This window comes from Halichoerus grypus, chromosome 8, assembly GCF_964656455.1.
Source record: "Halichoerus grypus chromosome 8, mHalGry1.hap1.1, whole genome shotgun sequence".
NCBI classification, from domain to species: Eukaryota; Metazoa; Chordata; class Mammalia; order Carnivora; family Phocidae; genus Halichoerus; species Halichoerus grypus.
The window spans coordinates 108,207,407-108,262,896 of record NC_135719.1 but is presented as its reverse complement, the minus strand read 5'-3'; the positions used below and the strand labels follow the sequence as shown (position 1 = coordinate 108,262,896).

At 39.6% G+C, this 55,490-nt stretch overlaps 2 protein-coding genes across 2 annotated transcripts in view; one reads left to right on the top strand and one right to left on the bottom strand.

The window, feature by feature from the left end:
- Positions 1-16,450: 16,450 nt before the first annotated feature.
- CGRRF1 (cell growth regulator with ring finger domain 1) lies at positions 16,451-44,449 on the bottom strand. Its single transcript, XM_036104548.2, has 6 exons — positions 44,263-44,449; positions 31,574-31,713; positions 24,643-24,820; positions 24,338-24,485; positions 18,329-18,436; positions 16,451-17,908 (listed from the first exon to the last, which is right to left on the bottom strand). Exons 1-6 carry the CDS (start codon positions 44,364-44,366, stop codon positions 17,588-17,590), a joined length of 999 nt encoding a protein of 332 aa, XP_035960441.1. The 5' UTR covers positions 44,367-44,449; the 3' UTR covers positions 16,451-17,587.
- Positions 44,450-54,629: 10,180 nt separating this feature from the next.
- GMFB (glia maturation factor beta) overlaps positions 54,630-55,490 on the top strand; it is a 14,623-nt gene continuing 13,762 nt past the window's right edge. Inside the window, 1 exon segment of the mRNA XM_036104547.2 lies at positions 54,630-54,763. Within this exon segment, the coding sequence (XP_035960440.1) occupies positions 54,761-54,763 (3 nt within the window). The 5' untranslated portion in view covers positions 54,630-54,760.

Sequence of the window (55,490 nt, the reverse complement as noted above, 5' to 3'; positions counted from 1 at the left end):
TTCCATATGAACCTGTGTCCAGTTTTTATGGATAATTAAGAAGTGGCTTGGAATGCCTGGGTGGCTCAGTTGGTTAAGTGTCTGCCTTCAGCTCAGGTCATGATCCCAGGGTTCTGGGATGGAGTCCTGAGTAGGCCTTCCTACTCACTGGGGGGTCTGCTTCTCCCTTTTCCTCTGCTGCTCCCCTGCTTGTGCTCTCTCTCTCACTCTCTCTCTTTCTCTGACAAATAAATAAAATCTTTTGAAAAAAAGTGGCTAACAAGTACTAAAAATCTACACCACTTGGAAAAGGAATGAAAATATGAGCTAAAAGATATTATTAATATGTCTATGTTCACTATTTTTCTATTTATTCATTTGAAAAATACCTATGGTTCACCTACTTTGTTCCAGGCACTGAATCAGGCAGTGAGTACACAGAGCACAGGTACTGAGTCCATAATGGTGTATCAACCAGAAGATTTTCTGTAAATTAGCATTCTTTTAACATTCTTTTGCTTTTCTCCTTCCTAGAATCTGGGAAGGGAAGAAATTGGTGTTTGCTTAGTGAATAATACTTTTGATCAAATAACTCATGTTCAAATGTTTCAAAGATGACTAAGTACAGATAAATCAGTGCTATGTTTATAAATCACTGCTTAAGAAAATGTCTAGGTAGGGGCGCCTGGGTGGCTCAGTCGTTACATGTCTGCCTTCGGCTCAGGTCATGATCCCAGAGTCCTGGGATCGAGCCCCACGTCGGGCTCCCTGCTCAGTGGGGAGCCTGCTTCTCCCTCTCCCACTCCCCCTGCTTGTGTTCCCTCTCTCGCTGTGTCTCTCTCTGTCAAATAAATAAAATCTTTAAAAGAAAAAAAATGTCTAGGTATTGGGGTGCCGGGGTGACTCAGTTGGTTAGGTGTCTGCCTTCAGCTCAGGTCATGACCCCAGGGTCCTGGGAGCCTGCTTGTCCCTCTCCCTCTGCAGCTACCCCTGCCTGTGCTCTCATTCTCTCTCTGTCAAATAAATAAATAAAACCTTCGGAAAAAAAAAAAGATGTCTAGGTATTGTTTGTATCAATAAGATATCTCCAGGAGCCCATGTCTATATATTTTAAATTCATATTTCTTCTAGTAGTAATAAGATAAAACAAGAAAAGGAAGTGCATTAGTTATAGAGATAAGTCATCTTTATTTGCTGTATGAATTAGCAAAAGTATTAAAATCTCCACATAAAGGCAAAAGACAATGAATAGTTATCATTCAGTCATTTATATATATTGAGTATTTATTCTGTGTCAGGTCCTCAAGATACAATATTGAAGATAGATGGTGTTTTCTATCTAACATAAAAGCATATATATATATACACACACATATGATTTGTATTTAATATATAAATATAGTATATTTAATTTATAAGGAAAATGTAATAATAAAACAAATGGTAATAAATAATAATAAAATAATAATAATAAACAAAAATGATAAAAAATAAAAATTTCATATATCCATTACATATTAAAATATATTTTATTGCATATATGCATAGGAAAAGGTGTTGAAAAGATTTCCACCAAAATGGTAACTACTCATGATTTTCTCTGGATGGTAGAATTACTGAGGATTATAATCTTGTTTCTCTATATTTTCTAATTTTTCTACCATATGTACAAAAGTTGAAACAAAACAAAACACTGCATAAGCTCAGGACCACTGACTAAACTTAAATTTAGAAAGTATCCTAAAAAAAAACCACACTGTAAAAATTACGTCTTCAACTTCCAATCATTGTTTAGGGGGTCTGTTTGCTTCCTCCCTGGGTCTTGTCTCAGCCTCATTACTAAATCTCCCGGCCTCAACTCTAGTCTTTCCAGGCCCCGTTCAGACACTTCCTGTGGTTTCTGAATCAACATTGAATACATTCCAGGCTCTTTGGCCTGAAATACAAAGACTCCAGCATTTGGCTACTATCTGCTGCTCTGGACTTTACTTCCGAATTTCATTCACTAATTCGTTCAACAAGAAGTATTTATTGAGTATAAATCACTGTGCTGGGCAAATAGAGGATACAAAGGTAGAAGGAAGGCATGGTCTCTTCAACCTCTAGTGGAGAACATAAACTATGCGTGCACACACACTTCACTAAAAGGTACAATACTCAGTGGGTCTAGGGGAAGACCTCCCACAGTGTTGAACGAGACCAATGGAGGCAGAAATTTTGCCAGAAAATTCAGAAAAACACTATGCATCCGGTGCATTTTGAGTTGGTGCTCATTGGATGAATAGTTTCAACAGAGATGGGCAAAATTTTAAGCACTGATAACATCTGGTGGGAGCCAGGTTGTATAGATGTTTGTACTAGCAAAGTGTCCTGAGAACTCCGTCTTTCTATACTTTCAGTCCACGTTTCTTCTAGCAGTTATAAGATTAAACAAGGAGAAGAAATGCAGGCCTTCCCAGACTTTACTGGGAAGATCCAACAGTATCTACTAAATTAGGCATATCCTTTAACCTGACAATCTCATTTTTAGGAATCTATCCTACTGAAGCTACAGCATCATTACTACAAGGTATACAAAAATATACAAGAATCTTAATACAAGAATGTTAATTTTAGCATTGTTTATGAAGCAAAACACTAGACTGCTTATCTGTAGAGGAATGTATGAATAAATTATCAAACCTCCATACTATAAATCTTTTACAGCTATTTTTAAAAATGAGTTATAGTTGGAAAAATGCATCAGAATATGATGGATTGATGGATAAATAGAGGGATACATAGGTAAAGTAATATGTGATAAATATGACAAAATGTTAATTGTAGAATCTAGAGTGTATAGGTGTTTAACATTCAATTCTTCCAATTTTTTTATATGTTCATGTTTATAACAAATTGTTGGGAATCAAAATGATAAGTCAAATTTCATGTATTGATCTAGAAATAAGCTTATGTAAAGTTGTAGAATAATGTCTATGCTATGATTCTGTTTTTGTGGTTAAGAGACCCACCTCTAAAGCAAGAGTCTTAGGTCTTGGAACACAGTCCAACACGTCCTAGCCATTTGACCTTTTACTAGTCACTTCCCACTCTGTGCTTAGTTTCATTGGTAACAAATCTACCTCATTATTGTTATGAGTAAATAAGTTAATACATTTAAGTTTCTCTAAAACAGTACAGGCATATAGTAAGTGTTCGATAATGTTATTATTAAATACGATTGTTTGAGAGGGGAAAGAGGTTATGTGGGATGGGAGAGAGCAAACAAATCTTTGTCTCTATAAATATGCTATAAATACAAATATACATAGATTTGTATGGGACTGTTTGTTTGTATGTTTGGTACAACCCCATGAGAGAACAATCAGACAAATCCAGAAAGAGGGCCATTCTCCAAGACAACTGGTCTGGAAAAAATGGTGGAAGGACTGTTCTAGATTAAAAGAGACAAAAGACACATAACAACCATATGCAATGTGTTATCCTTGATTGCCTTCAGGTTTGAAAAAAATAGCTATAACACATATTACATTTGGGGGACAATTGGGGAAATTTTGAGCATAGGCTTGGAATTAGCTGATATTAAGGCAATTATTATTAGCTTTGTTAGATGTGACTATGATATTGTGGTTATGAAACAGAATACTTTTTTGTTGTTTTCTAAGGATATTCATACTGAGGTGTTTGGTTGAGGGGTCAAGGGGTCACGATGTCTGCAGCTTACTTCGAAATTGTTCAGCAAGAGGTGCCCAGGTGGTTCAGTGGGTTAAGGATCTCAGCTCAGGTCTTGATCTCAGGATTATGAGTTCAAACCCCGTTTTGGTCTCGAAGATGGGCATGGAGCTGACTTTAAAAAAAAGAAAAGAAAGAAAGAAAGAAATTGTTCAGCAAAAAGGTACATCGATAAAATGAATGTGGCAAATGCTGAACCAGGTAGTGAGTGTAATGTGAACTATCCTTCCAAGGTTTCTATATGTTTGAAATTTTTCTTTTCTTTTTTTTAAATATTTATTTATTTATTTTGTGGGGGAGGGGCAGAGGCAGAGGGAGAGAGAGAACCTCAAGCGGACTCTCCACTGAGCACGGAGTCAGATGTGGGGCTTGATCCCACAACCTTGAGATCATGACCTGAGCCGAAATCAAAAGTCCGATGCTTAACCGACTGATCCACCCAGGCGCCCCATGTTTGAAATTTTTCTTAATAAAAAACTGAAAAACAAAGTTAAGTAGAAAGGTTTTAAAACACAGAGGTGGGATTTATGAACAGCATTTGCAAAGGTCAGGAGATGTGCAAGTTCATAGTAAATGCTGTCAATGCTTTGGTGTTAAGAACAAAGGCATGAGTTGTAATAATGTTAAACTGATGGGGTATTTCTCAAAGTGGGGGTCCAGGAATCTTGCTCATTAAAATCACCTGGGAGCTTATTTTAAAATGCAGATCTCTGAGTTCCTCTGTAGATGTCATGAATCAGGATCTTAAAGTTTCTATGTGAGTCTCAATTACAGTGCTTACTAAGCTTCCGCTGTCATAAGATGAATCCGGACTGTTTAGTAACATAACAGGCCCCTTACCTGATAATTCTGATTCATTTGGGCTGGGGCTTGAGAATCTGTATATTTAGAAAATGCTCTATGTTATCTTGTGATTGGATTAGTTTAGAAAACACTGAGTTAGAAAATTCTGAAGAGCCTCAAGGTAGAGTTTCCTAAACACACTTGGTAAGAATCACCTGGGCTGCTGGGAGAAACCACTCATACTTGCAGCCTTCACCAAAACTTCCTAAACAGAATCTTCTGGGGCGGGGTCTGGAAGTCCATATTTTTATCAAGAGCCCCTGGTGATTCTTGAGATCAGGCAAGCTGGGGGAGTATCAGCACACAGGTATGCAAAACCATCTGAAAGAATGGCCTGTTGAAGCGGTGGGGTCAGCCACAGAAGCAGTAAGAGGAGAGCGCAAGCTCTCTCTAGATGAAAGATAGCACCTTTCACTTCTTGGTCATTCAGGTACATCTCTAAGTGTCCTAGTCCCCACATTCCAGTGCCAAGAATCTGATTAGAGCTTGTTTTCCCAAATGGAGTACCTACAGATGAAAACGTGCTGGTGGGAGTGTGCAGATTTTTGGTGCCCTTGGAAGTTAGAGTTCTCACTGTCAATTAATACCCAGACATGCTAGATGTATGCAAAAATCTCACAAACGTGCTAAATATATGTCAACCCCTGAAAGACGGAACAATCCTTTCTTTCTTTTTCTTTCTTTCTTTCTCTTTCTTTCTTTCTTCTTTCTTTTTCTTTCTTTCTTTCTTTCTTCCTTCCTTCCTTCCTTCCCTCCGTTCCTTTCCTTCTTTCTTTTTCCTACAAAAAGGAAAGCCCTGATGAATTTGTAGGGTAAGTATGTCCCTTTGAATGTTTCTTGGGAAATAACTCAGACATCACTCTTCAAACAACTTCACGCTCTACTTTCCCGTGAACTTCTAGCATATTTAGACAAAGAGGAATATCTGTCACTGAAATAAGGTTTTTAGAGCCCTAGAGTGGACTCTCAACCAGACATGCTGGAAATACGCCCTGCTTGATCTCACCAGCTGCCCTGCTTTACCTCATTTCAGTTGCAGACCCCCCCCCCCCCCCGGCTTATGTTCAGTTCCTCAAATGGGCCAAGCTCACTGTCTTCTGGAGGACTTTGCACTTACTATTCCTGGAGAACTATGTCTTTCTGGCTCCTCATCCAGCACTTCAAAAGGTTGACTCCTCCCTTTGCTCAAATGTCACCTTCTTAGAGAGGCCTTTTCAGACCACACTATCTAAAGTAGTGGCCCTTTCCTTCCGGGAGCAGGTACCACAAGGGAGACTGTAGTGCTTATTCATTTATTTACCGCTTCATTCTCTCTCTCCACACACCAGATTTTAAGCTCCACAAGTGTAGGGACCAGCTCAGGACCGTCACTGTCTTTCCAGGACCTATCACACAGAAGTGCACAGTCAATATTTGTGAGTGGAATGAACAAGTCTCAGGGTTAGAAGCTACCTCAGAAGACCCCAGGTCCAGTGCCCCATCCTGTACTTAAATACCCTCAAACTGTATTTTGAGACCCAGTCCATGAGCATGTTTTTACCTAAACTGCGACAAAACAAGAGTAGCAAGGACAATGTTTTTTCACTGTTCTAAGTGTATTCAACTCAAAGGGCTTCACTTTGAGATTATGCTCTTCTTAGTTTTGGGGGTTATTAAAGCATCTTATATTAAATAACAGTGGTAGTAAGGAGTATTTGGCTATTAATGTCTTATGTGGAGAAATAAAAAAAAAAAAACTTTGGGTGACTTTAGTTGGTCTCCTGGTTTTTCTGGCCCATGAAATTCAGAAGTCTGTAGGTCAGAGGTCACATCATTCCCTCTAAGTGGCTGTTTCCGGGGGTGGCCATTGACACGGATGATTATAATGTGCTTTCTTTAAGTCCTCTGTTGTGTCTCTGTAACTTGCACCCGTGGCAGCCATAGGCTCACACTGGTCAGCTCTCCTCCAAGGGTCTGCCCCGGGATGGTGTGGCCGACTCCAGCTGCCGCCTCTTTCCTCAGGGACACCCCACGCACTTAGTAGACTTTCTCAGAACTGTGCTGTGGTCTGAGGCCCTTCCTTCCCACTCCTTCTTCCCTCTCTGCTTTCACGGTCCTCACCTGAAGGCTGTCCCTGCCTGGTCCTGCTCCCTCCCCATGGAACCTTCTTGGGCATTTCCCCCCAATGAATGGCTTACACGTCTAATCTTGTCTTGGCATCTGCTTCTTGGAGGACCTTCCTGAACAGACATCCTATCCACTGGCTTAGAGTGACCCTGGGAATGAGACAAAAGATTCCAAATGTGATCTGACCAGCTATGCAACCAGGGACAGATGACAATCTTATTTCACCACCTATAAAATGGAGAAAATACTACTCATCTGTCAGGGTTGTTGTGAGGCGTGAGTAAATAACACGGACAGTGCCTCACAGTACTTGACACTCAGTAAAGGCAATGACCTGTCCCCCACACACCGTTGCCCTGAGGATATGGAAATGTCTGTTCAAACGTTGTTCTGATCTATGAAGAAGTGTTTTATAGGTTCAAGGGAAAAGTGAACAGAGGTGTAGATTTTTTGAAAGTTGTACATTTTAAAAGACCTGAATGAAGGTCTCCTAGGGTTATCAGTGTGTAATATCAGACAATCACATGTAAAATGAGCTCTAGTGCAAATTCTAACTTCCAAAGAGCAGATGATTAGGCAGTTGTCTGAGAGGAATGGGATTTAGCTGAGCTAGAAACGTCGCTGGCAGGTGGGGGAACCATTTCCTGATGGAAGGAGACGAGTGCAGGTGGTTCTTTGTCCTCTGTCCTCAGGAAAGGTACAGAACCACTGATGTGCATGCTGGTGAGAATAGGCTGTTCAGGTGGAGATGCAGAGAAGGAATTGACAATAAAAATATTAGACTTGGGTGAGTGAACAGAAGTGCCAGGACTGAGGAAGTTTGAAGACTGATTTAATATGAACCAAGTCAGCATCTGCATCAGACAGAACTCTGTATTTGCCACTGGGGTCTAGTGTGCTTCCTGAAAAGCAGACATAGCTCTGGCAAAGTAGCTTCTGCATTAAAAGTACTATTTAGGGGAGCCTGACTAGCTCAGTCAGTGGAGCATACGACTCTTCATCTTGGGGTGCTGAGGTCAAGCCCCACATTGGGCATAGAGCTTACTTAAAAAATATATTATTTATACACAATTGCAAGGTTCTCTCATAAGCTCATTAGAAGGCCTGAACATAACTGGCACATTACTTGGCACTTAGGAAGTACTTGATAAATATTAATTTTCCTTCTTTTTATGCCCAGGTTAAGAGTGTGTTCATTTGGTTACTTTACATCTTGGGTCTGCCTCACACAGAGACTTGCTTGATTCACTCTTCAAAGACATGCTCTCTCAAAATCCATGCAATGAGGCCTAGGACAGGATTGCCAAGGCTTGAGTCAGGATTGGAGGGGATGAAGAGAGAGAGATGTGGAGGAAGGAACCGCAGAACTAGTGACAGATGGAATGTGGGAAGGCTAAATCAGGAGTCAGGTTTGCGAAGATAGCAACAGTGAAAGGCAAGCCGGGTAAGGCCCAGGATCCGTGGTTTAGGAGACTACACTTGAGTTCAGCTCTCATCAGAAGAAGCTCAGAAACATCTCAGTGTTGGCAGGGGCACACATTCAGATGGAAAGCCGGCATTCTGTGAGCCCAGGGCAGGGTGGTGATTGCCTGCACCAGCTTCCCACATCCCGAGTACACTCTCACGTGGCATCATGGCTCAATCCAGGCCAAAACCCGAGCCGCTAGCTGGCCCCGGGTCAACCTGGCTGGGCAAGACTCAGGTAAGGCAGGGGAACTTGAGGAATCGGCTTTCGCTTTTCATTAAAGTTCTTAATTCTCTCAGGATAGTTTTCAAATTTTCTTCAGTTCCTCCATTTAAAGAATTCTTCCCCCCCCAAAAAAAGACTTCTTAAACCCAGTTTTAGGTAAATAGAATGCCACTATCCAAAGCCCTTGTTGAGCAGTTATGATTAGTTACTGTTCAAGAGTCCAACCAGAATGTGAGCTAGACAAGTATGTTTAATCCAGGAAGAAAGTGGCTTTTTTTTTTATTGTGGTAAAATATATAAACAAAACATTAAATTTACCATTTTTGTAAACGATTCTTAAGTGTAAAACTCAGTGGCCTTAAGCACATTCACATTGTACAGCAAATCATCACTATTTCCAGAACTCTTCATCAACCCAAACTGAAACTCTGTACCCATCAAAAAAAACAAATCCCACTCCCCCCTGTTCCCTCAGCCCTTGGTAGCCAGTACCCATTCTCTATCTCTACAATTTATTTGCCTATTCTATAGGCACCTCATAGAAGTGGAATCACACAATGTTGTCCTTTTATGTCTGTCTTTTCACTTAGCATAATGCTCTCAAAATTCATCCATGTTGTGGTACGTATCAGAATTTCATTTCTTCTTAAGACTGAAGAATATTCTAAGAAGAAACCTTTTCAAACAGCTTTCTCTAAGATGGAGTTAGATAAGAGGGGGTTAACTCTAGTTTTTAGAACACTCAGTCAGGAACACTACACTTTTTACTGATTTCTAAACAATATAATTCAAACCAATTTACTGGTATGGTTATTTAAATAAAATATAAATACTAGCAAATAAACCACAGTTTCAAACACAGATGCAGATGGATTCACACTTTTTAAAAATAAACAAATGTGTGAAGAATTAATTATAGTTTTTTTTTACAGTAAAACATCTCACGAGGTGTCATAGGTAAATTTTCAAATAAATACAGTCAGAAGGTTAAATGTAAGCATTGCAAAACTACTCCTACTTACAGGATTTATATAGGTCAGAATTACAAAAGTGGGACCTCAGACCTTTTGGAGGGGTAACTTGTCCCAGATTGGCATAAGAGAGTAAAAATCACTTGTTCTCATCAAATCTTTATTCTACTCTGGTTATTAATTTAAGAATTGCCAGTATCTTTTCAACTAAAAGTGCGATTGAAATGTGTCCACAGATTTGAAAAGTTGAAATTTTAAAATGTACAAATCTAGGGTCATATTCTTTTTTTAAAAAAGATTTATTTATTTTGAGAGAGAGAGAGTGGGGGGGGTAGGGTCAGAGGGAGAGGGAGAGAGAGAATCTTGAGCAGACTTCCCCTGAGCGTGGAGACTGATGCAGGGCTTCATCTCATGATCCTGAGATCATGACCTGAGCTGAAATCAGGAGTCAGACGTTTAACCAACTGAGCCACCCAGGCACACCTTGGGTCATATTTCTACAGTCTAAGCAAAGATCAGACTCCCCTTCCCCAATATTCTTTTTAAAATTTATTTAATATTATGTTTGTTTATAGATTTTGTGGTACTTGTATTAATCCGCTTTGTTATATTTGTAATTTGTTACACTTTCCCCCAGTGCTCCTTGCAGCAACCTCTGTATGATGAGAAGATCCCACCATTGCCGGCACCAACAACTACTGTTGCACAGGATCTGTTAGATTAAATACTGATTAATCCCACATTTTCCACATCCTCAGAATGTTCCCAGTCAGAAAAGGTATGAGAAACTGCCTGGTTACGTATTTAAATTTTATTGCAAGATTTTTTCAAAGCCTTTATTAAGCTAATGTTCATTATGCCTCTTCTGGAGAGTATAGTCTAGGGCAGACCCTAAATTTACTTGAGCCCAGAACCCATTCTTCATTGTGTAGTCTTGTAGTATAGTGTTGCTTGGAATATGTTTTAGGAAATGCTTGGCTCTGATAATAGGGTCGAGAAAAGCAATAAAAATGATGAAAGAATTTTTAAATTGTATCTACAGTTCAGTGATGAAAAACCATGTGTTTTTCAGACGATGTAGGAAGGCAACTAGTGACTAAGAGTACAAGCTTCAGGCAAAATAAAATACAACAAAACTGCATTCAAGTCCTCACTCTTCCATCATCAAGTAGCTGTGTAATAGGGGCCATTTAGCCTGTTGGTCTCAGTTTTCGGTCTACTTTAGTAAATTGAGCCAGAATTATGGGAGATAATATCTAATTGTATCAATTAGACTATAGCTGGGAGACAAAAAACACAACAATCATTTTATCAGAGATTATTAATATAAAGAGTCGTTAACTGAAAAGTCAAAAGGAAAACATGAAGGTATTTTAGAGGCAGCAACTGCAGAGAGCAGCTACCATCCCCAGGGCTGGAGAAACAAAGTAAAGAAGTTGGAATTACAAGAACAGAGAAGTTTGGAGGAGGGGCCTCCCAGAGCTGAACTTCTCAGACCACTGAGGACGGGGTGTTGATGGGCTGGGGCTGGTGTCCTGAGGGGGGAGGTGAGGAAGCAGGGTTGGCAAATGTCAGAAGAATGGCAATGGGGATTCAGCTGCTGCTCCTGGAATCAACCACCACTGCCCAGTAGACTGAGGTAATGCTCTCGAAGGAACAGGAAGCCCACAGGGAAGACACAGAAAGGAGCAAATCTTTTCTTCCTCTTATCTGCCAGTCTTCCTCTGTCGCTCTGATTTGCAAAGCTTTATAAGCAGCCCACTGGGGAAGCATAAATGTGGTCTACAGAGTCTTACCCCAGCGTCACAAAGCAGAGAATAGAAGGATGGGTCTGGGGCTGAGAGGCAATATCTTCATCACTGGCACAAACACAAAGTGCTTAGATCATAGAAACTAGACAACAGCTATTCCTCCTCCTAACATGACTAATTGACTCAGTCCTATACCTGGTACAAATTTGCAGAATTTCTGTAGGACGTAGCTATGATAAACACAGAAGAGACTAAATGCTAGAGGTTCAATCAATTACATAAAACAAACAAGGTAAGCATACTGTCACATCTTAAACTTAAAATGTCTAAAATAGAACTCTTGATTTTGCACAGCCCCTTCCCCAAATGTGTTCCCCTTTGGTCTTTTAAAAGTGCAATTCAAACAAGGTCACCTCCCTATTTGATTCTAATATCTTCCCACTGCATAGAAGACAGTCCCAGCTCCTGCCATGGCTAATAAGGCCTGTCCTCTTTCCAACCCCATCCACACGGCTCCTCCTCATTTAGTCAATTCCAGTCACACAGGCCTTCTCTCTGTTTCTCCAACACACAAGCTCTTTTTCACTTTGAGCCATTGCTCTTTTCATTTCTTCCACCCAAGTGCCAGACCTACCACCACCACCACCACCACCACCACCACCACCAGATGACTAGTCTCCTATCAGTCTCTGGGCCTTCTGTCTTGACCCCTTCCTTCTCAACAACATACCAGTTCATTCTCCACATTCAGCCAGCTAGCTCTTTTTTTTTTTTTTTATAAAGAGCAACTCAGATAAGGTCACTTCCTTACTTTAACTCTCCAGGGTTTTCCCATTGTTGTTGTTGTTGTTGTTTTTAATAAAACAAATCAAGTTACTTCTGATTAAAACCCTTCAATGACTCCTCTTTATTTCATAATAAAGCTTAACTCTTATCAAGCCCTTCCTGATCTTGCCTCAGTTTATCCAATGATACCCACTCTTGTCACTGCTATTCAACATTTTGTCAAGTGCATTTTCTGCCATCTATTAAGATGATCTTATGACTTTTATCCTTCATTTTGTTAATGTGGTGTATCATAATCATTGATTTGCATGTTGAGACATCCTTACATCCCTTGAATAAATTTCACTTGATCATGGTGGATGATTGTTTTATGTGTTGTTGAAGTTACTTTGCTAATATGTTTTGAGGATTTCTACATGCAAAAGAATGTAGTTGAACCCCCTTCCTCAAAGTATATATAAAATTTAACTCAAAATTATTCATAGACCTAAATGATAAAACCCTTGGAAGAAAATATAGGAGTAAATCTTTGCGATCTTGACTTAGGCCAAGTCTTCTTAGATATGACACCAAAAGCACAAGTAACAAGAGAACAAGTAGATAAGTTGGACTTCATCAAAGTTAAAAACTTCTGTGCTTTAAAGACTACCATCAAGAAAGTGAAAAGACAACCAAAGGATGGGAATATATTTGCAAATCATATTTCTGATAAAAGACTTATATCTAGAATATACGCTCTTACAAGCCAATAATAAAAAGTCAACCCAATGGGCAAAAGATCTGAATAGGTATACAAATGACTAATGACTAATAAACACATGAAAACATGCCCAACATCATTGAGCTATTAGGAAAATGTAAATCAAAACCACAGTTATACTGTGAATGGTGGTTACCAGGGGCTGGAGTGAGGCTGGTAGAGTTTCAGTTTTGCAAAATAAAAAAGTTCTGGAGATTTGTTGCACAAGAATGTGAATATACCTAACACTACTGAACTGTACATCTAAAAATGGTTAGGATGATAAATTTTATATATTTTTTAACCACAATTTTAGAAGTCTAAATTATTTTTAAAACCCCACAATTATACCACTTCTACCCACTAGGATAGCAATAATCAAAAAGATAATGAGTGTTGGTGAGGATGTGGAGAGATTGGAACCTCTTTGCATTGCTGGTAAGAATGTAAAATGGTATAGCTACTTCAAAAAACATTTGAGAAGTTCCTTAAAATGGTCAAAATAGGATAATATGACCCAGCACTTCCACTTGTTGCTACATATCCAAGAAGAATTAAAACATATGTCCACCCAAAAACTTGTAACCAATGTTCACAGCAGCATTACCCACAATAGCAAAAAAGTAGAAAAATCCAAATGTCCATCAACTGATAAATGGATAAGCACAATGGGTATATCTATGTAATGGAATATTATTTGGCAGTAAAAAAAATAAAATGCTGATTCATGCTATAACATGGATAAACCTTAAAAACATTATGTCAAGTGATGTTTTGTGGTCAATCACAACAGGTCACATATTGTCTAATTCCATTTGAGATTCTACATGTGATTCTATTCCATGAACTGTCCAGAATAGGCAAATCTATAGAGATCAGTGGTTGCCTAGAGTTGGAACAAGATGGCAGGGATTGGGGGTGACTGCTAATGTGCACAAGATTTCTTTTTGGGGGTAGTGAAAATGTTCTGAAATCAACTGTAGTGGTGATTGGAAAACTCTATACTATACTAAAACCAATCACTCTATACTATACTAAAACTCTATACTATAACCAGTCACTATACTAGTAAACTATTGAATGGCACACTTTGAATAGGGAAACTGCAGGCATGTAAATTATCTCCATTAAGCTGTTAAAAAGAAAAAAAAATACAAAACAAAAAAGGCCATGCAGCTTTTACCCTGTTCACTAGGAACACTTGCTCTTGGAATCCTGAGCCCCCTTTAAAGAAATCTGACTACTCTGAGACCACCAGGCTGTGACAAAGTCCAAGCCACAAGGAGAGGCCACATGTCCTAGATCAACCCCACTTTCAAGTCATCACAGCCCAGGCACCAAATATGTGAGCAAAGACTTCAGATGATTTTAGCCCTTTGGCCTTTGAGTCACACTCCCCATCACTTGAGTTTTCCCAACATAACTCCCAGGCAGGCCCATGCCTACCATATTCTGCCCCAATACCTGACCACGGAATCTGTGAGCATAATAAAATGGTGCTTGCTTTATACGACTCTGCTTTGGGTTGGTTTGTAAATACCACTCTTCTGGCTTTCCTCCTACCTCACTGTCTACTTCCTAGTCTACTGGTTCCTCCCTAATCTCCCTGAATGTTAGAGTATCCTCTCAGTATGTGGACTTCTGTTCCTGGGCATACTCCTTCAGCCACCTCACACAGATCCATGGCTTTACATACCACACTGATGACCCCTAAATTTATATCTTCAGCTGGACCTCTCCCCTGAACTTCAGAACTACTATATTCACCTGTTTATTTGACATTCTTACTTGGTTTCCAACTAGTATCTAAAATTGAACAAAAACAACATTGGTCTTTTCCTCCAAACCTGCTTTTTCCAGTTGGCTCTATCTCAGCCTTGTAGTCATTAAGGTCTCTTTGCCTAGACATTCACATGGCTCACTTCCTGGCCCCTTCAGGTTTCCACTAAAACTCCTGGTGAGGCCTTCCTTGACATCCTATTTGAAGTAGTAACCCCACTTCCATCCTTCCCATTCCCTATGTGCCCAACCGAGCTTTGATTTTCTCCATAGCCCTTCCCTCCACCTGATCTGCTATATCTTTTACTAATTTGCTTCTCTCTCTCTACTAGAATGTAAGTGCCACAAAGGGAAGGGTCTTGCCTATTATTTTCATGCTGTATTCTCACGCCCAAACAATGTGTAATGTCTTTGGCCCTCAATAATTATTTAATTATTGAATGAATAATCAAATGAGTTCAGGGAGCAGAGATGAGATCAAGAACACAAGTAGCCTCAAAAGTAGATATAATACACCTCCTCTTTTAGGGAAGAGAGAAAAGAAAGTCCACTGGCTATGAACATCTAAACAAAGTAGTAACAGTAGTACATATCACATATAGGGCTTCCTCTGTGCTCTGCCCAGGTCTTATCCAGTGATAGGGCCTGTCTTAGGCAGAACAGGGGCTGAAATCATCTCCCCCTACCCTTCCTAGACCCAGACTATCTATGTTGATGCTTCAAACGCCCACAAGCCAAGACAAGGCTCTTCACCCCACAAAATTGGGAAGGCTTAAAAAATACAACAGCCCCATGGGAGATAAGTGACTCGTGTTGAGTCCTTGAGTTTTTCGGTTCCTCCTCTAGAACTGTTTTGGACATTAAGAGCCCTCCTAGGCACTAAGTTGGGAAGAAAAGGTCACTGAAGGAGAAGGTGGCCAATCACCTGTCAGGTCTGCTTATTGTAGCCCTGGGTGGGATTTTTGGAAAGTAGCAACTAATCTATATCAACCAAATATTTTCTCTAATAACCCATTCAAATAAAATGCTTTTGTAGATGTTCTCACAACATGTTACTTGTTCACTGCTACTGGAAAATTCTGACATAAGCCTGTAGGAGTCAGTGTGCTTGTTTTTACTTGATTACCTACCAAATTCCTCATATTTATTACCGCCAAGGGCAGGAAGATCAATTACTTTAGTCACAGCAAGAGAAGCTAAGGGCAAATCATCTATAAAATTTACAAAAAATGATGGGCGAATAGATAAACACAATGTAGTCTATACATACCATGGAATATTAGCCTTAAAAATGAAGGAAATTCTGACTCCTGCCATAGCACAGATGAACCTTGAAGATATTATACCCAGTGAGGTAAGTCAGACCCAAAAGGACTAATACTGTGTGATTCCAGGTATATGAAATATCTAGAATAGTCAAATTCATAGAGACAGAAAGTAAAATGGTGGTTACCAGGGGCCAAAAAGAGGGAGAATGGGGAGTCAGTGTTTAATGGGTATAGAGTTTCAGTTTAGAGTGATAAAAACATTCTGAAGATGGTTACTGATGATGGTCACACAACAATGTGAACGTGCTTGATGTCACTGAACTGTACACTTAAAAAAATAGTTAAATGGTAAATTTTCTGTTATGTATCTTTTACGACGATAAAACAGTTATGAAGAATGGAGGAAGATGGCAGGTGGAAATCTATCGCCAAGGAGAAAGCATATGTCTCTGACAGTTTCAGTACAAACAGATCTGTAAAGAGAAGCAGGGTGGCTGAGATGGACAAAGTGATCTTTGAGGGTCCCCCAGTTGACACCACAGGGTGAGTTTCCCAGATGAGCTGTTGCTAGCTAGCTGCTGCAGAGGCTGTAGCTTTCGCCTGCCCCTGCTTCCAGTGGGGGACGTGTTTCTAAAATGTTGTCAGTGCTCCTTTGAGGCACAGATACTTCGACCGTCAGAAGCCTTGCCTGATTCTTTGTAGCCCAGACTGCCAAAAGGTATCTGGCCCCTAGAAGGCATTTAATACACAGCTACAGAGCAGAGATGAAAGTTTGATTTGGTTTATAAAATGGAGAATAGGTAATGGCTTTTTCAGAGCATTATATTTGATTAGAATGAAATGATACTACGTGAAAACACTGATACAAAGATAAGGCAATATTCTTAATACAAACAGGACAAAGAAGTCTTGAAAATTTCCCTGAAGTTCAGTTTATTTGCCATGATCTAATTTCTTGGTGAGTGGGAGGTAATTTCCCCTGAAGACACAGAAAGCTCTGATTTACCTTTTTCTTCTTTGTCATCTTGGAAAGCATGGGGGATGGGGCTTTTTGCCTATCAGGTTACTATTCTGGAGGATATGGGTTTATTTGGAATAAAAATACAGTAGAAAAAAATAGTTATTTGTTTCTCTTAACAGCTTTTCTGGCTCCAAAACCTCTCCGGTTTTAGATGGATTTGCTATGCAGGAGGAAATCTAAGGTAAGGCATTACGAGTCTCACAGTTCTTCCCTGATAGGTCACATCCTGCTAACCTAGTCATATTTGACAATAATTTTAATTATCCAAGAAATTTTATTATCCAAGTTTTATATATCTGCTTCCTATAGATGAGTATCATTTTAACCTATGATACACTGAGAACAGATAAGAATTGTATCTTGCATTTATGATTTAAGACACTATATTAAAATTAAGACTTGTGTTTATGTGACTATAAGGAAAATTAGATGGATATTTATAAAAACTGTTATTTTAGGAAAAGATTTAGAGTTAGAAGCCCTTTCCAACTCCTTTGTAAACTGGGGAACATACAATTACTTTAGGAAGAATTCAGTTTTTTCCCAATTGCTCTCCAGATGATGTCAAAGGCAAAACATCCAGAGATCTTGACTTTTACCACCTCAGATTTTAGATGGGTTGCTTTTCAGAATTTTCCTAATCAACATCATATGAAATCCTCTAGCTGATAAAAGGCCAAACATTTACATTCTTCTCAAGAGTTGAATGAATTTTTATGTATTAACACAGATGGTATTCCAGTATTTATCATACCGAACAGGAAGGAATTCATTTTCATCATCCATGTACCATACAAACGTGAAGTTAAAATAGAATTTTCATCGATGGTCAACACAGTAGATTCCATGTTATGATTAATTCCAAGGATACAAATTTCTACATCTTCAGTGGAAAGCATACTCTTCAGTCATAACAACACTCTCAAAGAGCTCTCAGTTTGTCTTTCTCTTGCTCCTTTTGACTGCAAAGGGTAAAGGATTCCTGAACAAACTGCCTGCACATGGGGCACTGCTGGAAATACCGAACACAGCCATCACACAAGCATGCGTGTCGACAGGGCAGGAGCACCCAGTTCACAGTTCCGTTCTGGCAAACCACACAGTCCTTGCTGTTCTCCTCAGGAGGCTCCGCTTCACTCTCGGACAGCCCGGCCTTTTCCAGCAGACTGCGCTCTCTGCTTTGTTCTTCTGGAGAGGAATTGCTGGAGGGAGTGGAATTATTATTTGCAGACATGAAAAGTTGCTGAAAATCAAAAAGAAAAGGTTAAGGATAATCAAAAATGACAATTACTCTTTTTTTTTTTTTTAAAGATTTTATTTATTTATTTGAGAGAGAGGGAGAGGGAGAGAGGGGGGGAGGGAAGCAGACTTTGTGCTGAGTGTGGAGACTGATATGGGCCCGATCCCATGACCCCAAGATCATGACCTGAGCCAAAATCAAGAGTCAGACGCCCAACTGACTAAGCCACCCAGGCGCCCCGACAATTACTCTTTAAATCTGGGAGTCATAAAAGCTGCTAAAAATTTGTGAGCAAACAAACCCAGTAGCAAATAATAGCTACCTTCTGTGATAACTAACTGAAAAATATTATCTCTTTATAGATGGTCATTCTTTGAAACTCTGCAAATAAAAGGATCAGAAATAAGACAACAGGGTACTTACCTTAAGATCATGAAATTGACCTTGAGCCAGGAGTAAATATTGATACAATATTCTACAGGAAAGTTTATAAGTCTTATCAGGAATATGAATTACTGACACCATGGAAATCTAAAATAAAAATTGAATACCAGTCAGTAATTAACCTCCTTACATTATTTCACAGGTATGTGAAATAAAAGAAAAATAAAAGGTTGATAAATCAGAAAACTTACAATAATTGATTTAAATCATAGTCACTAAAAAGGAACCAGTTACGGAACATATTTTTGCCAGAGTTATTTTTAATTATATGCAAAGTTACAAATTTAATGCAATCACAACAAAAATACCAATGAGTTTTTTCATAGAGTTATATGAGTTGACTCTAAAATTCTCATGTGGAAAAATAACACATAAGAATAGCTAGGAAAATACTGGAAAAAAGCTGTGGGGAGGATCAAGCCCAGTCAGATATTAAGACATAGTACAAAGTCTCTAAAATTAAAATAGTACAGGCACATGAACAGACAGGTGGCTAGAACAGAACAAACAGTCCAGAAACAGACCCAACTATCTATACAAATATGACAAAGGTGCCATCTGAAATCACTGGGCAGTCTTTTTAATAAAAAGTATTGGGACAACTGGATAGCTATTTGGAAAAATATAAAATTAGATGCCTTCCTCAAACCATATGTAAGAATAAACTCCAAAAGCATAAGAAACTTAATTACAAAAAATAAAACCATGCAAGCACTAGAAGAAAACATGTGAATTCCTTTTTACTCTCAGCATAGGAAAAGACTTTCTAACTATGACTCAAACCCCAGAGGCAGATGCATTCGACTGTATAAAAATTTAAAGCTTGTATGACAAAAAGCCCCATTGGCAAAGTCAAAAGACATGTGATGAACTGGAAGAAAATATTCACAATATCCCTAATTTATGAAAAACTTTTAAATTTTGAAAAAAAGTAACCAAAAATCCTATTAAAAAATGGGCAAAAGATATGAACAGACAATTCACACAAAATTATAAACATGGTCCTTAGCCATATTAATAGATGTTCAATTTCGCTCACAAGATAATAAATACAAATTAAAACTTCATTGAGATATCACTTCGCACTATTGGACTAATAGCTTTCAAACGTTTATCAATATAGTCTATGGAGAAATGGTCACTTTCATATATTGCTGGTGGAAATGTATAAAAAAGAAAAAAAGGTACAACTCCAAGGATATATAACCCCAATGGAGGGGAATTTGATAATAGGTATCAAAATGACATACCTTTACCCTGCAACCATACAACCTCACCAATATGAAAATACATATGCATAGGTTATTCAGTGCAAAATTATTTGTTACTGCAGAATACTGGAAATTACCTGAATGTCCAGCCACAGGAGACTGACTAAATAACTATGGTACCTATACATCCTACATACCATCGAATGCTACACAGTCATTGAAAAACAATGTGAGGAAGAGCTCTATGAACTGATCTGGAGTGATTTCCAGAGATATTATGAAGTGAAAAAAACAAGAACATGTATAGTATATAAAGTGTGATAACTTTTGAGTAAGAAAGAAGAGAAAATAAGAAATATATACATCTCTATCTTCTCATCATTACAATAAGATGTTGGAAGGATAAACCAGAAAACAATAAACTTGGTTATCTACAAGAATTGGGGTGTATAAGAATGGGGCGCACCTGGCCAGGGTGGAGCATGCAACTCTTGATCTCAGGGTTGTGAGTCTGACCCTCATGTTGGGTGTGGAGATTACTTAAAAGTAAAACTGTTAAAAAAAAAAAAAAAAGGCGTTGTGGGAGGAGATGAGAGCAACATCTGAGTATACTTCCTCTTTATGCGTTTTTCTGATTTTTAGGAGAACTAATCCAAGTAATTTATGAACACAGAATTTGACTATAAACTCTGGGGCAGAAAATAAGGAGAGGGCAGTTGGGCACCAAAATAATTAAATTCAGTAATGAATTATAAATCATTGGGGGGAAAATGGAATTCGTGAGGCCATATGGATAATAAACAAAGAAATAAATGGGAGGTCTATTGCTTATAGTAGAATACTGAAGACTGGCTGAAGGGCTGGAATTGGAAAATAATCATTTTGCAACCATCATGGTAAAGATAAAATCTATTAAGAATTATCAATGGATATTAAATCCAGGGGGGCAAATTTTCATAAAGACTGGGATTTTGTGTGGTCTTAAAAGTGTCCCCCTCACGGGGTGCCTGGGTGGCTCAGTCGGTTAAGCGTCTGCCTTCGGCTCAGGTCATGATCCCAGGGTCCTGGGATCGAGCCCCACATCGGGCTCCCTGCTCAGCGGGGAGCCTGCTTCTCCCTCTCCTCCCAGCTCGTTTCTCTCTCTAGCTATCCCTGTCTCTCTCTCTCAAGTAAATAAATAAAAAAAATTAAAAAAAAAAAGTGTCCCCCCCCCCCCCCAACTGCTTATTATTTGCAAGGGAGGGGAAAAAACAGAACAGAGGAGAAATGAGATACCACCTTGCTGAGAGATCAAACTTAACATCACCACTAAGGGGAAAGAACCTCATGTGCCTCCAAAGGTGAAAAGCCCTGAAAAGCACGTGTCATCACCTGTGCGGTAGACTGACTGAAAATGCACAAGTCCAACCTGATCATGAAGAAACATCGGGCAAACAAAATGGGAAGGGTCCTATTTTACAAAAGGGGTGTATGTGACTGTATTCTTAAAAAAATGCTAATATCGTAAGAGACAAACCCAGGCTGTGAAAATGTTCTAGATTAAAGGATGCTAAAGATACATGACAAACAGACTATCTGACTCTAGACTAGAACCTGTACTGGAGGGGGAAACATGCTGTAAAGAAGGCTGCTAAATCCACTGACATATTGGAATATAGGTCATAGATTGGATAAAATATTTTATCAATGTTAGATTTATAAAGTTGATGACTATATTGTGTTTATATCAGAGAACATTCCTATTATTAGAAATATTATAAAAAATACATTTTTAATATAAAAATATATTTATATATATATATAAATATTTTAAAAATATAATAAAAAAGAAATACACACTACGGTATTTGGGGTAAAGAATCATGCATACAACTTATTCTTGATTCATTAAAAAAAATATATATGCAAACATATATGGGCATAAAATAGTGCCAATGGTGCAAATGTCAGCAAATAACAACAGGAGATCTGGGGAAAAGGTAGAGGGGTGTTCTTTTGGTTTTCTATTTTTGCAAGTTTCTAAAATTATGTCCAAATGAAAAGTTTAAAGAAAGAATCCTACTATGGTTGTAAACATATAATATTCTTTACAGCTTTATAAAGATTTAATAATTTGGCAATGGCTTCAGAACTTGTAATACTGAACCAAAATGACAGGACTGGTATAAGACAGTAATATTATCACCTCACACGAAAATCCTGCCATTCGATTTAATATTAAAAGCTTTGGAAGCTACTATCATGCTAGTTTTAAATATACATGTAGCTGTACATATATATTTGATATGGAAAAGATCCTCAAAATATACTAAATGAAAACAGGTCACAAAATAGTACATATAATTTAATCCTGTTTTTGTTTAAAAATCACATATATAAAGGTCTGCAAAGATACAAATATTCACAGTGGTTAACTTTGGAAGACAGAATATAGATGATTATGCTTTTTTCCTTTTGGCTTATCTAGATTTTCTAATTCTATTTCCTGCCACAAACATGTATTATTTGAGTAACAGAGAAAATATAATTGAGTAAAAATGAAAACAAACGTCGAAGTCAAAATACTGCAATTAACAATCCCTGCTTCTACCTAAAATGACAAACTGACTACACTATCAAAGTGTAATTTTTACTGTTACAACAGGAATGGTAGAGTTTAATTTTTTTTTCTTTAGATTTAGACTCTGACCCCCAGATAAAATATTGAAAAACCAAATGCTCGGTTTGCTTTTAAAATTAAAAACAGGGAACATTAATACAAACTATGCTAACAAATATGCTTTAGTTCCAATATTAGCCCCAATCTGAGTGATAAGAGATGGAGAAGCAAGATTAACAGGAAAAAAGAGAGGGAGCCTGCTGATGAGAAGAAAAGACCCAGAGAAGGAGACGTTAAAAGGAAAAGAGAAAATGCCTATTAAACCCCTGAGGGCTGGCCATCCCAGGTCCCCTGTGGGAATGCATCTCCCACAAGTACAGCTGGGCCATATCATCTTTGTTCCAGTTGGATCTGGGAGCTGAGAGCAAATCTTTCCCTGTTTATAATGCCATTGACTTATACACTGGAAAGTGGTTAAAATGGTAAATTTTATGTTATATATATTTTAACACACACACACACACACACACACACCTCTGTTCAGATTGAGGAAGAAAGTTAGAAAACAAAGAAGACTCTGAGTTCCTTAAATAGATAGAGATCACCATCAGTGAGGGGGAAAGAAGCCAAAAGGGGAGGCTGGGAGGAAGGTGACAGATCTGAGCCTTTCTGTTTTGAATGAGAGGAAGGAAGGAAGGGAGCTTGGAAGACACGGGTGACACGGTGGTGACAGAAGGGTTACCTTGCTGGGGTAGGCGGGGTAAAGAACGGAGGCTGGAAATATGAAACACCAACCTAACAGTTCTTATTTATCTTCAACTGAACAGGGTGAGGGGGAAGAGGGGAGGAGGGGGAGGAAACCAGAAGATCTCTCATATGCGCTTCTCATGCACAAGTAACTGACTTGCTGTCAAGCTCTATGAGGCTCAGTAACATTGCTTGGTATGACTGGGTTGTTGTTTTTTGTTTTGTTTTGTTTTTCACTTATCCTGTTTATTGAGCACCTATACTGTTCTAAGCACTGTGTTAGGTGCTGGAAGCATACTGTTTTTAGTATGACTTATTTGGAAAAAAACAAATTGACTTCAGTTCAATGGAACTTCAATTTGGTAAGATTAAAACCTCAAACTGTGTATGAGCAGGGTCTAGATTTCTCAATAAGGGTCTGAACTTTCCAAATGCATGAAAATGTACACTTGTTTCGAGGAGATATTCCTTTAAAAAAATTTTTTTTTAAGGTACTGGCCCAGACTACAGAGGCTTACTGGTTCCATCTCTTCCTGAATGACTGGGAGTTTTCTTTAGACTCCCATTTCAGTCTTTATAAGAAGAGTATTTGCCCTAACACACAAGGTTGTTGGAAGGAATAAACAAGTTAATGTTAGCCAATGTACTGTATATATTACAAAGTATCATAAAAATGTTACCATATCATTAATAATAAACATATCGATGTCATGCACTTCAGAAAAGTAGTAAATTGGGCATAAGGGCATTCTTACCATGAAACAGTTTCACCAAAAGTTTATTTCATGTATATGCTTCTACCATACTCAGAGCTTTGTCAGGGCTCAGGTCCTCTTAGATCCCTAAGATGCTTTTATCTTACTAATAGGGACAAACTACCAGACTAAAGAAATAATGAGCACATAATGAGAAAAAGAGACCACTACAATTACTGAAAATACAGGGATCAAATACATAGAAGATGTAGGTGCAGCAGGGGCTATGATGGAAACAAGGTGACTTGCAAGCATGTAAAGAAAAGAGGGAATATGGTCCTAAAATGGAGCACTTCAGATGATTACAATGCTTATTCATTCAGTGTTAAAAATGCTAAGAATAAAGAAGCTTCCCAAGACTCTTTCTATCTAGCAAATATGACAGAATATAGAATGATAAAATTAACTTAATTCAACTATAATATACCTTTTGTTTTCTAAATAATATCATAGTCTTGTAACTCATATGGAAAAAAAGTCATCCTCTGAAGGAGCTGTTACATGTATGATCATCATACAGGTGTACTTCCCAGGTATTCCTTCTCCAAGAAAAATGTGTCTGGGCCAAATGTAGATCCTCAGAAATTAAAATAAAACTTTTCCTATTCACCAAATAATTATGACCCATCATCCAAATCACTTAAAGGAATGCTTCCAGAATTTTAAAGTTACTTACAATATCATAAATGTCTCGGTCATCCTCATCAGCTAGGGTCAACAGTGCTACCAATGGATAGCGAGATCTGGGCACTGTACCAAAGTCTTCAATTTTAGTATCTCTTGGTAACTGGCAATATATTTCTTCTTTGCTGTCCTTTTTAATACTTTTTGAAAATGTAAAGGTAAATTGCCACTATAACCCAAAATACAGTAATACCAAAGGTGATCAATAATAACGGAGCAAATACTTTATTTTATCCATAAAAAAGTCTAAAGTCTAAAATTTTCATTGGTTAGTGGATATATCAGATAAAAGGATACAAATACTGTTCTTGATAGAGGTATTCACTGTACAGAGCATCTTCCAGGGCTTGGGGAGTGCTTATTCGGAAGCAATAAAAGTGCTTCTGCAGAGCTTCATATAATTTTTGGACACTGCACCCCCAGTAGCATGTCAGGAGGCTATCTTCAAGGCAATCTGTTGTCAAAGTTATGCCAGCTGTAGAAAACAAAGAAGAAAAGAAGACAAAGAGAAGAAAATTACCTAATGTAATTTCTCATACAATTATACACAGTGAATAACAAAAGCTTCCTTTTGGAGGCTGGCCCGGCTGATGCCAGTTAAAGGAACTCATTAAAGGGCACGTGCCTGTAAATGAAGGAACTGGTCCCTAAACAAGTGATAGAAAAACCTCAACATCTACACAATTTTGAAGCACTATCAGTAAACTCTTATTATTTATACATTTACACTTGGAAATTATCAAGTTAGTTTTTTGTGTGTGATTTCGAGACTTCTCCCACATAGAGTTTAAAAACTGAAATATAGTTCACTATTGATAACCTACTGCTCTAATAGCATATATAATCCTAACTACAAGAAATAGTAGAGCTGTCTCCAAAAGTGGATATATGCAACCTTGTAACTGTAAGAAACAGAGCAGGACTGTCTCTGAAAGTGGATACACATAACTAATGGGGTCCACAAGATGATCACTGGAGTAGAAGAAATATGAAAAAGAAATCAAGCCTTACTAATATTAATATACACATTGACAGCATTAATATATACTCTTGTCACACAGTTAATGTCCCACATAATACGCAAAACATCCTAAAGAAAGAGCAGGGATTCCAAAACATGAAGGGCTTAATAGCAATGCCCTCATTCATTTATTTGCTTTCAGCATAATAAAACATATTATAATTTGAGTAAACCTGATTAAGTAGAAAAATAAATTGTAAGTGGACATACAAATTATATTGTTTTACCTATTTATTAAACACTCACTTTGGACATACTACTAGCATCCATACGATTTTTCCCCTTGCTCATAGCAGTTGTAGCAATATTAAGTTCAAGGGCAGCAATATCTAGGGTCTTATACTGTTGGCAGTGGAAATTGTAGCCTCTGGTGCTCAGTGGCAGTGGTGGACTTGCAAGACCAAAAGTACATGGTCTGGGTCATTGTTCCTGGCGAACAGCCTTGGTCTCTGATTCTGGGTCTCCAAACCTTTATTGGCAATTCTGTAAGTTACCCAGTATCCTTTGACTGGAGTCATTTCTGTTAACTTGCTAATGGGAATTCTGATGGATACATTATGTAGTTTTAAAAAGGTAATCAATGGGGTGGCTGGGTGGCTCAATCAGTTGGGTGTCTGACTCTTGATTTCAGCTCAGGTCATGCTCTCAGGGTTGTGGGATGGAGCCCTGAATCGGGCTCTGCACTCAGCGGGCAGTCTGCTTGAGATTCTCTCCCTCTCCCTCTCCCTCTGCCACTGCCCACCGCACTCACTCTCTCTGTAAAATAAATAAATAAATCTTTTAAAAAATATATAAATCATCCCTTTACAAAAATAAAATAAAAAGGTGATCAAGAGTATGTGTTGGAAGGATATACACAAACACAAGCAGATGCTCTACAGGATACCAAAAATTCAATTTCTTACTTTTCTTCCCCGTAATTAGTAGTATGTGCATAGAGTTTCAGATTTGGAGTCTGCATAACAGCAGCGACATAGGATAATTTCCAATCATAGTTAAGCAAAACTTCTAATCAGCAGGAACATTGCATAGGTAATTGGAACAGAATTTGATTTCAAAGTTTTATATGATTCCAATCATCAGGTATTATTCAAGAATGGGAAATTTAATAAGCTATTATTTTTCAGTTAGCTATTAAATAGCCAAAGAAAACCACTCCATCAATACAAATTTAAATATATATTTATATACATTTAATATACAATTGTTATATTAATTTATACATTATATATTAAAACATGTATCAATATGTCATGTTCATATATACTATTTATATTATGTTACATAACAATGTTTATATATTTAAAGTTAATACCTATATTAAAAATCATACATCCTTTTCTCTATGAACCATACAACATGAGGTAAGGAAAAAAGCTGACGTAGATACGAAAGGGAGAAATAGAAAAGGCATATAAAAGAAAGTGGAAAAAGAAAAAAAGGAACCCAGAAAACGATTTCTTAATATTCTTGGCAGAAATGTGTAAATGTGAAAAGATGTTATGTATGGAGCTCTAGTTATATCAAAATGCTGGAATCCATCCAAATGTCCAACAATAGGGGATTAAATGAATAAAATATGGAAATATTCCATAATGAAGTATTATGGAGCTCTTAAAAAAGAACTGAGGCATGGCAAAATACCTGCATATACTACTTTGAAATGATCTTCAGAATATATACAAATGAGAAACGCAAGATGGAGGCAAGTATACAGCATACTCCTGTTTATCTCACAGGAGAGGATATCCATATCTACGTGTTTGTTTACACTAAAAAAGAACCATGGAAGGATAAGCCCTAAAACATGTAAAACTACCCAGTTTATTTGCTTTGTAAAACACATCAGAGTTCCAGAGATTCAGAGCTGCATGAAAGGTTTGTTTACAGACTGCATATACGTGACTGAAGTGGGGAGCGTGTCAAAGACTACTGACAACTGGATACTAATCAGACTTCAACAGAGTATGTCTCTGAAATTAATATTATAAGTTAATGAGAAGGGAGAATACAATCAATAAATTCTACTCTCCACAATCTCTCCTACACTTGTCCATGCCACAGACTGAGAAGAGAATGTGTTGATTTAGGGTGCCTGGGTGGCTCAGTTGGTTAAGCAACTGCCTTCGGCTCAGGTCATGATCCTGGAGTCCCTGGATCGAGTCCCGCATCGGGCTCCCTGCTCGAGAGGAGTCTGCTTCTCCCTCTGACCCTCCCCCCTCTCATGTGCTCTCTCTCTCATTCTCTCTCAAATAAATAAATAAAATCTTAAAAAAAAAAAAAAAAGAATGTGTTGATTTACATTGATGACAGTACAAATCCCCCAGGCAAAACCGTTCTCCCTTTGGATTTTCCTACTTCTTCTGCAGACAGTTCTCATTCTTACATTTTCTCAGTCTTCTAAAATTCAGTGCAAACACAATGCCATCTCAGATTGAGAGCAATAGCAGACTTGGAACACAGCCTTAAACCAGAAAAGTCAGAATCGAAGCTAACTGAAGCAGCATGGGGGTGATTTCCCTCAACCTGCCCTTACGTGCCTTGCTGTAACAGCCAAATGAAGCCCCCATAAGAGACAGCCTTGCAAAAAATTGCAAAAAATAAGGATTACAGTCAATGAGTTGAGCCATTAAAAAAAGGAGACACAATGGGGCTGAAAAGCCACAAACTTTCTTTTTTTTTTAAGATTTTATTTATTTATTTGAGAGAGAGAATGAGATAGAGAGAGAGAGAGCATGAGAGGGGGCAGGGTCAGAGGGAGAAGCAGACTCTCTGCTGAGCAGGGAGCCCGATGTGGTACTCGATCCCGGGACTCCAGGATCATGATCTGAGCCGAAGGCAGTCGCTTAACCAACTGAGCCACCCAGGCGCCCCAGCCACAAACTTTCTTGAGGAGAATCCCTGAGAAAGAAGAACTAATGTACAAGGTGATCATGCATGAGGATAATAAATCTAGAATATTGGGAGATGAAAATTTTACGTTGTAGAGAATAGAGGTTCACAAATTCCCCTGAAAATGCTATGTGTGTCATTTTGTCTAACCCTTTTACCTTTGTTAGGTCTCACCAGGGTGAATAAGCCAAAATATAAGGAAGCTGTTACAAAGGGACAGGAGAATTTCTGAACCAGTTGAATTAAACTCAACTAGCACATCCTGAGTACCTCCTTTCAATTCATTAGAGCCTTTTACACTGGGGACATGGAAACATCATAAATCTAAATCCGGTATCACCACATAACAACAAAAGAAATCCCAACAAGCCACCCATAGTAAAGAGAACTAAATGACTAAGATTAAAACTGATTCTCTTGCTCATTTTCAAGTAAATCAGGTCTTTAGATATTTCCCTTCCCTCCCTACATGCCAGGCACCTTGGGTACAGTGGTGAAAAAAGACCTGGATTTTTAAACTATCTACACATCAAATGAGATAACCTTTCAAAATGTCACAATTAGTGCTTAGAATATTATTTAAATGTCCTGGTTAGACATCTTTAATGATATCCACTGTTCCACAGTTTAAACAAATGAATTTTATTCTGCCAAATATAATTCCCACCAAAATCCTTCTCCTTATTTACCCAAAGAAGATAATGAATGATAGGCACTGGTATTTATTTTATTTTTTTAAAGATTTTATTTATTTGAGAGAGAGAGAGAGAGAAAGTATGGGGGGTAGGGCAGAGGAAGAGGGAAAAGCAGACTCCCCACTGAGCAGGGAGGCCAACTTGGGGCTTGATTCCAGGACCCCGAGATCATGACCTGAGCCGAAGGTAGATGCCTAACCGACTGAGCCACCCAGGCGCCCAGCACTTGTATTTTAAAAATTAAAATACTTCAATAAGCATGCTATAAATCCACACATTTAAAAAATTTTTTTGTGTACTTTGGTAATGCTGCATGAAAGTTGCTTGGCAGCTGAGAGGTCTTCTATTTACTGGATATATTTTCATTTGCTTCGAACATTTACAGGGATGCAAGGGGGGCAATTTTTGATACTATTTCTGCCTGAAAGGAAGACTGGTGGATTTCCTCACACTTTGTACCTCACAAGTATCCTGTGTTTGCTCACAATTTTTCAGTTTTTCAGCATTTCCCGGCTTGTGGAACTATGTAGCAGGAAAGACACCCTTGTATTGGCAGCTTTTTGTATTGGCAGTCCTACTCAAGACCCCAATGTGACATGGCAGAAGGTCCAAGACCTGACCACAGAGGTCAGAGGTCACTAAACTGCCACTGTTCTGTACATTTTAATTAGGCATGTTTTCTAAACAGGTTAATTTTCTCTGTCATATCTTGAAATTTGGTCTTCCCAAGTGAAAAATGTCAGAATGAACCCCTTATCTACCATTAGAGGGGAAAAAAAGAGGTCCTTAGTTCTCTTCAATTCATAGGGTGATAGTATAGCATTTACAGCTAAGGAAGAATAAGAAACTTTGTACTTCTTCATTATGAATTAGTATTTACTTAAGGTTGATAATCCCTATTGAATAAGTACACTGATTTTTTTAAAAAGATTTTATTTATTTATTTATTTACTTATTTATTTACTTGTTTATTTATAGAGCGCACGTCAGCAGGAGGAGGGGCAGAGGGAAAGAGAGAAAGAAAGAACCTCTAGCAGACTCCATGCTGAGCACAGAACCCGACTCAAGGGCTCGATCTCACAACCCTGAGATTATGACCTGAGCCGAAATCAAGAGTCGAACATTTAACCAACTGAGCCACCCAGGTACCCCAGTACACTGATTTTTGACATGTGATTCTGGAAGTTAGAGACAGGAAGATGACTATACAAGAAGGGTCACAGAAGCCTAGGGAGCAGGGTATCAAGAAGGAAGGATCGGTCAACTCTGTTAAACTCTGCAGATAGTGTTAACTCAGGCCTACAAAGTGTGCACTGGATTTTATGACTGCTGGGGGTCAGGGAGGGGGCAGAAGTGATGATCAGTGACCTGGGGGAAAACCATTTCAGTAGAGGGATATAGGCAAAAATCAGACTGCACTGATCTGAGGAGTGAAAGTAGAGCAGGCTAAGGGAAGAAGGCAAATGCAACCTGCTTTTGAGAAGCATGGCTGTGAAGGGAAGAGAAAGAGGGCAGTAGTTACAATAAGATAAAAAGTTGAGAAAGTTTGGGATTGTTTTTAAGATCCCAGGAATCTGAGCACATGTGAAAGGTGATAGGATCTCAGCCCAGAAATCTTTGTAGAGCCATGGAGCTGTACCTAAAACTGCCCACTCCAAAGTCCAGAAGTTCAAAACTGAAGTCATTACCTTTCTTCCAAAACTTGCTGCTCCTCTTGTATTCTTTATCCTGGTAAGAGGATCTGTCTGTGGAGAGCCCCTGCAAAGAACCTTCCCCCACTCTTCTCTCTCACCTGTCCCACCCTGTGTTTTAGCCACAACAAACCACTATTGGTTCTCTACTGCATTATTCTGTTTCTATATCAGTGCTTTGTTCATGCTTCTCCCTCTACCTAGAATATCTCCCAACCCCATAAGTTAAACACCTACTTATCTTTCAAGACTCTACTCAAAAATAAATAAATAAATAAATAAGATAGACTCAGCACATTCTTCAATGAAGCTTTTCCTGAATATGCCTCCCCACCTCAGCAAACTTAAACCATTTCTTTCTTTCTCTCTCTTTCTTTCTTCCCTCCCTTCTTTCCTCCCTCCCTCTCTTTCTTTCACTCCAGTGGTTCCTAGGTAGTCTTGCAGACAATTTATTTTTCCAAGTAAGTGCAGAAACAACTATTATCTATTATTACCATCTCCCAAAATAACGTCTTATACCAAAATAACTTATACCCAAAATACCATAATTTCAGATTAAAAACACTTGTTCTTGAGAGGTTAGCAACCTTCCAGTAACTGTTTATGCTATACGATCCATACATTTCTCACTGCACTTAAGACCCATGAAAATGGCAGTGTCCTAACAAACTTCTCTTATTAACAATTAAGATACTTTATTCTTCTCACATGAATGCCTCTGTTTGTTAGTTGATAAATTCCTGAGGAGCAAGTTTGGTGAATTATTGGTCTTTATATCTGTAGTACAAAGTACTATATAGTACAGCTCCCAGAATAAAATAGGTGCTCAATAAATACTTGTTAATTCTAATGAAGAGAAAGCATATAGAAAGAAAAATGCTAAGAAAGGGGCACAGAAAGAAAATGATCTTTGGAAAATAGCCACCAACTTGTAATTGAAGCTGAAGATGGATTAGTGATCTCTAAGCCAAAAGGATTCTTGACTTGTCTCATTTGCTTTTTGAAAACTCTTGTGTTGAACTGGGTTTCTTCTGAATTTCTCAAAATTACTGGAACATCCCAACCAAACCTGAAGAAAAATAAAAATAAAATAATACATAATTCTATCAAATACTGAAACTTTATGTGAAGTATGTTGTGCTTCATTAGTTATTCCTTTTAACATAAGCACCACAACAAGAGATCAATTTATTCAGTTTACATTATATTACGGAATTAATCTAGAGTTGAGAGATTAGAGGCCCCATACAATTGCAATATATCGTTCAGCTGGCTGAATTGACATACTCCTGTAAATAAAGAGTTCTATTGTTAATATTATTGCTGATAACAAAGTAGTGCAGTCATTACAGAAATTGTACTGAATATAACAGCAAAAATATGAGAAGAATTATTCAATTTTTAAATTGATATAAAAAACAAGTTCATATTTAATATGTGGACTATTTGATATTATTTATGGAACAGGAGAACTTTTTTTTAAATTAATTTTATTTTATTATGTTAGTCACCGTACATTACATCATTAGTTTTTGATGCAGTGTTCCATGATACACCCAGTGCTGGAACAGGATAACTTTTAAACACCAAATACAGCACTTCATTTACATAACATATTTTCTACTTTTATTAAATTTCATGTAAAACTGTGAAAATGCACATTGAACAGATTAGAAGGAAAATGAAAGGGACCAAACTCAATTCCTTATCAAATTAGAAAGCAGCTAAGTTCACTGAATTAAAAAAAAGTAACTTAAAATGAATACACATTAGTTAAACCAGGGGACTTTAGGTTAAGATGGCATTCATACTCTGATGCACTCTCTTCTCTCCAGACACTTAGTAGTGATGGATAAAAAATAAAGAGAGAAATCAAAAAAGACCACACTGAAATGAGCAAACAAACTGTGGTGTGTTGAAACAAAGGAATAGTAGTATTCAGCAATGAAAAGGAATAAATTATTGCTACAGCCACATGGATAAATCTCAAAAACAACATGCTGAGCAAAAGAAGTCTTACACAAAGGAGTACACGCTATATGATTCTGTAATATAAAATTCGAAAGCAGGCAAAACTAATCCATAGTAGAAATAAAAAAACAGGGCAATGGTTGCTTCTGTGGGGTGGAGGGGTATGGACTGACCAGGAAAGAGCATGAGAAAACTTTCTCTGGTGATGGTAATATTGTACATCTTGAGAAGAGGTTTGAGTATAGATGATGTGTTTGATAACACTGAAGACCTGTATATTTCATTGCGTGTAAATATTACTTCAAAAGAAAAAAAGGAACTATAAACAAAAACAAATGTTGACGGACACCTAGGTGGCTCAGTCGGTTAAGCATCCGACTCTTGGTTTCGGCTCAAGTTATGATCTCAGGGTCATGAGACTGAGCTCCACATCAGGCTCTCTCTCTTTCCCTCTCCCTCTGCCCCGCCCCCCTTTTCCTCTCCCTCTCCCCCAAAAAACAAAACAAAACAAAAAAACCCAAATGTTGAGCTCCAGTTAATAATATGTAATGCTTTAGTGTCTACGGGAAGAGTAACAACTTACTTTGAAGTGATCAAGAAATAGGATGGACAAATACGTAATAAAGACTCTATAGCAAAATACTGATTGTAGAACCTAAGTGATGGGCATAATATGTTCATTGTATAATTTTTTCAAGTTTTCTGTATGTTTGAAAATTTTAATAATAAAACGTTGTAAAAAAAAAAAAGAGACATAGTGGGCTCAAAGACAAATCTTTATGGTTCTGAAAAGGGAAAGAAATATAAAGTAATGAGTAAGGCTGATGCCATGGTTTGATGGGTCCTGAGTCTGGCAGCAGGCAGTGGCCAGTAAGCCTTCCCATAGTAAAAGGACCTTATAGGTTGCCCACTCAAAACAAGAGCCAGAGCGAGTTTCATAATTTGAATCCAGGAACTGGGTTAGGCCAATATCAATATGGAACAGAACTGTCATTGTAAGACTTGGTCCTTGACTGGGGAGCATCTAGGAATTGGGTTGGAGACAATTGTAAAATGGTTAAACAGCAAGGGTGATGACAAAGGGTAGGGAAGAAAACTTCTACTAAAATTTAGGTTGCAAACCAAAATTTCAAAACACATGAATAAATCTAATACCAAGAGAAGGCCAATAAAAGTAACACATGGAATAAAGTTACACTCTAGATGAATTTAATTTTATGGAACAGTTAGATAAGGCTGTTCTGGTCCTGCTTAAGAAAGCCAAAAAGCAAGCCTCTAACAGATCAAACTGTTTCCAAGTAAGTTAACTGTATCCCAAAACAAAGCTCAAGAATATATATATATGAATACAAAAATATCCAGCACCCTAAAGTAAAATTCACGGTGTTTAGCATCCAATAAAAAATTAACAGCCATGCAAAGAAGAAAATATGACTCATTATGAGGAGAGAAACTAATCAAAAGAAATGGACCCTAGAAATGACATGGATCCTAGAACTAGTAGACAAGAACATCGAAATAATTGTTATAACTACTCCATATTTTCAAAAAGGTAAGTAAAGATTGAGCATACTGTACGGAGACATGGAAGATATTTAAAAAGACCCAAATCCATTTCTGAAGATGAAAAAATACATTTGAGATGAAAAATACACTGGATGAGATTAATAGCTGACTTAACATTACAGAACAAAAGATTAGTATATTTGAAGACTTATCAACAGAAAGGATCTAATATGAAACACAGAAAGGGAAAAAAAGGCTGGACAAAAATACCTCAAAACATCAGTGAGCTGAAGGACAACTTCATGCAGTTTGCAGAGAAGGGGCAGAGACGTACAAGAAAACTACAGATGCCTATCACTCAGGAACATAGATGCAAAACTTAACAAAATTAACAGATGAAATCCAACAATATATTAAAAGGCTAATACATCATGACCTAGTGATGGCTTAGCATAACATTAAAAATTTAATGTAATTCACCATATTAACAGACTGAAAAAGAAAAACCATATGATCATCTCAATACATGCAGAAAAACCACTTGCTAAAATCCAATGTCTAGTCCTGATAAAAACTGTCAGCCAACTAGGAATGTAAAGGAACTTAACCTGGTAAAGGACAGCAATAAATATGTAGAGCTAACATCATACTTTAGGAAAAACTGCTTTCCTCCTAAAATCAGGAACAAGACACTTAATAGCTATGTGTCCTCAAGCAATTGCTCAACCTCTGTGTAACAGGTTTCCGGACGGGAACAGAGCTTGGCACTTCATAAGTGCTAGCAATGATAATGCTGATCATGGAGTAGACATAGGCGGTGGCAGAAGAGCTAGAGAGAAAGAACAAATCCAGTAATTTCTCCTTTTTGAACCTCAGAATCAATTACCCCGCAGCTTCTGTGTCCACTGCCCAACATTGCCCCAGTGCCTTTTAGCGGTTAGGTCAGGAATGTGAAATGGTAGGACACAAGATACAATCTTCCCACGAGAGCCATAAGATCACACCTTCTTCTTCTTTCCTTCATCCCGTGGAGTGAAAAAAACAAAGCGAGAAAACACCATTCTGTGCTATACATACTCATTCTATTTCCTGGCCCCTTCATCATTTTAATTCTCCCTACCATCCCCTACCCCTTTTTCTTTCTTTACCCCCACCGCCTGGCTCCTTACACCCACATTACCAGCAGTAAACACTGGAATCAGAGCTCATTGTGGTCAGTTCTACTGTAGGTTCAAGCATTATATTTCAGATACTTTATCATATTGTACCTAAAAATTTCAATTAAAGAATCTTTAAAGGTGTAGGAGCCAGAAACCCAAAAAGCAGGGCTTTGAAGAAATATCTGGAAGCAGCCTGTTGTGAGCACGGAATTCCTTTACAATATGCTTTATTTATTGTGTGTCAACTATACTTCAATAAATAAATTTTCAAGAAATATTTTTTCTTTATTTATTCCGTGATATATCTGGTTTTAATATAAAAAGTATTATTTCTCCAAATCTTTATATAAAATCAGTGTTGTAGGAAGATATGCCATATCTGTTCTGTGGTTTTGAATACACCTCAGAATGGAACAAATAATTTGAGATATAAAGTTTTGCTTCTTTTTAAACATGCTTATCCAAGGCTGCTTGGCCCAGCATCATATCAAGAGCTGCCAAAACACACCTATTATTAAAAGAAACTCATCTCCCTAGATTTTTTTATTTCTCTGCCTCATGCTTACTCTTGGGTCTGCATTTTCAAATAGCCTCACGTCCTTGATTTGAGTCAAATACATCTTTTAAAATTGGTATTATGGATCATGCTAAACCCTTGGCCTTTTTATGCTATATAACCTTTTTACCGTGAAGGATAACATACAGAAAAGTACACAAAACATAGTTCAATGAATTAGAAAGTAATTGGTATTCGGGTTAAGAACCCAAACAATATTCTCAGAAAGTCTCTTGTGTCGCCTTCCCTCTCCACTATCTTGACTTCAATTACTGTAATTTAGTGTACTTGTTTCTGAATTGTTATATAAGTGGATGCTGTGTATACTTTTATTTCCTGTTTTACAGCTTTATGCTTGCAGATTCATCCATGCAGCTATACTTAGCACATTTTTGTGGCTGTATAGTATTTTATTGTACAATAAATGTGCTGTAACTTGCTTACACGTTCTACTCTTAATGGACATTTAACTTGTCCTCACATTTTGGCCATAATGAATAATGCCTATACAAACATTTTCATATAAGGCACTTGGTGCATATGCGTATACTTGCATTTTTGTTAGGTCCATACACGCTGAGCATGGTATTTCTCAGCCATAAGGTCTGTGCTTCTTCAACTTCAGTGGGTAATGCTAACAAATGTTCTACGGGGTAGTATCAATTTACACTCCCATGTTCCCCTTGCACCAAATCCTTGCCAAAACCTTATTAGCCACCTGGTAGGTATGTGGTGGCACTGCGTTATGGTTTTAATTTCTATTTCTCAGATGACTGATTATTCTTATTTTTAGAAATTCTTTACATGTCCTGAATACGAGCCCTTTGTTGGATATATCTTCACCCGTCCTACGTCTTGCCTTTCACATTCATAATGGTATCTTTTGATGAACAGAGTTCTTAATTTTAACACAGTTATTAACCTTTTCCTTTAAGGTTAATGCTCTTGCTCTTTGGCTTTTCATTACTGGCTTATCTGAATTATGTCCTGACAGTGCCACGTTTCTGAATTATGATCTCGGGCATTTTTGCATTCCTGTCCTCTTAAAGGACTTAGCCAGGCATGGCTAGAGCAGCCAATCCTGAATCAAGGCTCTGCGTCCATATCTGACTTCACCAGCCCTGTTACCCCGATATCCTTATGCTTTGGGGGAAACAAGGGTTGGGGGAGGGAGGGTATAATTCACTGTGTAATAGAGTGATGTTGCAGTCTGAACACACCTCTTGTCTGAAGCATTATGTTTAATGTAGTCTGAGATCATGTAAGCCGGTTTTGGGGCAGCTGACACACGGATGACTCACGTTGAACTTTCAGCCTAGTATAATCCTAAACCTTTTCACATACCTGACCCAGCATGAACTTGCTCATTTTTGCACAAAAATCCACAACTGCCACAGTTTTAACCTGTTTGATGTGGACCAATATTTCTATCTTTAACATATTACTCAAAAGCCTGTATGCAGAGATGACCTGGAATAAGGTTAAAAATTGGAGACTGGTCAAACAGTAATCCGTAATTGGTGCTGACAAATGGTTCTGTAAAATCCTGGTAAACAGACCCAGTGATGTGCCTCTGGCCACCATCCTAACATCTGGTCTTTTCCACATTTTTAATCAAAAACTAGAATAAAGACATTGATGCCCTGTGTATGAGACCATGGCTGATATGACATTACAAGGAATAATAAAATAAAACAGTAAAAGAGAAAACTGACAAATTTTCTTTTCAATCAAATTTCATCTTTATCTTTATCTTTATCATCTAATCAAAGTCATGTCGGCAACTGTTAGTAATAGAATACCAACTAAATAAATGTTTCTAAGCATTCATTACTTTCTTTTATATAAACTTAGTTCCCCTTTTTTCCATAAAGAGAATTTTCTATTCTCTTTCCTTTACTGATACAATTTTATACTTATTCCTCCTGGATTTTTCTGTAATTCTGGTTTTTTCCATTTCTAAATTGTTTGTTGTACTTGTTCATAATGTTTAAACTTCTAGCACAGCAATAATCTGTGGACCTCCAATTCTGACCACATTTTTCTTATTGCCTATATAATGTCTTACTCTGCCCACACTTGCGAAGCTTCTAATCAGAGGCTGAATTGGTAGACTGGACCTCCTTTCCTTGTGTCTGGAGTCTCATGGAGCTCCTCATAAATAAAGGCTACTTTGAAGCTAAAATTTCAGGCTCAGCAGTACAAGTTTTATTACCCCTTCAGCCTTGAGTTCTCAAGCCAATCAGAAAGCAGACAGGCAGTTGTTAATTTGGGGGGGCCTTCTCTCCAGGGTGATCTCCCAAAGGTGGTCTCACCCAGCTAGCTGTATACTGACACTGGATCGGGATATAAAAACCATTCACGGGGAAACCCTTGGTAGGGGAGGATAGTCTCTGAAGGAACTGCTGTGATAATGCTATGACTTTGGGAAAATGACTCAGTCTCTAAAATTCTGTGCCTTTACTTGTAAAATGAAGGGCTAAAATAAGTGACCTTAAGGCCCTATGAAGGTCTGAGATGTCATTTCTAACAGTTTTGTGTTTTCTTCTAGATTGTTCTAAAAAATTCTTGCCAATGCAAGTGTCAAGTATTGTGTGCTCTAAGCAAATACAAACTAAAGTCATCTTCTTTTCCTAAGGAGGAATCTGTACCTCATCACCAGCGTCATCACACACACAACCTACTGCATTCAACAAGTGAGATGAGGGGGCACCTGGGTGGCTCAGTCGGCTGCCTTCGGCTCAGGTCATGATCTCAGGGTCCTGGGATCGAGCCCCGCATCGGGCTCCCTGCTCAGTGGAGAGTCTGCTTCTCCCTCTCCCTCTGCCTGCCTCTCTGCCTACTTGTGCTCTCTCTCTCTATCTCTGTCAAATAAATAAATAAAATCTTAAAAAAAAAACAAAAAACAAGTGAGATGAGAAATTGTCAAGGTCAGTGTATCAGGCAGGGTCGGCAGGAGACAGAAGCCACATCTGTTATTTAAACATAAAGAATTTAATACTAATATAAAGAACTGTTAATCAAGTACCAAAGACTGAAAATGCAAGAAGGGGACACTGAGGTATCCTAGCACGAAGCAGTTACTCACTCCTAGGGTGGGGAAACAAAGAGAAGCGTGGGGATTATTACAATTTAGAAGCTTGGATAAGGGATCCCCCAGAGCTGGCATGCAGACTTTTGTGGTAGGAGAGCTGGCCAGCTGGTGCTGATATCTCTGAAGAAGTGCGATAAGGCTCATTTTAGGTCTGAGGAAAAGTTGTCAGCTAAAATAAACTGCTGCTACTCAGGCCAACTGCCAGGGCAAAGGCCAGTGCTGCAGGAATGCAGACCAGGAAAAGGAAGCAAACTGTTAAGAGGAAGTCCCTTCTTCCTCCTCCAGCCTTCCAGTCTCTTTCTAGCATCCTCTACTGGCAGATTCTAATAGGGAGCAAAGGACAAGAGAAAAATGGTTTGCAAAGTCCCATCCCCAGTATTACCAAGCAGAGCACAGAAGAGCATGTTTGCTTCTGAGACACAACAGCCTTTGAGAAAGATCTGGAGGATGACTGATAGTATGTCCTTGTGGCAGCACTGAAGGGTACAGGGTCCTTCGTCTAGGGGACCTCACCTCCCCTTTAATCAGACGCTCCAGGTCTATGGATTGGCTTATATCTGTAAACTGTGTGAAAGGTGGTAACTCTCCATTGTGATGACTCAAGTCAGGTTTCTGGCTCCAGACATGGAGTTTTTCCTTCTATGTAGTTCATGTAGCATTTAGTAGGCTGCCCATCTATTTTATTCCTAGAGACACTATAATGCATTAGCCACTGCCAAAAATCCTTGTAAGCCAAAACATTCTCTGCTTTATCCTCCACTGCCCATTATGGAGCATATGTCCACCTTGACTCCTGTGGGGTGCCACTGGACCTCAAGTCAGGAGCTCCCACCATCATAAACAGCCTACAGAGAACAGAGATTTTCAAGGATACGAGTCTCCTCCCAGCAATTTATTTCTCAGTGCCTTCATGAAAAGTGTATCTTCTGCACAGTCTTAAAGGACACAGTGGGGGGGGGGGGGGTGTGCAGGTTGCACATAATAAATCCAGTCCAATATTCCTATCTTTCTAAGCCTTCAGATTCCTTCCTCATTATGCCAGGAAAGTTCTAGCACCTCAACCTTATTACATATAGGCCACCACTGAGTCCAAGTTTCAGTCAACCAAATCTGAGTTAATACCTTAGATTCAAAATTTCTTGAGAACACACCCAGATCAATAAATTTTATCTGGGGCACCTGGGTGGCTCAGCTGGTTAAGCATCAGACTCTTGATCTCAGCTCTGGTCTTGATCTCAAGGTCATGAGTTCAATCCCTGCCTTGGGCTCCACACTGGAGGTGGAGCCTACTAAAAAATAAATAAATAAAAGAAAGAAAAGAAATAAATACTTTTATCTGATTTAGTGTTACATTCTATCCTTCCTGGCCTAACCTATTTACAACCCATTCTCACAGATACTGCTCCTTCCCAATGATACAAATTAGTAAAATTTTGCAAATCTTTTAGAGGCTAGGCTCTTTCCAACCAGGTTGGATTTTGTCCCTGTCCTTTGGAGCATGAAGAGATCTGGGCCTCATAACAAAAGGTTATAGAGATAGGTCTTGAGTATAGACATCCTCTGCAAAGCAATTACTCTAGGAAAGGTTATTACAGGACCTTCAAGCCAAGGAGGGACAGTTTTTTGGACATGGAAAGCTAAGCAGGCTGCTTCCATGAACAAAGGAGAGTCAGAATGACCCGGGTTTCAAGACTCTCAGTTTTATCCAAGTCAACTTAGATGTTCGCATTCCAAGTCTCAGGGCTCTGGTTCTTTCTTTCCACTCGGTGCCCTAAATGAGACATTGACAAGGTTGTGTAATTCTATTACCAGCACAATTAAAACTGTGTTCAATGTTTAGTTCTGTGGCTACATGAAAGAAAGTGCTTTAGAACCCAGATCCTCTCTAATTCTTTAAGAGTTGACGTGGGTGTTTTAAGATCTTAGCTTATCATTTTCTTTTTGTAAGGGCTCCAGTGATCTCAGAAGCAACCATCCCACCCATCCCTCAGTCCTTACAGTCAAAAAGTCCTTTAGCCACTAGGTCCCCCAAACACTTCAGAAATCATTTTATCACAATCAATCAAAGGTAGTAATCTGATGAATCGTGATGCCAATACATGCCATGGATTACTAGAACCTTATATCCTGTTGGCAAGGAGCTGAAGATGTGACCAAGGTAATCCCTGAAGCCCATCTTTGAGAGTTTCTCCCCCGGGATCCCAATTATAGTAACAATTTCTTTATTAATACCTTTTATAAGTCCAATCGGGAGACAAAAAACACACCAGTTATTTTAACAGAGGGCATTTAATATGAGTAATTGTTAACCATATGCTGAAGAACTGAAAAAGCTAAAAGGGGACAGTGAGTATCGAAGTAGTACCAGTAGGAAGCAGCTATCACTCCAAAACAGGAATAAAGAGAATTACTACAGCTGAGAAATTTGGAGGAAGAACTGCCATGGAGCTGGGACTCAGATCTGAGGAAAGGGTATTGATATCTTTGAAGGGGTGCGATAGGCTGGTTCTAAGAGAGTGGAAAACTACAAACTGGAGAAACTGGGGCCAACTATTCATGCCAGAGTGAGGCACTATCACTGTGGTGAGACAGACAAGAAAAAGAAGCACACAGGAAGCAGCAAGCCCTTTTGTCCTCTACCCTTCCACTCTCCCTCCCCTGCTGGCAAAGCCTGCTAGGCAGCCAGCTAGAAAGAAGAAATGTGGTTTAGAGGTTCTGCCCCAGATTCACAAAACAGAATCTAAAGGGGTGCTATGGAGCTGAGGGACAATAGCTTAATAACCTGTAGTCAAGCAGGGAGCAGCTGCAGAGTCAGGGTACCTGATTATCTGAAACTGTTAAAGGATGTGTGGCATTTTGGTCTCCTTTCTGCACAGTGCCTGGCAAACAGCAACAGCTTAATAAATGTGAGCTATTAGAGCTCACGAAACCACCAAGGAGTTAAAGAGAAATACCATACTTCAGTGGCATGATTCTTTGCTATTGCTATTGGGATTCCAATATTCAGATGTTCTTGTTCTTTCTCCACCCCCACACAGTGCAAGCAGACAAGGAGAACAGTAGAAAGAAGCAGTGGGAAAGAAAATTAGAGCAGTGCTGAGGTAATGGCGAAGACACGAAACCAATAGGGATTATATTTTGGGAGGTTAAAAAAAAAAAAATAACACAGGTGAAAAGCATAGTGGATTCATGGGTTTACCTCCTGTCTGGGTACTATTAGAAAGTTGCTTTTATGAGATCTAGATGGTTTTCTTTGTTTCTACTCAATGTATCTGTTGCCTTGGCTTAGGTTAGCAAATAAACACTAGTAAAAAGTTTATCTATATGGACAAAGCTAACCCAGCTAAAGGGAATGGTTAGATTAGGTTCAAGATAACTGGTTAGGCCCAAATCAGAATGAAAGTGATTGGCACTTACATGGTCTTGGGTCCTCAGCAATGCTTAGCCCAGACTTCCAAAAATTCTACAGGTATCTGGCCTTCCACCCCTCCAACATCATACCCAAATGGAGGGCTTATGTGATCATTAAGTTTTCAAAACAAGTCTTAAACTTGGCAGAGCCAGAATTTGAATCTAGGTCTGTCTGACTCCAAAGTGTCTCTTAACCACTACAAACATGAGGTTCCTGACTACCCTTACCCACAGATGCCACCATCATTGTCCATCTGGTCCTCACTCATTTTCCTCTTCCCAATATTATAGATAGATATCTAAGATATCTAATTAGCTGGCCTACAGAAAATTAAAATTTAAGGATATAATGCAATGATCAACGAGTTACCTATTTTCCTGAATGGAGGAAAATTACATTTCTTTAAGAGAATAACCTTAACATTATAGTCATTAAGAAATCTTGTGTTCGGGCACCTGGGTGGCTCAGTCGGTTAAGCGTCTGTCTTCAGCTCAGGTCATGATCCTGGAGTCCAGGGATCGAGTCCCACATCGGGCTCTCTGCTCAGCGGGGAGTTTGCTTCTCCCTCTGACCCTCCCCCCCCTCATGCTCTCTCTCTCAAATAAATAAATAAAAATCTTTTAAAAAAATTAAAAAAAAAAGAAATCTTGTGTTAAGACTGCTTTACTCACTTAGGCAACCAAGTTGCAAATTTCAATTACAAACTTTCTTGAAATGAACAATAAACAACAATAAAATCTGAGGTGTCCATAACAAATTGCATAAGACCGGTCTTAATCTTCTCCCACCCACAAACAAGGAATTTTGTGCTCTACAGCAGGCAGGGTGAGGGGCAGTATGGAAATACTAAGACTGGGCTTAGTTTTTAAAGATGGCATATAGTTTGAGAAATTAACAAGGGCTTGTTTCCTTTCTGTAAAGCAATCCTATATATGTGATCAAAGCGTATTTTAAGATTTGTTTTACACAGGCTGATCTATTCACTAACACGCTTCCTCTGTCCCTCTGCTCATGTTGTATCCCTGAAATGCCTTCTATTCTCTATCATACACACTTAACTTCATTTGTTTCTCAAAATACCGATTCTTCAAAATCCAGCTCATGTCTCTCTCCGCAATGGATGAATTAGTAAGATGGTTTCAACTAGCCGTATTTATAAGGCTTCTCTAAACATGATACAATGGCTTCTCCTCAAGAGAGAAATTTTAGAATCTCTGAGCTAGAAAAATTGCTCAGGGATTATCTAACAGTCTATTCTCCTTGTCTCCAATGGGTAAACTGCCCCTACCCGTTAATGTAACTTATCTCAAAGGTCTTTTCCAGCTCTAAACTTACGGCTTCATAGTTCTGTCGACTAAATATTACTTCAAAAGGCGTGGAATATATCTAGAAACCATTAAATTCCCAAACGGTAACGGAGTTCAGTTAGAAGTTACGCTGGAAGATCTGAGGTCAAGTGCTCGGTTCTGGTCAGAACAACAATCAACTGTGTTTACTGTCCACGTCTGTGCACTGTACCGCCGGTGACTGATTCACTCTGGGCACACAGTAGGCCCCAATCCGGGACAGAAGCTTGCTGGTCAAGCACTCTATCCCAACACCGAGACGAGGCCCTCACTGACCGCTTTATCTCTTAGAAACAAAGCTGGGTAAAATACCTCAATCCGGCACCAGCCCCCGATACCCGCTGCGACGGGGACGGCACAGTGATGCAGAGCAGTGATGCAGGTGCACAACGCACCTGTTTTGCTCCGGGAGCCAGTCGGAGTTCGCGGCACCAGCTCCCCCACAGCCCCAGGAGCGCCAGCCTCGCAGCTCCCCCGGCTCCAATGCCCCCCCCCTCCTCCGGGGCTCTCCGCGACCCCACTGCCCCAGCAGTCCGCCCCTACGTCCCTTGTTTCTAACCATGGGGCACTTACCATCCCAATACCAGGCCGGTGGTCACGATGAAGCAAGTAAAGACCACCGCGATGTAGAAAAGCGGCGAATACTCATACAGCGTTACCAGAAATACCGCAGCCATCAGGATGTCCTAAACTGAGCCAAGCTTCAGCCGCCCAGCCCAGCCCACCCGGCCGGTGTCAAAGCCACTACGGTGCCTCAGAGCTGACAAACTTCGTAGCTACGCACTCGCCCGGGGTTCTAAGGCTAGACGTCAGGGCAACCTCGCCGGCCGCGGGAGCCAGAGTGCCAATCACGACGTCGCCTGCAGGGCTCGCCCCGCCCCTCCTGCTCCAGTCCCGAGCTATTGGCTTCGCAGAGGGGCGGTGCCCAGACTGGACTCACGGGATTGGTACCCGGAGAGCGTCTGTGTGTCCCAGCGGTCAAGGCTTTTCTGCGGCAAATTCTAAATACGCATAGCGGCCAAATCTGTCCAAGGATCAGGTAAGGTTTTCTGATGACACAGAGAGGAGGCACAGTCCGAAATCCACGTCGCAGAGTCTAAATCCCGCATCTTGGATACGCGGCAAATTTGAGCGGAGGAGAAGAGCCGGCATCTTGGGTTCTACCAAGTGAAGTAACCTCACACCTGCTCTTGTTTTATCTAGAAAAGTTACAGTTAGACACTACGAAAGACCAAAAGGAGTCTTACAAGCAGTTTATACGAAACTTGTCGGCCTTTTCAAGTTGGATATAATGATAAAGGAAAATTAGCATTGCGTATCAAGATTCTCATAGAAGTAAATCAACTGTCCTCCCACATTCCCTTCTTTTTCTCCTCCCCCTACCTCCTTCAAATTAGAATTAGATATTTGAACTTTTTTGTATTAATTTTTACTTTAATAATAATTTTAAATATATACGTGTGTGTGTGTATATATATATATATATATATGCCTTTAAGAAAGGAGCGAAATGCTCATCCCCCTCTCCTCATCCCCATTCAGCCAGCCCCATGAAGGTAGCCTCCCTGGAAGTCCCTCACACCTCCACTGACAGCTCATCGGTTTGGATTTAGCCCTTGGCCACACGCAGTTACCACAGAGACAGGTAATTTAGTCTTTTATTCTGAGCAGCAAATCACTAGTAAAATTAATGTTGGAGAAAGATGAGCTAAATTTGTTCTATGGCTTCACATATCTCTTGGCCAATGACCATGTGTTGTGTACTCTCTGGAGTAGTGCTGTGTAAGCAGCTTGGTTCAACAACATAATTTTTGATAACTACATATATGATTTGTGAAAGTATATAGTTTATTGTTGGACAATTTTTAAAATTATAAACAACACCGCAATGAACATTCTTAAAGCTAAATCATCTCCTTAGGTGGAACTAGAGGTGGAACTTTTAGTTCAAAAAGTATGCACATTGTAAGCCTTTAGGGAAACAATGCTTCTCCAGAAATATTATACCGATTTATGCTCCCACCCTTTCATCCGCAGTTTTGTGATCATTTGATATTGTCACTTAAAAAGCTTGGCCAATGGGAAAGGCAGTTTTATTGCAATAAGCAATAAAGAGTTTTCATAATGAAAACAGGGAATTCCAAGTTAAAGTGGCATATTAAACATATGCCTATAATTTTGCTCTCTCCCCAAACTCCACTAAAACTACAGTAAAGGGATGTAAAAAATAAATCAAAAACAAGAAGAGGAAATAACATAACAGAAGCACATATTGGAAGATGGAAAGCAGCTGAACAAGGATAATTCACTAACCAGCCCGTAAAAGTCAAATCCCAAACCAGCAGTGGAGAAAACTGACTCAACTTGATTTACACTGAAGAATTCTCAAAAAGAACATGAACTATCACAAATTTAACTCAAGCCTTTATTTCCCATTTGGATATCTGATACAACAATTCCAACTTGTCACTTTACTTCCAACATTGATTCTTTCTAACACATAATACACGATACACAGTGCAGGCAAAAATTATTTTTTAACATGTATCCTTTATTTTTAAACATGTTCTATTTCATTCCACCACCCCAAATCCTTGATTGCCATGCTATGTATCCTTGAGGATGAAGTCTTAAGTTCCTTGTTTGACATCGCCATCTCTACATGATCTGACTCCCACTTACTTACTCAGTCACAAAATATTTGTTTTGTGTCAGATATGTGCCAGACACCATAGAAGGCATTAGGGATACAATAATAAGCCAAAAATGACATATCTCTGTTCTCATGGAATTTATCATCTAATGGAAAAGAGAAACATTAATCAAAGAATCTTGAATAAAATATAAAGGCAAAATTATAATAAGTGCTATTAAAAAGAGGTACATGGAGCTAGAGGGCATATAATGGGAGACTAGTGAAACATAAGGAAGATCAGGAAAATATTCCCTGAAAAACAGATGATTGAGCTGAGAGCTGATGGAGAGACATTTACCAGGCAAAGGGACAGGAGGGGAGAAAGCATTTAGGACAGAAGCTCTAGCATGTGCAAAGGCCCTGAAGTGGGAGAAATCATAGCACACCTGAGAAAATGAAAAGCCAATATGACTAAAGCATGGAGAGTGAGGAAGAGCATGCTAGGGGATGAAAAGGAGAGATAGGTAGGGCCCAGACCATACATGAGTCTTGCTATTTTAACTACTCAACTGTACCCTTAGAGCAATGAGAAGCCACTGATATGATTGAAGAAGGGGCATATTATGGACTGAATTGTGTCCCCCCAAAATTAATATGCTGAAGTTCTAGTTTCCAATGTGATTGTATTTGGAGATGTAGCCTTTAAGGAAGTAATTAAGGTTAAGTGAAGTCATAAGGGTAGGATGCTAATTCAATAGGAGTAGTGCCCTTATAACAAAAGAGAGACACCAGAGATCACTTTCTCTATGCAGGTGTATACAGAGAAAAGTCCATGTGGGAACAGTGAGAAGGCAACCGTCTGCAAATCAAGGAGAGAGTTCTTTCCAGAAAGCCTGCTGGCACCTTGATCTTGGACTTCTCACCTCAAGGACTGTGAGAAAATTAATTTCTTTTGTTTTAACCACTTGGTCTGTGGTATTCTATTATGATAGCCAGGCAGATTAATACAGGGAGTGACATTCTGTTTGCATTTTCAGTCACTTAGGCTATTGTGTAGAAAACTTATTGGAAGGAGGCTGGGATGAATATAAATGAATATGGGGATATCAATTAACTGGATTCTTTAAGAAGTCCAGGCAAGAAGTATTGGTAACTCTGATAAGGATAGTGACGAGGACTTGCAGTGAAGTGGATTATTAGTCAGAAATTATTGCATTTGTAAGTGACAAAACTCGAAACAAAACAGTAAATCACTTGAGATAGAGATGTGTTTCCCTTTCAGGCAAAAGTGTGGAGGTAGGTCAATGCAGGACTGATACGGTGCACAGTGCAAGGGAACCAGGCTTCTATTTTGCTCCACGATGTATAGCCCCCATTCCTAAGGTCGCCTCATGGTTCAAGATGCTTGTTGCAGCTCCAGCCATTTACTCCAACCCCTTCCAGCACCCACCCCCTTCCCATTCTGAGACTGCAGTCTGAAGGGGAAGCCAGAACCTCAGTACAGTATGGCCTGCTGAACTTAGTCAAGCCCCACGTTATTGCCACGCTCCAGCACACTGGAAGGGAAAGACTTCCCCTCCTTCCTACTCGGCAGATACAGGCCTTCTGTCCTGGCCCCGGTTTCCTCTACCACATGGCATAGGCTAAATGCCATTTTTAATTTTGCCACGGTCTGGATTTTGAAATGTTGGTAGAGCTTTAAAATTTTATAAAACCTTTCTCGGTAGTGTCTGGCTTTTTCTAGATTTACTGTGTTTCTGGGGATTCAAAAATCCTATTTTGGTAGCCAAAAGCTGCTTGCTTTCTTCTGCATTCCTAACATCACAGTTCTATTTATCCTTTGAGGCTTATTCATGCTTCTGACTGACCAAGGAGAAGGTCTCATAAGAGAAATGCAAGCAAATATTAACGTGTTTTTAAAAATTATTATCTGCATTGCACAATTTTCTTGGCGCTGTTAACCCTTTCATTTTATATGGTCTTTCTATAGCCTACATTATTTCTTGGAAGGGCAAATTTATGTCTATTGTGAAGACACCAGTAGAAACATAATAAGCATCATAACTCTGAGTTTCAAACTTTGAGACAACTATTGCCCAACAGAACTGAATGAGTGTGCAATTGGGTATAATCCCATAGACGGCAGGAATTGTGAAAAATCTTGTATGTAGTACCTTGGCAGAACCTGACTCCTAGTAGCCCACTGAACTTCCAAGTCCCTCTAGTAAAAACCTCTCATGGTCTTAGCTGTTGGGCTTCTGTCATCTATATATACTATGTGATGGGAGGCTACCTGAAGCTCACTCCAACTGAGCTGACACTGATGACTTATGTGGTACATGGTCTGTGGCCCAAAGCTTAGGACATTCATCTAGGACAGTGGTTCTCGACTGGGGTTGCTTTCCCACCTCTGTGCCCTGGCAACATTTGACAATGTCTGGACACATTTTGGTTCCCAGTGGGGGAGGAGTTACTGGCCTCTAGTGCAATCCCCGCCCCCCCACACACACACCTGAAGCCCTGCATGACATTTGGTATTCTGCTAAACACCCTACAATGCACAGAACAGTGCACCCACAACAAAGAATTATTTAAATCCAAATGTCAGTATTGCTAAATTGAGAAACTCTGATACAGAAAATTCTTTTGGTTCTGGACACTTCTCACCAAATCACTGTTTCCATATTGGCCCAGGCCATGTCTTCCATGGATCCCCAAAATAGCCTCCTAAATGGTTTTCTTGCTTCTCTATTTCCCAAAGTCTATTCTTTTTAAATTTGTTTTACTTTTTTAATATTTAATTTTTCATTTACATACAGTAAAAATCATTACGTCTCATGTACAGTTCTATGAGTTCTAACAAATGTACAGAGGTCATAGAACATTAGCACCATCAAGTTTCAGAATCACAGCTCAATTTTCAAAGTCTTTATTATGCTCTTCGGGTCTGTCCCTCACAGGAGCCACTCTGGGGTTAATCTGAGTCTTGGCAATGGTTTATATTGTAGGTAAGTTCTTGTAGTCTTTGCTATGCTTCTGTGGGTGTGTTCTACATACATGGACCTGGGGTATGTGCCCTGGTTCAGTTTCAAACTCTGCTCTTCAGGACTTCCCTTCTACCCCTGGACTCCCTTTCCCTGTTCTTCTGGTCTGAAAGATGGGACCCTCCATTCTACACTGTTGTGCAGTTCTATGTGACTGAGCCTGTCCTTCAGATGAAATGGCAAGAGAAAAGGAAGAAAAAAAAGTAACTGGCATACCTCCTTCACTCTATGCACAACAGTGCCCCTTTCCAAATTCCTCACAGAAAGATGGATTTTCTCTCAGGTTTTAGGTGCCTATGCTCCTGCCCTGCTGAGACAGAGCTAACGATTTTGGTGGTTGGTGTTGCCCTCGGGGCAGGGTGAGGAGAGAAAAAAGGGGAAGGGGGGGCAATTCCTTCCACATTCTCCTGTTCCACACTCTTCCCTGATCCAGACTGCTCTCCTGTCATGCAGTAGAGGAGGAAAAAAGAACAAGAAAATTCACTGACACCCTACTGGTCATTCTTCAGGTTCTACCTTCTTGTGGTGGAAGGCCTAAAATTAAGGTCTCATATTATGTGCTGCCATGACATTTGGTGACATTGGGCATGACCTAAATGCAAGCTCTGCTCCCTACTCTGCTCACATAGATAAAGTCCTCTACCCAGACAACCCTCATCATAGGGACCAGGCACAGGGCCTGCTTCTCCTTCAGTGGCAGGCTTCAGGTCCCCACCAACCTGGGCACCACACCCTCTTTAAGCCTGCCTCACACAGCCTCTAGTTGTTCACTGTGTTCGCAAGGGCAGCTGCCTGACCCTGCATGGCATTTGGTGTCCCCCTTCGCTGGACTCTGAGTATATATGACTACAAAACTGCCATCAGTCTCATATGTCTAGTGTTGAGTGTTATGTGTTTGGCTATCCCCATAACCCCAGGGCAGGAATCCCTCCTTCACAAACAGGATGAAGAGGAGACCATCAAAACTTTTCCATGGTACTGGCACAAAAAACAGACACATATATCGATGGAACAGAATAGAAAGCCCAGAAATGGACCCTCAACTCTATGGTCAACTAATCTTCGACAAAGCAGGAAAGAATGTCCAGTGCAAAAAGACAGTCTCTTCAACAAATGGTGTTGGGAAAATTGGACAGCCACATGCAGAAGAATGAAACTGGACCATTTCCTTATACCACACACAAAAATAGACTCAAAATGGTTGAAAGACCTAAATGTGAGATAAGAGTCCATCAAAATCCTAAAGGAGAACACAGGCAGCAACCTCTTCGACCTCAGCCGCAGCAACTTCTTCCTAGAAACATCGCCAAAGGCAAGGGAAGCAAGGGCAAAAATGAACTATTGGGACCTCATCAAGATAAAAAGATTTTGCACAGCAAAAGAAACAGTCAACAAAACCAAAATACAACCGACAGAATGGGAGAAGATATTTGCAAATGACATATCAGATAAAGGGCTAGTATCCAAAATCTATAAAGAACTTCTTAAACTCAACACCCAAAGAACAAATGATCCAATCAAGAAATGGGCAGAAGACATGAACAGACATTTTTCCGAAAAAGACACCCAAATGGCCAACAGACACATGAAAAAGTGCTCAACATCGCTTGGCATCAGGGAAATCCAAATCAAAACTTCAATGGGATATCACCTCACACCAGTCAGAATGGCTAAAATTAACAAGTCAGGAAACGACAGATGTTGGCAGAGAAAGGGGAACCCTCCTACACTGTTGGTGGGAATGCAAGCTGGTGCAGCCACTCTGGAAAACAGTATGGAGGTTCTTCAAAAAGTTGAAAATAGAGCTACCCTATGACCCAGCAATTGCACTACTGGGTATTTACCCCAAATATACAAATGTAGGAATCCAAAGGGGTACGTGCACCCCGATGTTTATAGCAGCAATGTCCACAATAGCCAAACTGTGGAAAGAGCCAAGGTGTCCATCGACAGATGAATGGATAAAGAAGATGTGGTATATATACACAATGGAATATTATGCAGCCATCAAAAGGAATGAAATCTTGCCATTTGCAACGATGTGGATGGAACTGGAGAGTGTTATGCTGAGCGAAATAAGTCAATCAGAGAAAGACATGTATCATATGACCTCACTGATATGAGGATTCTTAATCTCAGGAAACAAACTGAGGGTTGCTGGAGTGGTGGGGGGTGGGAGGGATGGGGCGGCTGGGTGATAGACATTGGGGAGGGTATGTGCTATGGTGAGCACAATGAATTGTGCAAGACTGATGAATCACAGACCTGTACCTCTGAAACAAAAAATACATTATATGTTAAAAAAAAGAAGAAGAAGAAGGTAGCAGGAGGGGAAGAATGAAGCGGGGGAGATCGGAGGGGGAGATGAACCATGAGAGACGATGGACTCTGAAAAACAAACTAAGGGTTCTAGAGGGGAGGGGCATGGGAGGATGGGTTAGCCTGGTGATGGGTATTAAGGAGGGCACGTTCTGCATGGAGCACTGGGTGTTATACACAAATAATGAATCATGGAACACTACATCAAAAACTAATGATGTAATGTATGGTGATTAACATAACATAATAATAATAAAAAAAACCTTTCCTTCTTCAATTCACTGGCTATTTTGTTATTATTTACTCTTTAGAGTCCTTAGGTAGTTGTGTTTATATCCTGCCCAGAGCTTTTAGTTGTAATCAGTGAGAAAGAGAGACTGCAGCTTGGTTACTCCATCTTGGCTGGCTCTGGAAGTCCCTCTGTCCCTACAGTCTGACACAATAGCAGAAGGATCTTCTTAAAAGGACACTGAAGTCAGAATGATTCTGCTAAAATGTGTGACAGACCACATCATTCCCCTGCTCCATCTCTCCAATAACACTATATCTTGACTCTGTAAAAGCCAGAGTCCTTATGATCATTTACAAGGCTGTAAGATCCAGCCCTCCAATCCCTCTATGACTTCATCTACAACTCACCCCAGCTCATCCACTCCAGTCATTTGATTGCTTTTTTGTCCCCTGTAATAGCATGTATGCTTCTGCCTCTGGGCCTTTGCAGTGTTGTTTCCTCTGTGTGGAATGTTCCTCCAGATATCCACGTGGCTAATCTCCACAGCTTCAAATCTTTGTTCAGATATGACCTTGCTAATGAGGACTAGGACTACTACCCTATTTAAAATCACAAATCCCTCATCCCCTGCACTCCTAATCTCTTTTCCTATCCTCCACCCCCACACTAATCACCTTCTAACATAACAATTGTTTACTTATTTATTATTCTTATTGTCTATTACTTCCTCCTCCCCATTAGAATGTTAGTTCCAGGATGGTAGGGATTTTAAATCTGTTTTGGAGCTTGGTGCCTATTCTATAATGGGCCCTCAGTAAATATTTATTGATGGAGTGAAGTGGTGGGAATATATAAATAATACAAATATACTTTAGCAAGTGTGCTGTTACAGAGAAAAAAGGACTTAGAAAAAATTCAGGCCAGAAAAGATTATTCTAGTTCTGATCTTCCATCAATTTTTACTTAGAATTCTCCTTTACCATTGACCCTGATCTTGTTTTCATGTCAAATGCTTCCCTGGGGATAGAACACATTTCAGTGACTTCAACACAGCTTAGTATTGATAGGTACTTGACTTTTTTATATAGGTTAGCTAGGCAGAAAAGTTTTGGAAAACATTCTGGAACTTTGTGCCATACCCCCCCCCCCACCCCCTTCGTAAATAACCCAAGCCAGATGGCATTTCCAAGCCCCATTTAAAATAGCTGTAATATTTTTACTGGTTAAAACATGTTCTATAGAATGAGTTCGAAGTTTTTGTACATAGTCTATATTAATTTTATACCTCCCATAAAAGAAAATAAATCACATTTTCACCAGTGTTCTTATCTTGTCAGTACACCCAGTTCAACCTCTCTTTGGTGTAATATAAGACCAGCCCATTTCATAGCTGGTAACACTTGGGAAACATTAAAAAAAACAGAATGAAAGGGGGAAAAAAAAAAAACAATGGATTTACTATTTATCAGGTGTGATATCATGTAGCTTAATGTTAAATTTTTCACCTTTTCCTCCAATTCCTCCTATAGATGTAGAGAGAGGAGATTGGGAAAGGGTGGGGAAGGTTGGGGGAGAACCTATGTTAAAGTCACATATAAGCTCATGGACCACTAACATCACTTTATCTTCTTCCATCATTTGTTACATGGTACTATGTGTCAAACTTACCAGTCCCCTTCTCATGATAAAAAGTATTATGGGGGCAGATCACTATGAGAATGTAGTTGAGCTGTGGAATTTCTTATAGCTAATACTTTTATTTTTCTAATTTATGAGCAAATATAAGTATTGTATCAAATTAGTTTATGTATTTTGAACCCTGACTTAATGTTATTTATTAACATGCTAACAATTCTTTAAATTTAAACATTAATACAAACTTTAAAAATTCTAATAATTCTAATGAGGAAGGATGGCAGTGGGAGCATGTTCTGGAATTTTCTTTTTCTGTGGTTCTTTCACTCACTCAGCAAATATTAACTGAGCACCCATTATGGACCAGGCGCCATGCTAGCACTGCCCTGTGAACACCATGATATCCTGCCCCAGGAAGTGTCTTTATTGAAGGCAACTGTATGAATTCTAGAGTTCAAACTTTACTTCTTCCAAACTGCTTTCCTCACTACATTCAAAAATTAGCTTGCTCCAGTAAGTCTGCATCTCCTACAGAAACTTCTTTAAGTGTCATGAGGCAGTGGTTCATAACACCTATATAGACAGCAATCATCATTCAATCATACTTCAATAAATAAACGCCATTGAGAAAAGGAATGTATTCATCAAGTCCTGGAAAGTGGTGGGGATCCGGGGTGGGGGTGGTCAGAGAGGGTGGGAGGAAAGGCAGGCGTACCTAAGTTTGAGGGACCTTTCAGGGATCTGGGGGCTTTGGTTTCAGTTTCCGAGTGGGTTGAACTCCACGCTCAAAAATAAAGTGGAGAGTTAAATTTGGAAGGTAGGCTGTGGTCAACGCACATATTTGCCATTGACATGATTGACTTAATCATGCCACCATGAAATTGCTCTCAGAGTTTGAGTAAAGTTAAAAAGGAGCAAGAACGGGCTTGAATGTTAAGAGTGCATTTCGGCAGGGTGGCCCCACTCTCAGACAGACAGACAGAACCTCCTTTCCTAAAAAGAGCAGGAGCAAGCGGGCGCTCGCGTTTCGCCTAATTTTGAGCCGCGCCTCCTGCCGTCCGCCGTCACGTGCCGGCCCGCCCCGGCCGCGTTGATGGGCGGGGGGCCCACTCTGCCAGGCGCCGGGGCAGGAAGGGAGGCGGCCGCCGTGCCATTCTTAAAGGGGCCCGGAGGGAAGGCGAGGAGCTGCTGACGGCCGGAAGGAAAATGGTGAGTTGCCGCCGGGAGGGCGGGGGCCGGAGGGCTGGGCCAGCCAGCCGGGCTCTCCCGTTTGCCGGAGCCGAGTTCGGCGGGCAGCGCCCGAGGTGGGTCGGCGGCCGCTTCCGCCCCGGCTGCTGGCGCGTGCCCACAGCCAGGGACTTGGCCTCCCGCCGCTGCCACCCCGCGTAAGGGCAGCATCCTCCAGCCGGGCCTGGGGTCGACCCGCCCAGCGGCTCCTGGGACTGGGGTGCGGCCAGTGCGGCTAGATCATCCTCCCCCAGTCTTTCTGGATGGAGGCTTCCAGCTCCTGAACTGCAGGGTCGGAGGGGCCGGGGGTCCGGCCCAGCGAAGGGCTGCCCCAAACGCCGGTTTCTTTGCCAGGACCCGGGCCAGGCCTGAGGGGCCGATAGGCGCTGAGCACCTTCCTCCTGGCGGCCTTTGCAGGGAGGGCTCGAAATTTCAGATTCCATTCTCATGGCCTCGCCTTAGCTTCTGTTGTCTCCTTCCCCGGCCTGCCTCTAGGGCTTTTTCCGTATTCTTGCTTTCTTCCAGTTAGGGCAGTTGGAAATCTTTTGACCTAAGGTTTTGGTCCTTAGCCTTAAAGTGACCGTCAAAAGCTTTAGTTTGTTCTGGGGCTTTGGCTTCCGTTCTCGAATGGGTTGAACCCCTCGCTCAAAAATAAAGTGGAGAATTAAATAAATTGCCCAACAAGAATTTTCTGGATCTTTTCTATCGG

What these genes read in the sequence shown, in the direction of transcription:
- CGRRF1 (XM_036104548.2), bottom strand. Translation starts at nt 44,366, where the DNA reads ATGGCTGCGGTATTTCTGGTAACGCTGTATGAGTATTCGCCGCTTTTC. An exon ending in ACCGGCCTGGTATTGGGATG is followed by an intron (nt 31,714 to 44,262) that starts GTAAGTGCCCCA and finishes ATTTTTCTTCAG; the next exon opens with GTTTGGTTGGGATGTTCCAG. An exon ending in GTCAATTTCATGATCTTAAG is followed by an intron (nt 17,909 to 18,328) that starts GTAAGTACCCTG and finishes TTTGATTTTCAG; the next exon opens with CAACTTTTCATGTCTGCAAA.